Here is a 72,089-nt window from a genome sequence, read left to right on the forward strand (position 1 = left end):
TAATTTTTATAAAAATATCTAGGCTATGGATTATGTCGAAAACCAATCATTATCTCTTGAGTACGTTTTACGCCTCCTTTTTAAATTTATTCTCCCTTTAAATAGTTCACTTTAACTTTGCCACTGTTTTGTTCTAAAATTTTTGTATACAACCATTCAAGGAAGGGCGGAGCGGGGTTACAAGGGTAACCGATTCCCCAATTTCCGTCACACAGTCAAAACGAAAAACAAATTTCAGCCACAGGAGATTTATTTAAAATGTTCCAGATTGCTGAAATGATTATATCTCTATACCCGGTTCTGTGTTCTATCTATTTAAATTTCATAAATTCGTAAATTTCGTTTTTTCCGGACAAAAAAACTACCCAATTTGCCGTCTCCGACATAGCGTGTGGATCTAAAGTCCGCAATCCTGTCCAAATTATTGAAGAGTTTCTAATTCCAGATGAAAAAAAAGAACGATCCCACTCCCCACCGACAGTGAACCCCCTCCCCATGAGTTCAAGAACTTCCCAGATTCAAAATTTCTTTTTCATAACTGGCTTTTAAAATATCAAAACAGAATTGAAAAATCTTTGCTACATCAAGAGCTAAGTCACTTTTTTGCAATTTTTCAAAAAATTTCTTTATAAAAAGCTGCAAAATTTTGATATAATCGAGTCAAATCAACCAACCAGTGCTCAGAAAAGATTTAATTGTTAAACGGACTTTTGGATAGTTAGCCGTCGGTGGTACGGTACCCCACGAAAACTTCGGGTATAGTCTGGAAGTTCACTATTTTGTGTAAAAGATTGTGCGATAATCCGGGACTAATAATCCATTCTTTTCCAATTATATGTTTTTCTTTTTATAAGCATAACGTTTATAAGCATACTGAGACCTGGATTTGGTGACAAAAATAAGCCTATCATGAGCATATCAGTGAGCTTTGGTCATTGGTTGTGTGTTTCTTTTCAATTTTAAATGAACCTTGAAAAAATTCAGTGGATGAAGAGCTTGCTATTTTTGCACTCAACTTGGTGACAGAAAAAATGAATCTCGTTTCTTTTCGGAAAGATAAGCATATCACAAGCATAATTTAAGCTGCATTCCAAAATATAGCTAAACATAACTGAGTCTGTTTTCCAAAAAAAACAAAATGCTTATAAAAAAACATGTATCTGCAAATACTAAAACCGCACCTCGTTACAGCACCCTGGGTTTACAACTAAGTCTATGCTCGAATACATTCCTCGGGCGTGTATTATTTTTTGGGTTTTCAGCGACGTTTAATCGAAGAGCTTTTATCAAATGATTCCCTTATAATAAAACCTTTCGTGTATTTACGTCTTCTTTGCTAGGCGAAGCAGAATGTTTAAATAGGGGGGTCTAGTACCCATCCTATTGCCCCCTAAACGCATAAAGGGTTAATAAAGTGAATGGGAACCTTATTTAGCCATTTCGTTAATTTTTTACTACAACTATGGAGGAGCATTTACTGAAGGGGGCGCTTGTTCTAAGTGAACAGTTATCTCATCTAAAGCCTCGAAATCAAACTCATGTCGGTATAGAAAGTCTGTATATAACGATACTGAACCCGAAAGTACTTTTCTAAGTGAAATACCAAATAGCTCAACAAATGGCTCCTCTGTGTATTTGTCTTTATCTATATACTCTTAGGTGCCAAATAAACGCCCGCCCCCTGCTTGTCAATATTTCGAAAATTTTCCAGCCCCCCCTCCGTTTATAAATTTCCAAGAAATACTTTCAGCTGTCAAAGAGAAGGTCTTGCTCTAAATAGCCTGATTTTAGTCTATATTTGCCTTACTTTGGGTTTTCAGAAGTACAATTTCCAACCCCCCGCGGCAATTATAGGTCACCCCGTTTATTAAAATTTTGAAAATTTTCCAACCCCCCTGTTTATTCGAACCCCCCCCTGTTTATTTGGCAACTAGCGAAAAAAAGTTTCTTATAGGAAGTATAGGTCTGCGAATCAGACTAAGAATGTTATAATTAAAGCGTAAACAGTTTTTCTAAAAGAATATATCTCCTACAAATAAATATTTTCTACAGCGACAACATGTATAGGGTCAAGACTCGAAAAATATATCTAATAATGAAAAACAAATATTAAATTAAGTAGAAGTAGAATTGTGTTTCCGTGAAGCGGTCGGATAGAAAGTATTTTCGCTCAACGACAAAACCTTTTAGATTTTAATTTCTTGTACCTCACGGACAAATTCTTCTTTCCTACATCCGCGTCGTTCCGGAGAAACAACCTTTTTTCTGTTTTCTTTCTCCAAATAAATATCTTATCCAAATAAATATCAACTGAGAAAAATAAAATAAACTAAAATATATTTTTTCGTGAATAAGGAACTTCGGGTATTTGCATAGTTCAGAAACATTCATATAAAAGTTCACACTTGAAAATTCGAAATAAAAAAGTAAAGGGAAGACCATAATTTTTGAGGTTGACACCTATTCCGAGGCCTTTAGACAAAAATCCAGATCCAGAAGTGTGTACAAACGCAAAAAAAAAAAAATACAAACGGAACTAATAAAAACAACTCAACAAATGTCAACTTTGGCTATTTTTGGTAAATTTTGTGCATAGAGATCTCCCAAATCAATCAAAATAGAATAATATAGTAGAGAAACAAAATCAGTTCAAATACATATAAAACATGAAAAACGTATAAAACATACTAGCCCATTTTACATCCCTCTCGGAAATACAGCACTTTTTCTCCAAATAATTATCAACAAAAAATTTTCTTTTTTCATAAAAATACTAAAATACTAAAAAGGATAAGAAGTAAACTTATTTAAACAACGTATACGTCTTCAAAGGAGATTTATTCTTCAAGCCAGAAAGATTTGTCCAAAAATTGGAAATTGCTATCAAAATCCGAAATAATAATGATGGAAAAAACCAAATATTATCAATTGTACAAGCACTTCACAACTTCACACTCTAGCTAACTTTCTCCAAGTATAATCTATCATTTTCGAAAAGGAGAAACAAAATCGATAAAACATGAAACAGAAAATTTAAAAAACTATGAATTTGCGAGAGCATAAATATACATGAAAAGTTTCTAAAAAAGTTAAAAATATCCTAAAAAGACCTTGAAAATAGTCGTATAATGCTGAAATCAAATAAAAATCTACGAGAGTTAAAAAACAAGATTCGAAGACCACAGCTTATTTAAAATAGGCTTAAATTGACCTCTGGTCTTTTGGTCTGTTTAGAAAAAAAGAAAAAAGAAAATAACAAAATGAACATCAAATCGCAAACCTTCTTTGACGTAGCCTGGTCAGACTATGTTTGAAAATATCAATGTAAATAGAATTAATCATATTTCTAGTATAATATGAAACAGCAAGAAAAAGTAACAAAACAACCATGAGTAGGGGGGGGGGGACAACATAATCGACCATTTAAAACTTTCTTCCACCCCTCACCCCAAAAAAACAAAAATAACATAACAAAGAAAATATAATATAAGGATGGTCCCACTCTCAGTCGTGCATTTCCCAAGCAACATCAATAGGGTTCTGAATGTAAAAATTAAAATTGTTTTGCAGCTCGGTGAAGCTTGAATATTGCCTTGGTAGTCGTAGGATTGAAAAACAGGTCTGTGGTCTCGGTCGAAGGTGTGCACGTGGTTGGTCAAGGAACATAATTTTAATTTTTCCACCAATAACCGAAGATACTGACGTGACAAATCTCAGAAAGTTTTGGAGTTCTTTGGTACCACACGATCTAATGTAACGCTGGAGCCATGTGATAATTCTACCCTCTTGGGGAGTTTTTTCATCTGCAATAATGTAGTCAATCACAGTATCACATGTTGGGTATTGTGATACGCGTAGATACTCAAATAATTCAGCACTCATTGCTTTTTTGAAAAAATCCATACTGTTCGTTAACCTTTGTAGTTGAAAACATGGTAGTTGAAGAAGGGCGATCCTAGCTGCCCTTAATGAAAGGTTTTTTATGTTTGAGGTTGTTGGCTGGGCAAATATAGAAAAATCTGAAAGTACATTCATGCAGCAATTGACATTTCCAGATGAGCCATCGAAATTTTCAAACACATTTGCTAGCCGCTCAGGTAAGAAATTGTAAAACGAAGAAAGCAGTTCTTCGTCATTTAACTCACTGTACAAATAAAATTTAAATGATGCATATGATATGTTATGTGGAAAAATGCCAAATAAGATGTAAGAATGCTGTATTATTCTTCCTATTGTAGCGATTTTATCTTCATGCATTGTTGGAATACATTCAGCAGCACCTTCCCAACGTTTGGATAGGTTGTCAAAGAAAAGACTGAATGCTTCTTTCATCACACCGTTTCCTACCCCACTTTCATTTTCAAAAGTGATGAAGATATTTCTGGATGATTCAGGACGTTTTTCTTCATAGAATTCAGTCATTGAATTAAAAATATCTGACCTTTTAACTGTCCCGTTGATAGCCTCCCCAGAGAGCCTTTCAAAAGATTGTTGCTTAATAGTCTGTAACTGTAGATCCAGTGGTTCAGGATTTGTAATATTCACAGGATTGGAAGTGGCATTCAATTCAGAATTAGGTGAATTTGATTCAGGAATATCTGGTGGTTCAGGACTAGAAGCAGGATTTGTAATATTCACAGGATTGGAAGTGGCATTCAATTCAGAATTAGGTGAATTTGATTCAGGAATATCTGGTGGTTCAGGACTAGAAGCAGGATTTGTAATATTCACAGGATTGGAAGTGGCATTCAATTCAGAATTAGGTGAATTTGATTCAGGAATATCTGGTGGTTCAGGACTAGAAGCAGGATTTGTAATATTCATAGGATTGGAAGTAGCATTCAATTCAGAATTAGGTGAATTTGATTCAGGATTTGTTCCAAATCCGAGGAAGGCTATTGTACCACTGGATGACATTAGTATGGGAACGTCTAACGGTGCCATATTCATAACACCAGACACAACTGGCTCGTTTGGTGTTGCAGTAGCTCTGCTTGCATGAATTAATTGGAAATTGATTGGCTCAGTAGATAGACTTCCGATCCAGTCATAAACTGCTACCATCATCTCTGATGGCCGAAAGAGCCTCGTAACAAGTCGCTGTAAGACACAATGTCTAACAGACACAACTATGTGTTCCTCATTAAGAGATGGTTCTGGCATGACTCTACTCTCCCTGGATTGTCTAAGTGTATCACTGTCAATAGTGGTTGTTGTATCAACACTGGAGTTCGCATTATCGATTGAAAGAACCCAATTTTCTTCATTGAGGGCTGGTACTGGCATGATTCTATTCTCTCTGGTTTGTTGAAGTGTATCACTGTCAATAGTGGTATGACTTGTCGTATGAACACTGGAGTTTGCATTATTGTTTGAAATAAATAAATTTTCTTCGTTGAGGGCTGGTACTGGAACTCTACTGGAACTACTGGATATTGGAGAAATAGAACCTTGGGGAGGATATTGAGCTTCTCGAGGAGTATGGGAGGATGGAGTTGAAGTAGTTGGCCATGGACTATAAACATCTTCCAACATCATTGTACGAAATGATTTCTTTCGGGTCATCAGGTGCAAGTAAACCTTTGATTTCAAATTTCTATTATTAATGAAATTTTTTAGTATGAATGTCTCAGGATCTTCCAACAATGAATTTTTGGACGTTCCAATGGCAATTTTCAATTCCTCATTACATCCGAAAAAACATCTTCCATTGGGTATGAATCGTTTGCAGAGTTCCTCCAATACAATGGTACTTGTTGCATCCAGCGGTAATGGAATTACTTGGGGACCTCCTCCTTTATCACCACGAACATTCACATATCGATTCTGCCCATCACTGTAGTGAAACCAACTAGAATTTACATTTTTTGAATTTTTTGAGTTTTTTCTTACTCTGTCCTTTACTGCCCGACTCATGGTGACACTTAAAGTTGAATCAGGGTTCTGATTTGCGTTAAAACAAAAGGATTTCAAACTGATAATATCTCCTCTCAGGACCAATCCCAATTCTTTTAGCTCCATGTCAGTCGCACCCCAGCATGATTCTTTGTCCATCTAAAAACAAAAAAAATAACATTATAAAAGTTCCATATCCAGATAAAAGTAATCAATTCATTAGTAAAAGTAATCTTTCAGTAGCCAATCCTTACAGCCTTCAGCTGCTATTTGTTTGTCATGTTTGTCGCCAGACCAATCTGACTCAAAGCTTGCTGATCAAATAAAGTCATTTCCAGTTAGGAAAAACGAAGAATATAATACGGAATGGACCTACCTGATGAAGACTGTCAAAAAAGAGGAAGAGAAAATGAAGAGAGAAAAAAAAGCTCAAATGAATAGCTGATCAAAATAATGAATTCACCGGACCTTATGTGAAGGCATTTCCACAATTATTTCTTCACACTGTCCAGATCTGGGGTCAGATTTGAGAAGTTTTACCAGACAGGTTTACACCCTCTACTAGTTATAAATATATAACAGTATTGAGTTTTAAAGTTAGACATGATATGAATAAACCACAAGAGATAATACCTTGTTGACTCTGAAATTTGATATCACTGCATCAGGAACATTTCTACGCATGAGATGCTGACAAACCTAAAATATGGATAGGTAATATGGATAATTAAGAGCTGTTAATTAAAATTCCAAATGTACCAACATCAAAACATCGACTGCATTTTTAAAACGTTCCAGAAATTTTAAACTTTAATAATGCATGAGCATTAGAATTTTCCTTTTTTTCTTCAATTTTGTGCTATATTTTTGCTATTTTACTGCTAATGTATGTTGGTTGTGAAATATGCATTATTAGTTCTTTGATGTGAGTAAACATGTTAAAATAGGTATTAAGATATTTTTTGGAATTTAATTCAAAAATACTTTGCGGATAAGGCCTTTTCAAATTTACTTTGGGACTTAATTTCGCTGATGACACCCAAATCCACAAAATCTGCGAAATTTAACATAGTTTCTAGAGGGGTCAAGACCCCCCCTTAGGTAAGAAGACCCCCCCCCCCTAGGAAATTCATTTCAAATTTCACACCCCCTTAGAAAATCAGTATAAATGGAACAATTGTACAAGAGTCATAATTCAAGGAAGATCCCCTTATCTAAGAAGACCCCCCTTAGGTAAGAGGACCCCCCCTTAGGAAATTCATTTCAAATTTCACATCCCCCTTAGAAAATCAGTATAAATGGAACAATTGTACAAGAGTCATAATTCAAGGAAGATCCCCTTATCTAGACGACCCCCCCCTTAGGTAAAAGACCCCCCTTAGGAAAGTCATACTTTTAACACCCCCCTTGCTTTTGGTTCATCAAAACCCAAGACCCCCCCTTAAATGTAGGGGGTAGAAACTATGTTTAATTAGCCTCCGTCTCAGAACGCGGTCAGAAAATTTTGCGGATAATTTCACAGCGAAAATGCATCCAGTGAAATGTAAGTAATGTATCATGATTCAAGTCGACTGACATAATTATACACATAATACATGTTACAAGTTTTGCCTAAGGATTCTCAAGCTCAGCTAAATAGTTATAAAACTATTACATGTTAGTAGCAGACCCGACTGACCAATGTTATGTAGCAGGTTGAAACATGAGTTTCTACTGGAAAGATACAGTTTGTTTTCAAGTTAAATCTTCAAAATAAAGCAAACTGTGTGGGTTTCTTTACTTCCAAACAACCTACCAATAGTTTTGGAACACTCCATAATAAAGGAAGATGGCTCTTCTTGTGGATTGGCTTTCTGATACCCCATATAAACACGATGTGACTTGAAAGTGAAGAGACATGATTTGTTGGTTTTTGTTTGATTTGTTGACTCATATATCTCATGGCAAATGGGATAGCAAATGACTTTTCATGTATTGCTTGGCTCTACATATGATACCTCTTACTTTGAACACTTCCAGAATGTTGAAAAAAGCATTTTACGAGATAAGTTTCAATTATAATTTTCATCATTCATGGAAATTTTTAATCGCCAGATTTGGCTTGGCGTCAGTTTTGTTTGGTTGATGTTTGGTATTGTGATCATTTAAAGCAATGAAATGCCGCACAGTCACTCTACGCATGATGCCTCCAGCCATGATTGGTATCAGAATGTTGGAAAAAAACATTTTACGAGAAATTGTTGATATAAATTATATTGACTTATTTTTACAATTTTGGCGGTGTGGGTTTAGTTGGTTGATAATGTTTACACTGTGGGATGGTTTTCAAAAAACTGTTATATTGATTATTGTTTGTTGGAATTGATTACCAAAAAAATTAAGAGAACCTTTTTTTGATAAATAATTTATTTTTTTCATGAATCGGAAAAACCGTGTGGATAGTATGTCTTGTAGTAACCAATGCAGTTGTCTCTTTTCAAATTTTGAAAGCTCTAAACCTACTGAATCTGTGAATTGAAGCTCTGACTAGCTCTATGTTTAAAACTTTGAGCCATGTTTTTTTCTTTGTTGCTATTAAAGATAGATTTTTTAAATTGTCGTAATGTAAATTTATGGTAAAGTATTAGTTTTTGAGTTTAGTACATACAGTAGTATTTTTTCAGTAATCCTTTCTTGTAAATATAGTAACATTTAACCAGACTCACTGCCCTCATTATATTCAAATTTGTATTTTTTTAGGACTGATAAGTACATATTTTTAAACACCAAAACAAAGCAAACAACATGCCAGTTCTTTCTGGACAAATATATATGTATACTTTATTATGTGCTTTGAGTTCTATTTAATCAACCCTCTCAACTGCTGATCTTTCAACTATCATTTAGGAGTATAGAATGGGCTTCCATAGTACCATTTTCTCTAAGTATTTTGTGCAAATTTTCAACAAAGAAGTAGACTTCTTGATTGTCCTTGTCCCTTATGTTAAAGTTGTTCTGATGGAAGGCATTGCTATTTTTGGTAGCCTTCACATATCGATAAGGAGCTTTGGTGTAAATGTTTTTTTTGATGAAATCATACTAATCTGAAACTATTAGGCCTTTATGAACTTTCTAGAACAATAATCTTGCTCCAATCTTGAGAAACACTGGAAAAATAGGTTAGCATTCCCTGCCATAATTTCACAGATTCCCTCTGCTTTCTGCTTGAAAACGCTGTCGTATAGCCGAAAACGAAAGTGAAACTGTGAAAACGTCCGCAAATTCGGGCCCAGTCCTCTTCCGAGACGGAGGCTAATCCTCACAAAATTCAATACCATTAAAATATTCTGAATTATTCACGGTTATACTACGATTGTGGAAAATTTTGTTACAAAAAAGTGGTTCAGAAAATGTAAAAATTGCTGTTTCTCAATCCTTCATGTGACTCCCATTTTTTGATATGCACTTGAACATGAAAAGACAGTTTTTAAAAATCTACAAAATTATAGCTCAATATTTAAGACATTAAATTCAAGTTTATATCTTGATCCATTCTGCTCCAAAACGTTGCCAAAAAGTTTTTTTGAACCACCCGGTACATGCAGCTGAATTAGTTAACTATAGTAGACTTTTAAACCATTATACGGATAATGGGTTCTAGGGCCTTTTAGTACTGAAATATAGATAGATAAAGATCTGATTCCAAAAGATAACAATCAAGTGATAAAGTATTGACAAAAACCTTAAGTCATGTCATGTACCTCATTCACTGTATCGTCTTGATCAATGTCCATTTCATCGAGTGAAGCCATGTTAATTGGGAGTATAGACCGTCAACCTGTTCTGAAATTGAGATAAAAAACATGTATGTGTTTAACACAAAAATCCTACCATAAGTTGGTTTAATGTCTACATCCCTCATCCCTTCTGACACCGTTCTTTGTAGTTGGGAATAATAGGAAAGTTGGAATCACTGATATTTCTTCGCTTCACGTCAGAGAGGAAAAAATATTTTATAAATCAGTGATTATTCTGGCTATAAGAACGGATGTTTGGAATTAGATGAGAGATGTTGACAGTTAAGGTCTAATAACTTGTAACTCTCCTACATGTTATGCAAAGGATATGTAAACTCTGGGTTGTTCGCAAGAATTCAGTCCAAAAAAAAAAAAAATAATAAAAGCTTCTAAAATATTATTTCTATCCAAAAATGTTCCTCAGGTATCCTAGTTTCAAGTTCAAAATATGTTCCACCTCAAACATTTTTTGAATCTAGAAATATTACTTCTAGCATTATGCCGATGGAAACAGTTTTGTCCCATATGTAACCCCTAATCATAGGCAAGTTTCGAGCTGAAAAGACACATAAATTGACCTTCAAGCAACTCTAAGAAATACCAGTCACCATTAAAAATATATTTTTCACTTTTTGCAAAAATTTGTTAATACCAGTTTGAATGAAAAAGACCAGAAAGATATTAAAGCAGGGGACACTTTTTTGAAAATTAGGGCAAAATTCTTGCAAACAACCCCCTCCTGCCTATCAGATATTTTAAGGTTAAGGATAGCCCCAAGAAAGGTAAAAATCCAAATCGAAACTGAACTGTCTAACAAGTGATCGCTCAGTTGTCCACGATAGCCCAGTTGTTTGACATCTCAGTTGTTCGACAAATAAGGTATATAATTAGCATCTTTAAATGCACTATTTCGATGTCTATTTAAAGAAATTATATTTTCAATTAATCTGATCTTTTTTGGGTCAGGGTTAGAGTACAACAAAGTGTGTAAAGAATAAAAAATTTGAATTAAGAATTGAATTGAATTGAATGAGAAAGAGTTGTAAATATCAAAAACGGTCGAACATATCAGAGTCAAAAAAGTGAATGTCGAACAACTGAGCGCTCACTTGTTAGACTGTCCACTTTTTTGACAATTTCATCAAAATGTCAAACAAGTAAGCTGTGTCGTGTCGAATTTATATGAGTAACATGGCACCCCAAGAAAGGGGACTCTATTTATTGTCCTATTCATGATATGCACCACTGGAGAGTTTTCAGAGAATTTGCAAAATATTCAACCCAATACATCACTTTTTCTATTGTTTAAGTGACGTATTAGGTTGAATATTATTTTAAGAATTCTCAGAAGACTCTCCAGTGGTGCATATCATGAATTGTATAAACTTTTCCCCTGCGCTCTGCATGGCCCTACCTAGCCTGGAGATCTGGATGATTTCCAATTTCTGCCACTGGGTTGACTAGTCCAGGGGATGTCAATCGAACTCAATCGAATTCGATTTGGAGTCGAATCGATCAAATTCAATAGAAGTAAATCGAAGTGATTGTTCAAATCAATCGATCTCAATCGAAGTGATTGATCGAACAATCGAATTCAATCAAAATGGGAAAAAGATGTAAATCTTCGATCGTCTTCGATTGGATTCGATTTATTCGATCGATGAATCACTTTGATTGGTTTCGATTGTTCGATCAATCACTTCGATTGAGTTCGATTGATTTAAACAATCACTTCGATTTACTTCGATTGATTTGATCACACATGGTGTTATTGTTCGGGCTTTTCATTAGTCCACGTTTGTAACAAAAAAGGAAAATTTCGAATATAATCGAAACCAATCGAAGTCAGTCAGGCACATCCTGGCAAATGAACGGGGTGAGCATTTGCATGGGGTATTCGTCACCCAGTGTAAATGAGATAGGACGTCTCAGGCTAAAAGCGTAAAAATGAATAAAAATGAACTTCAAACTGAAAAAGGGAAAAAAGGAAGAAAACTGGGAACTTTATTTTTTCGTTAAAAGTTTCTTCAATCTTCGAAGACAAAATTGACCCATGGAAAAAAAATTTCATCTATGCAGTTCTTTGAAATGAAGCAAAATATTTCCAACCCGGTTCAATTAAACTTGGTATTCGGCTCTATTACGTCACTTTCGTTTTCAACCCCGTTCATTTGCCAATGGTCGCAAGTGAAAAATACCCCGTTCATTTGCCAGGATGTGCCTGACTGGAAGTGATTGACCGAATCAATCAAAGCCACTCGAGTACAATTGAACCAAATCAATCTTTAAAAATGATGTAAATTTTCGATTGACTTCGATTGTTTCGATCGATCACTTCGATTGGCTACGATCGATTCGGTCAATCACTTCGATTGGTTTCGATTATATTTGATTGGTTCGACAATCGAAATTTTCGATTGGCATCCCCTGAACTAGTAATATTAGAGCTATGTATAAAATATTTCAAAAGAAACAAAAATTACTTCCATACCTTGACTAAAAGTTGGGCAAACACAGTGCTCAAACTCACACCACTAGCACTGAGATTTAAAAAAAATTGTTGGATTTGAGCCACATGTTACATGTTGATAAGTTCGCCATCTTTGTTATTATTATTAAATCCGTTGAACCGATAAATAAAAAAGAGCGGGAGAGTATCATGGTCACGTGGTAATAACGAGCCAATGAAAATCGTTGACCCAATGATTTATATGGTGGCCCAAAAGTGACATTATTCTGCGTGATTTTATTGCGCCGTTTTGTAACGGCGCCGTTCGTCGTATACCCTGCGTCTTGATTTTGGCGACTTTTTACCTATTTCGGCGCCTTTTTATCGCTTTTCGGCGAGTTTGGGTTGTGACGGCGACTTTTTCATCGTCTACGGCGACTTTTTATGGCTTTCTGCGAGTTTGAGTGTTTGGTGAGCTTATTTCACCATTCGCGAATTTATTTCGAATTTTCACCATTTTTGCGAGATTTCTTCACGTTCGGCTTTGTATATTCTACTACTTTTTCAAAAAATACCCATAAATCATTGGGTCAACGATTTTCATTGGCTTATTATTACCACGTGACCATGATACTCTCCCGCTCTTTTTTATTTATCGATTCAACGGATTTAATAATAATAATAACAAAGATGGCGAACTTATCAACATGTAACATGTGACTCAAATCCAACAATTTTTTTTAAATCTCAGTGCTAGTGGTGTGAGTTTGAGCACTGTGTTTGCCCAACTTTTAGTCAGGTATGGAAGTAATTTTTGTTTCTTTTGAAATATTTTATACATAGCTCTAATATTACTAGTCGACCCAGTGGCAGAAATTGGAAATCATCCCGATCTCCAGGCTAGGTACCTAGGGGCTAGGGCATGCAGTGAGAGCGCAGGGGAAAAGTTTAAACAATTCATGATATGCACCACTGGAGAGTCTTCCGAGAATTCTCAAAATAATATTCAACCTAATACGTCACTTAAGAGCAATTGCACCTAAGAAAATCTGTAAGTGGGATCATTGATGTCTTGGATTTTTTTCTTTTTTAGATATGTTGTGGGGGTTCATGGGTGGAACAAAATTCCAAAATTTGAGCCTCAGAGCTCAAGCCGTTCCCGAGATATCGCATTTTGAAGTTTCAAAATTTTTGTCTAAAATACAGACCGGTAATTTACAGACCAGAATTCCAAATTGCTATAAATCCTTATTGGTAAGTCCAAATGACTTGAAATTTTGCACAGATACACAAGACCATAAACATTTTCTAAAAACAAAAACAAAAATTAAAACTTTTTTCCAAAATGGCGGATATTTGAAGCCGAAGTTTTGAACTGCTTGAAAATACCGGTTGGATTTGATTTTCAGTTATTCCCGGCCCGAGATTCCAAATTGAATTTCTTTTTCAGATCCTGAAAGATCAATCCTTTAACTACCAAATATCAAAAATCTGTCGTGGAGAATTCATTTTTGGCTCAATAAATCAATTTTAAAGATGACCTATATTTTCCGAAAATTCCCTAGCAACGCCCTAGCAACAAGGCTTTAGCAGGCTCAAAAATTGGTTTTAATGATTGACAGTCCATTTCTGGACAGTTGTGATCCAAGACTGATCAAATCATTAGAGGATATTCCTCTATATGCAAAATTATGAATTTTTCACTGTCTGCGATGATATTAAGAGTCTTTTTTTTTAGGAGTCTTCAGCGTGTTATACCTCATCCTCTTGGATTTTGATGAAATTTTGACCAAATGATCTATCACACAAGAAAATAAGACCCTGAAAATTTCACCTTGGTATCTCACGTAGATTTGAAGATACAGCGTCTCAAAGATAGGCTAATACTATATTAAGCGAAAATTGACCCCTAAATTTCATGAACTCTGGCGAGGAGCAGATTTTGAAAGCTAATGAATTTTTATTCAAGTACATTAGAAAGCTGATTTACAGTGGTTTCAAGAACTTTTTGTCGGGTATCAGAAAAAATCAAATTGAGTCTCCAAAATTTTCCCCGAAAATCTTTAGCACCTCCTGTAGAGGGCTTCAGACTTTGCGTAATCTGGGTTTGGAAGCACTTTTAGCTGGCTGCTGATAGTCCTTAAGACTTTTTTAAAGCAAACTTTTGACCTGGAGTGGTTTACTGGTGGTTTTTTGCCACAAAAACAACATTTTCAGGATTTCCATATTAGTGTAACTGTCAAAAATGGCCGAAAAAATTGCTATTTTGGCAGATCTGGAGCAAAATTCAAGATGGCATATCTTTTTGTGGCAACAACAAGTTTTTTTGAAATTTTCAGCAAGGCTTCCTTAGGAGGTCTAGTTTATAGTCTCAAAAAATCTCAGTGGGTTTTTGAAGTCTCTTAAAGATATGATCGATTGAAAATTTGCTTAACTTCGTTTTTTTTCCCTCTTAAAATGCTAAATCAGCCCCACCTAAGGTTAATTTTTGTCAAAATATTGGTTGATCTTCTCTAGCCAACTAACCATTGGCATTAAGGGAACAGCTGTAAAAGATTTCAGGTCATTTCCATCAACGGGTGAAATTTTATGACTGTTTCTTTATTTCTAAGTACAGAATATGTAAAAAAATGCGAGACTGACTTCTGGCCTTTCCTACCATTCCAGGGCCTATATTTTCAGGAAAAGCCTCAATCTTTCACAGTTTGGTGAATATTGCTTTTAAATATAAGCAGGTAACTTCAACTAAATGGGTTTAACAGTACCTAATTCCTATTCAAAAACTTTTTAAAATCATTCAGAAATCTTACTTTGACAATAATTTGCGCTTTTACCGCAAAATTTCTAAGTCCAACTGAGTCCAAGTGTCGTGATTAACTTTTAGACTGTCCAATATCTCTATATTTGTGTACACTAACAGCCTTACTCATTGATTCTTAAATAACTAAGCAACATTACTAGGGTGATATTTTATGAGATACTGCAAACAATGATGTTTAAATCTTCTGGACAAGAAATAATGGACAGTCTAAAGTTAATCACAACACTTGGACTTGAAAAAATGGCTCTTAATATCATCGCAGGCAGTGCAAATTATGAATTTCTTTTACATATAGAGGAATATCCTCTAATGATTTGATCAATCTAGGATCACGACTGTCCAGAAATGGACTGTCAATCATTAAAACCAATTTTTGAGCCTTCCGGTACATGGTGTAGCCTGTTAAAGCCTTGTTGCTAGGGCGTTGCTAGGGAATTTTCGGAAAATATAGGTCATCTTTAAAATTGATTTATTGAGCCAAAAATGAATTCTCCACGACAGATTTTTGTTATTTGGTAGTTAAAGGATTGATCTTTCAGGATCTGAAAAAAAAATTCAATTTGGAATCTCGGGCCGGGAATAACTGAAAATCAAATCCAACCGGTATTTTCAAGCAGTTCAAAACTTCGGCTTCAAATATCCGCCATTTTGGAAAAAAGTTTTAAATTTTTGTTTTGTTTTTAGAAAATGTTTATGGTCTTGTGTATCTGTGCAAAATTTCATGTCATTTAGACTTACCAATAAGGAGTTATAGCAATTTGGAATTCTGGTCTGTAAATTGCCGGTCTGTATTTTAGACACAATTTTTGAAACTTCAAAATGCGATATCTCGGGAACGGCTTGAGCTCTGAGGCTCAAATTTTGGAATTTTGTTCCACCCATGAACCCCCACAACATATCTAAAAAAGAAAAAAATCCAAGACATCAATGATCCCACTTTAGATGATTCAGGGATTTTCTTAGGTGCAATTGCTCTTAAACAATAGAAAAAGTGATGGATATATTGGGTTGAATATTTCTCTGAAGACTCTCCAGTGGTGCATATCATGAATAGGACAATAAATAGAGTCCCCTTTCTTGGGGGTGCCATGTCACTCACTTAAATTCGACATGACACAGCTTACTTGTTTGACATTTTGATGAAATTGTCAAAAAAGTGGACAGTCTAACAAGTGAGCGCTCAGTTGTTCGACATTCACTTGTTTGACTCTGTTCTGATATGTTCGACCGTTTTTGATATACAACTCTTTCTCATTCAATTCAATTCAATTCTTAATTCAAAGTTTTTATTCTTTACACACTTTGTTGTACTCTAACCCTGACCCAAAAAAGATCAGATTAATTGAAAATATAATTTCTTTAAATAGACATCGAAATAGTGCATTTAAAAATGCTAATTATATACCTTATTTGTCGAACAACTGAGATGTCGAACAACTGGGCTGTCGTGGACAACTGAACGGTCACTTGTTAGATAGTTCAGTTGTTTGACAATTGTCGATCAAAATGTCGAACAAGTTGGATTTTCACCTTTCTTGGGGCTATCCTTAACCTTAAAATATCTGATAGGCAGGAGGGGGTTGTTTGCAAGAATTTTGCCCTAATTTTCAAAATGGTGTCCCCTGCTTTAATATCTTCTCAACTTTCTCGTCTTTTTCATTCAAATTGGTAATAACAAATTTTTGCAAAAAGTTAAAAATTTCAGAGAAAAAAGTCAAAATATTTTTTAATGGTATTCCTTAGAGTTGCTTGAAGGTCAATTTATGTGTCTTTTCAGCTCGAAACTTGCCTATGATTAGGGGTTACATATAGGACAAAACTGTTTCCATCGGCATAATGCTAGAAGCAATATTTCTAGATTCAAAAAATGTTTGAGGTAGAACATATTTTGAACTTGAAACTAGGATACCTAAGGAACATTTTTGGATAGAAATAATATTTTAGAAGCTTTTATTATTTTCTTTTTTTGGATTGAATTCTTGCGAACAACCCAGAGTTTACATATCCTTTGCATAACATGTAGGAGAGTAACAAGTTATTAGACCTTAACTGTCAACATCTCTCATCTAATTCTAAACATCCGTCCTTATAGCCAGAATAATCACTGATTTATAAAATATTTTTTCCTCTCTGACGTCAAGCGAAGAAATATCAGTGATTCCAACCTTCCTATTATTCCCAACGACAAAGAACGGTGTCAGAAGGGATGAGGGATGTAGACATTAAACCAACTTATGGTAGGTTTTTTGTGCTAAACACATTACATGTTTTTTTATCTCAATTTCAGAACAGGTTGACGGTCTATACTCCCATTTAACATGGCTTCACTCGATGAAATGGACATTGATCAAGACGATACAGTGAATGAGGTACATGACATGACTTAAGGTTTTTGTCAATACTTTATCATTTGATTGTTATCTTTTGGAATCAGATCTTTATCTATCTATATTTCAGTACTAAAAGGCCCTAGAACCCATTATCAGATAATGGTTTAAAAGTCTACTATAGTTAACTAATTCAGCTGCATGTACCGGGTGGTTCAAAAAAACTTTGGATTTTTGGCAACGTTTTTTGAGCAGATTGGATCGAGATATAAACTTGAATTTAATGTCTTAAATGTTGAGCTATAATTTTGTAGATTTTTAAAAACTGTCTTTTCATGTTCAAGTGCATATCAAAAAATGGGAGTCACATGAAGGATTGAGAAACAGCAATTTTTACATTTTCTGAACCACTTTTTTGTAACAAAATTTTCCACAATCGTAGTATAACCGTGAATAATTCAGAATATTTTAATGGTATTGAATTTTGTGAGGATTAAACATAGTTTCTACCCCCTACATTTAAGGGGGGGTCTTGGGTTTTGATGAACCAAAAGCAAGGGGGGGTGTTAAAAGTATGACTTTCCTAAGGGGGGTCTTCTTACCTAAGGGGGGGTCGTCTTAGATAAGGGGATCTTCCTTGAATTATGACTCTTGTACAATTGTTCCATTTATACTGATTTTCTAAGGGGGATGTGAAATTTGAAATGAATTTCCTAAGGGGGGGGTCTTCTTACCTAAGGGGGGGGTCTTGACCCCTCTAAAAACTATGTTAAATTTCGCAGATTTTGTGGATTTGGGTGTCATCTGCGAAATTAAGTCCCAAAGTAAATTTGAAAAGGCCTTATCCACAAAGTATTTTTGAATTAATCCAAAAAATATCTTAATACCTAGCATAAAATTGAAGAAAAAAAGGAAAATTCTATTGTGTGTGCTCATGCATTATTAAAGTTTAAAATTTCTGGAACGTTTTAAAATGCAGTCGATTTTTGATGTTGGTACATTTGGAATTTTAATTAACAGCTCTTAATTATCCATATTACCTATCCATATTTTAGGTTTGTCAGCATCTCATGCGTAGAAATGTTCCTGATGCAGTAATATCAAATTTCAGAGTCAACAAGGTATTATCTCATGTCTAACTTTAAAAATCAATACTGTTATATATTTATAACTAGTAGAGGGTGTAAACCTGTCTGGTAAAACTTCTCAAATCTGACCCCAGATCTGGACAGTGTGAAGAAATAATTGTGGAAATGCCTTCACATAAGGTCCGGTGAATTCATTATTTTGATCAGCTATTCATTTGAGCTTTTTTTTGACAGTCTTCATCAGGTAGGTCCATTCCGTATATATTCTTCGTGTTTCCTAACTGGAAATTACTTTATTTGATCAACAAGCTTTGAGTCAGATTGGTCTTGTGACAAACATGACAAACAAATAGCAGCTGAAGGCTGTAAGGATTGGCTACTGAAAGATTACTTTTACTAATGAATTGATTACTTTTATATGGATATGGATATTATTTTATAATGTTATTTTTTTGTTTTTAGATGGACAAAGAATCATGCTGGGGTGCGACTGACATGGAGCTAAAAGAATTAGGATTGGTCCTGAGAGGAGATATTATCAGTTTGAAATCCTTTTGTTTTAACGCAAATCAGAACCCTGCTTCAACCTTAAGTGTCGCCACGAGTCGGGCAGTAAAGGACAGAGTAAGAAAAAACTCAAAAAACTCAAAAAATGTAAATTCTAGTTGGTTTCACTACAGTGATGGGCAGAATCGATATGTGAATGTTCGTGGTGATAAAGGAGGAGGTCCCCAAGTAATTCCATTACCGCTGGATGCGACAAGTACCATTGTATTGGAGGAACTCTGCAAACGATTCATACCCAATGGAAGGTGTTTTTTCGGATGTAATGAGGAATTGAAAATTGCCATTGGAACGTCCAAAAATTCATTGTTGGAAGATCCTGAGACATTCATAATAAAAAATTTCATTAATAATAGAAATTTAAAATCGAAGGTTTACTTGCACCTGATGACCCGAAAGAAATCATTTCGTACAATGATGTTGGAGGATGTTTATAGTCCATGGCCAACTACTTCAACTCCATCCTCCCATACTCCTCGAGAAGCTCAATATCCTCCGCAAGGTTCTATGTCTCCAATATCCAGTACTTCCAGTAGAGTTCCAGTACCAGCCCTCAACGAAGAAAATTTATTTATTTCAAACAATAATGCAAACTCCAGTGTTCATACGACAAGTCATACCACTATTGACAGTGACCCACTTCAACAAACCAGAGAGAATAGAATCATGCCAGTACCAGCCCTCGATGAAGAAAATTGGGTTCTTTCAACCGATAATGCGAACTCCAGTGTTAATACAACAACCACTATTGACAGTGATACACTTAGACAATCCAGGGAGAGTAGAGTCATGCCTGAACCGTCTCTTAATGAGGAACACATAGTTGTGTCTGTTAGACATTGTGTCTTACAGCGACTTGTTACGAGGCTCTTTCGGCCATCAGAGATGATGGTAGTAGTTAATGACTGGATCGGAAGTCTATCTACTGAGCCAATCAATTTCCAATTAATTCATGCAAGCAGAGCTACTGCAACACCAAACGAGCCAGTTGTGTCTGGTGTTATGAATATGGCACCGTTAGACGTTCCCATACTAATGTCATCCAGTGGCACAATAGCCTTCCTCGGATTTGGAACAAATCCTGAATCAAATTCTGAATTGAATGCTACTTCCAATCCTATGAATATTACAAATCCTGCTTCTAGTCCTGAACCACCGGATATTCCTGAATCCAATTCACCTAATTCTGAATTGAATGCCACTTCCAATCCTGTGAATATTACAAATCCTGCTTCTAGTCCTGAACCACCAGATATTCCTGAATCAAATTCACCTAATTCTGAATTGAATGCCACTTCCAATCCTGTGAATATTACAAATCCTGCTTCTAGTCCTGAACCACCAGATATTCCTGAATCAAATTCACCTAATTCTGAATTGAATGCCACTTCCAATCCTGTGAATATTACAAATCCTGAACCACTGGATCTACAGTTACAGACTATTAAGCAACGATCTTTTGAGTAGTAAGATATGGAGAGAGCTGGCACATTTTTAACACCTCCAGCAATGCCGAAAGTGAGTGACACTACAGAAAGTGAGTGACACTACAGAAAGTGAGTGACACTACAGAAAGTGAGTACATTGTTGACAAAAACAGCATATGAAAGGTATGATACATAGAGCAATATTTATACTAACAGGTTATTATAGAAAACATGTGTGAGATAGTAACAATTCTGATTAAAGAAAATGACCAAGTCTTATTTTTGATTTTAAAAGATGAATTTGGAAACGTTCGTTTTTTGAAAGTCTTCAAGGCATTTGATTGAAAATTATTTTAACACTACAGAAAGTGAGTGACACTGCAGAAAGTGAGTGACACTACAGAAAGTGAGTGACACTACAGAAAGTGAGTGACACTACAGAAAGTGAGTGACACTACAGAATAAGTTCTGAGTGGTAAATAATTTTCTGGTAATCTATAAAAGCACTAACCATCACAGTCTAATCATTCAAAAGTCATCAACGAAGAAACAAAAACTGAAAAATGGAATCGAAAGGTGAAAAACGCTCATCAGATACTAGTTCAAGTGGTGAACCTCGTGGTAAAAAAATGAAGAAAGAAGTGAAAAAGGAAGCCGTATCAAGAAAACTAAATCTTTTGAAAACAAAGTCGATGGCAAAATGTCTATCAAAATACAAAGTGGTTTATTTACGTGATGGGGAGGAAGATGCTATGGTCGTTAGAGATGTCTTCTCAGATACAGTAGATTACAGATTCGGTTTCAAAGGACGAGCTAATGCTGAAGTATTGATCAACGGTGTGCTATCCCTTTTACAAAAACTCGAAAAACCTGGAGAGTTTGTTGACAAGGCAATGTTCGATGAAATCAAAGCACTAAAATTAGAACCGCTAGATGCTGAAAATTTTCAAATAATGCTCAGTGAGGATAGTGAAGCAGAAGTCGTTCAAATCAAACATTTTCTAGACGAAGAGAAGAAAAACGCAATCATCATGAGTCTTGTCAAGTTCGAAAAATCTACACCACAACTAAGATTAACAAACTATCATCTAGGAAATTTTAGAGGTAGTGTCTATATGTATGACTTAGAAGCTATAAATTTATTAAGATATATTGTTGAAAAATTTGATATTGAAAAATATCAAACCCTTTTTGTAAACGATGCAGACTTAGTAGGTGATAATTTTTTTTAATCATAATGATCGAAATATCTGTCATCACATACATAATTTATAAAAACTTTTCTTTAAAAAGTGAAAGAGATCAAGAAGCAGAACAACTAAATTTTTTATTTATTTTTTCTTTTCCTTAAACATGTTTTGTGTTGAAGAATTCATCTGATAGTCTGAAAATTATCAAGTCTAAGTATCAATTAACGAATTTAATGTCGAAAAGTATTAAACATTATTTTCAAATCCTGATGTAGATGTTTGAAATATCTTGTAAAATATTTACAGTAATTAAAAGGAAAGAAAGAAAAGGACAAAATCAAATCAATTTTATATATGTAAATTGTTTATTTTATTGATAAAACAATTTCTTAATGGATGTGAATGGGGTTCTACAAGTTGGGCACTTTTTGTCCAACATCAACAGCATACTTGCACATCCATGACAAATCCCCACACATCCACACCCACTCAGAACAGCGTTTCGTTCCTTCGTCGTGCATATCAAGCATTTTGTGGGATCCGTCAATCCATCCTCGTCTCTGAGCCTGGGAAATAAAAAAATAGTGAGAATGTTTTAAGTTAAATGCACTTCAAAGCTTGAATTCCTAAGAACAATTTAGAAGACACCGCTGATATCAAACATCATCTGAACTCCCAAATAAAGCAAATAAACAAAGTAGATTAAAGTCTTCAAATGTTAAAAGTAAAGAACAAGCCAGTCTGAGGTCTGTGAGGTAAATAAAATTATATAAAACTTAGCATGAAAAAGAAAAAAAAAAAAAGAAAATGAAGAAGAAAAAGGAAAAAGAAAAAAGAAAATAAACTTACCATCGACAGATCCCACACGTACACTTAAATTCCAGCAAAACTCTCTTCGCCCACCGACGCACACCACCTTCTTCACTTTCTCGCATCCTCAGCTCCAAAAACATCATCATCGTTTTTTGTTGAGTTTCCTCCCTTAACGCTGTACAATAAGAATTGACTTCCAAAAATTTTCTCAAATCACGATATTTATTATTTTTGAATGCCCACACCACTAAGTGGGGCAGTTGCTGTAGTTTGATAAAAGCGCAAATGGCAAAGACAATGTCTGCGAAATGAAAAACCATTGCGACTGTAGATCAGATCTGATGAAGTGGAAGTCAAATTTCATGGAAATTTATACACTTCGCAAGACAAAGAAAATCACCTTTTTGTTTTCAGAAGGGACAATCTTGAAAAAACCTCAATCTTAAGTCACCTGCTTGGATGAAAATGAATAGAAAACATAAATTTTTTGTCTCATCTATGGTCGGTTTTCTTTTAAAAATTATCTAATTAAAGATACAACAATTAATTGGAATATACTAAATAAACATTAAATAATAATTAGTAGAAGTAAAAACTAAACACCTTCACCATGAAGCGTCTAATTAAAGTGTCATTATACGCGGTGTCAACTTTAGAAAAGAAACGTGAGATTGTTTTCAAGTTGTAATTACGTGACAAAAAGAAAGCAAAACAAATCACGAATCCACCACACATCACACTTTGATAACTCTGCAGCCGTTGTTTGGAAACTTCTAATGTCTTTTTCTTTCTTCTCGACAGTTTGTTTATCTTTGCCTTGAGTTTGAAATAGGCGGGCGGTCTACCAAAAGAATCAAAGAAAACAACTTTCTTTTCATCAAAATATATTAACACCCAATGCGTTCCAGCTGCCTCTGACGCTTGCTCATTTACGATGCAAACACCACGATTTTCCTTCTCAACTTCTGTATTCTCCACGAATTGATCGAGTGCAAAAACACCATGATAAAAATGTCTTTCAATTTTCTGGTCCAAACTCAAAAGTGCTTCTAGTTCTGTAGTGTTCATTGCATCAAAAATCCTTGAGAATGTTTCTTGCCTTGTTGATTGAAATACTATTATCGAATTCACTATATAAAATCACCGTCACAGATTTTTCAAGAGCTTTCGAGAACTCAAAAGAGATCCTCAAACTCCCAGTCTTTTGAACTTCTTGATGACTCCCGCACTGTGAAGGGGACAAATCGAAAGCGAAAAATGAATAGCCGTTTGGATAGTCACTTCTTTTAATAGCGCATCCTTCGTCACGGTATAACTTTCCAGTGATATCAAAAAGACTTCTGTATCCATCTAAAAAATCACTCTGGTCAAAGTTTAGTTTCATAGGATTTGCTGGGAGAGATTCACCGTTAACATAAACCCCAATGCTTGAAACGTTAAAGTGTTGAAAATTGTACGGGTTCTTCTTGTAGGAGCCGTTGAATGCGTTGTTCTCTACCATTCCAATGATAACTCTGTTGGGCATTTGTCCCATGATACAATTCTCCCAGTTCATACTTCCCAGTCCGATAGGAATAGAACGTGTCTTAATTGTAACCCGATTTATTGGGTATGCAATCGATTCTTTTTCAAGGGTTTGTTGTATCTCTCCAAATTTATGAGGTGTAAGCTCAATCTTTTTGATACGGAGAACTATATCGACAATTTTGAACTTATAAGTCGGTGTCTCATCATTTGTCAAAAGAGAAAATGCATCCTTCTGACGGTGAAGCGTAATTTTAATAGGTAAACCGTTGACAAGCAGTTTACCTTGATGAGCTATATCAATATGAGGGCGTCCACATATTGTAACAATTTTGCTGTTCTCTGTGTACGCGCTTCGCTCATCCAAACCTCTGTTCCCATTTGCTGTTTTTAACTCATCCAGCTTTTTTGCCTCATCCTTCGTGTATAACCCCATGCTAAGAGAAGTTTTTTTAGCCTCCTCTCCATAATTCAACAGAGTTTCCATGTAAGCACGATATGCGTATGTGTTCGTAGAGTCTGAAATGATTGAACCATTTAACATCACATCCAACTGTCGAAAAAGTGTACCAATAGTATAATTTACACTGGTAACATCATCGTCTACCCCTATGTTTGTACCATCTCCATTCAAGATTTGAACCTTAGCTCTCACGTAACTGTTCGAGAGATCCAAGAAATTCTTAGTGTTATTTTCAATGGTAAAATCGATGGGACCATTGTCTTCCAGTTTGGTGGTGGGATAAATTTCCTCAAAGGTGCTCTTTAGTATATCAGTCTGGACAACTGTTGGGCTGAACAAATCAACATCCGAGAGTCCACACTCTATGTGATGAGGATTTTCTTTATTCTTTGATTCCATCATTTCGTTTGTCTAGAATATACCGAATGAAGATTTTTTCTTTCCTTTTCCACGTCTTTGTGTTGTTGTCCTTCTTCCTTTGCTGTTCGATTGGCGAGTGACGCTTTTCCCCTTTGTGCTTGCATTTATACGTTTGGTTGGAGGTGGGGGCGCAATCAATTGTTTAAAGTTTTCGGTAGCTCTTCTCTTTACAGAACTCTTCAAACTCTCCCCACCAATAACATCACCAAACGTTTGTAGTCCTGCCTTCACTGCGGTTTTTCCAATTTGCTTTCCAACACTTTTGAGTTTAGGTGCAGCAGCTCGCAGGAGACTTTTAAAGAGCCCCCCGATACCATACCCTCTTTGCATGATACCTCCTCTAAATGCTGGAAGACCATTACCATGTTGAAGAATAGGACGCTTGGTCATTTTCCTTTTCCGTGATATAACTTTAATAGTAGAATTTAGCTTGCTTTCTTCTGAACAGTAGCGTCGTCACCACTTTCCCAGACTCGAATGAAACTAAATCTCCAGTGTCATCCCTTAAGTCTACTTCAATAGTTTGTATCTCTGACTGACTCAGAGGCATGTAGTGCGGACGATCATAGTTGACACAGCTTAGCTGACCATAATTTGCTTGGACAGGGACCACCCTGAGAAGTGGGACTTTGAAATTCCCAGTGTGCTGGTTCTCAATTATGTTTGTATACACATAAATCGAATGATACATGCTCGTGACGGATGCAATCGATTCTGAGATGAACGACTTCGATTCCTTTTCTGTCTTGTACTCCTGTCCATGAAACCCCAGACAAAGGGCAATGTCGGACGAAGACATTTTCAAAGTACAGTGCTTTTCCAAAGTCATCTTGATACGTCTCCCGATCGAATCATAATGAAATTTGATGGGTCTCAGTCTTTTCGACTCCTTTTCATTTAACAATGTGACAATCTCCTCTGGTTTTGAATAATGTCCCGGTGGAATCGTTACTTTGACAGTACCCGGTGTCGGTTTGAATTTGTGCTCCTTAGCCAGAGGAATCATATCGTTGCGTTCGTAGTAACTGTAAAACTCCTTATCCGTAACATTGTGAACTGTCTTGACAAAAAAGTTTTTCCCCTCTCGCATGTTATACCATGTGACTGGAAATTGTATTTCTGACAATGCCACTTCGTAACGTTCTCTGTCAACCTTCAACGTGTGGGGTAATACCACCTTGTAGCTTGAGGTCTTGTTGTCTGGAAACATTTCCATCGAACTGTTGCTAGGTAGTACGATTGAAAATTGAGATTGTTCCATTTCCTATCGACTTCCACTGATTAGATCGTCCTCTTCTATGTAACTGTTGAACGTATCAGGGTATCCACTCCACTTAACAAATAGCAACGTCTTCCCGCCTTTTTGTCGTTTTTTACGGATGATCCTTTCGATACGAAAGCTCGAAGGTAAAAGAACCTTTTGAAGTTCCTCTGTGTAGAAAGTACCTTTTAACTCCTCGTTATTTTGATCCATTAACTTGTAGACAACAACACTACCCCCTGTCACGGTTACCTTAACAACAAAAATCTCCTCGCTCCAACCTTCGAGATAGCCCTTTCTAAAGGGTCCACGCTCAACACTTATCCTCACCAAGTCCCCTATGTTGAATTTGGGTTTCTTAGGTTTTCTCTTTTCGGTTTTTGTTTCACCATAAAGATTGATCCATACTTGAGGTGAATTCCCCTCGGTAACGTCTGAAGGCTTCATTTTAATTGATCTGTGGACTGTATTGTTGTATTTCCTAACCAATTCTTGCAAGACGTCAACGTAACGACGAGTGTCCTGCTTTGTGAAATATCGAAACATATGATTCTTCAATGTGCGGTTGAATCTTTCCACAACAGATGCCTTTCGCTCACTGTACGTAGTGAAAAGTTTAATGTTTCGATTTTGTAAGAGTTGCTTCACGGATTTGTTTAAAAACTCGCTCCCCTTGTCTGTTTGTAAGGTTTTCGGTTGTCTTTTTGATGTCAGCAGTATACTTTTCAGTTCCCTCTCAATGCCACTCGCAGATTTGGTGGGTAAAGGTCTGACCCATGCAAATTTCGAAAAAACATCAATCAAAACGAGCAGATGCTTGTGACCATCATTCTGCTTTGCGAGTTTAGACAAGTCGACGAGATCTGCTTGCCAGCTTTCATCCTTGGAATATACCATCACCCTACGAGTCTTGAATTTTCTTCGAACGGGACGGTGAAGCGTGTAGGCGAGTTCTTTGCTCAGCCATTTCTTGACATCTTTGAAACTGACGTCTTTGCTGTGTTTCTTAGCTTCTCGATAAAGCGAATAGGCACTTGAGTAGGCTGAGGGGTGATCAAAGGAATAGTACAATTTCTTCAACAGTTCTCTTTGTTCAGTCTTATCTTCCATGTCTCTCGATACAATAATTACAAATGAATATATGAAAATGGGTTGCAGCTATTTTATAGCTTTACAAAGTCTATGTAAAAATGGAAGCTCTTCATTGGTCGTGCTTTTCGTCTTCTTTTTCTTCTGTCTCTTCTGACCTTGGTTTTCCATCAATTTGACTGTTCTCCACGATCAGTTTTGAGTTACAACAAACCACCATCAAACGAAATCTCCGTAACACATCACGAATACGTATTCTTAACGCTGTCATCACTCTCTGCAGGAAAAACGATGTTGATTGTATGACGCGTAGAGGGTGAATAAGTAGCTAGAGCAACGGATTTCACCTTTTAACACGTTGTGCACGAGTCGATGAAATCCAAGACTTCTTCACAGGGGGACTTTCCAGCGATGGTATCATCATATTTCGATTATTCGGTTTAAGCGGAGTTCCAGTGGTTTTCATCTTTTTCCTTGGGCTGGGGGTGACCTCATTCATAACGTTTGATTTGTTCTCCTCTTCACCTTTCTCAGCGTATGCTCTCATTAAGGAGAGACTCTTAGGGTTTTTAACCATCGAAAGAGGGGTCTCGATCTCAGAGAGAGCTTTCAGAAAAGTGGAAAGATGCTGTGGCTCTGAAGATTGCCTTTTCCCAGCTGATACAACATCTTTAAGCAACTTGCTAATATTAGAAGTCTGTAAGCGGATGTCATTGTACACAAGCTCTCCACTCTTTTTATCCCACCTAACACTATCGCCACCGTACTCTTCGATATGCTTCATCAACTTCTCAGCATTTCCCCTGTGGACTTTCCCCAAATCTTTCAGTATTTGATCACCTTGGTTGCTATCATTCTGTCTAACGGCTCCCATTGATGCTGATAATGATGACGATGGAACTGAGTTGCGAATCTCGACAATCTTTGGTTTGGAAAGTTGATCATAGTATGTTTTAAACTTTTTGAATTCCTTCATGAATATCCGAACCTTTTCGTCTTCTCCGACATCCTGACGGTCCCACACACTTTGGATTTTTTCGTTGGACTGGTGTAAAGCTACTTTCTCTGGTGGTTCCAACAATTTACCATTGTTAAATGTTGACAGCGTTGAAGAAATTTCCCTTTTACTGTTTTTCACTAATAGTTCATACTCCTCCGGTGTGATGACAATGAACTTTTTCCCACCAACTTCGCTCATGGTGAGCGCGCAACGGTATCTATCTAAATTTCAGCAATGGCTTTGATAATCGGACCGAGAATAGAAGAAAAGATTCCGGCACCGTGTTGAATCAAAAGTTTCTTTTTACTGGCAGATTTCTTTTTAGAGTCGCAAAGGGACTTCAAGACGTTCACCTTCTTTTTGAGTTGACACTTTTGTTTGCTGTTGATGGGAATATTACCGTGAACAACGTTAGCTATGCAATCACAAATCGTGTTGACAGCTTCAGGTTTTGCCACCTTTAAGAGTTGTTTCCGTTCTGATGGTGAACACTGTTGTAAAAATTTGAGGTATGAGATATTCTTTTTCATTCGTTGAGTCATGACGATGTTAACTGCATCCTTTACGTGTGTGAAATGAAGAGTAGAGCATACCACAACATTCTTTTATAGCAATTCGTTGTTACTGTTCTTAGTACATTCAATAATCCACAGACAAGTATAGTTGATATGACGATGATTGTTAGGGGTGCTTAGGATGGAATGTAAACGTACTGTGGAGCTTCGTTGGGTAGGATGTTCGTTCTCACTCTATGTTTGTCGTTCGTTTGAGGTCGCGCATCCAGAAAGATATAGGAGAAAGGCTTTTTGGTAGCATCTTTGAAAGCCCAAAGCAAAAATTTGGAATTTCCAGGAAGAAACTGTTTTGCCAGATGGTGAAATTGCGATTGATCACGGGGCGTCTTGAAAACAACAATGTAGTCAGAATTCAAACTGATGGTCCTTTGCTTGGAGTGAAAGAGATTTTGCGTCAGGTATATGATGGAAAGATTATCATGTCTTCCACGCGTGAAGAGCTGTTCGATACGTTGATCAGAGCTCGCCTGGTTCATCAAATCATCCAAAACCAACAGATTGTTTTTCGATTTGTCGAACATTTCATCAAGGTCAGCGGGTAATCCAAATACATATTCTACAGTTGGAAAGTAGGATTTCAATTCCTCCAAAAGATCTTCTTGATGCTTGGCGAACAACCATACTATTCTATCAAACTGTTTATCGAAAACATCATTTCTGTATTTGATAAGATTTCGGGCAAAAACAGATTTCCCTGCACCTCTTGAACCACTGACGAGTAGACTGAAAGGATGCTTCAACTCTACATCCATTGTTTCAATCATAGTTTAATTTCTTAGTGGCTGTTACAACTTTTTACTGTGAACGTGTTAGCTTCAAAGGTATGTATCACAAAGTGATGACCTAAACGTCAAAGTTGACCTGATTTATAGCACCCTCAAAGATTACCTTCACTGCACTTCTGGCTGGCCCCGGGGCGTAAGCCCCGCCTAGGCGGGGCTTACGGGTGTAACTAACAAAATAAAAAAAAAACAAAAAAAAACCCAAGCCAATTAAAAAAACGCACGCGCACACAAGTAAAAGTAAAAACAACAACAACAACATACCACAAGCATGACGAAGATGAGAAGCACGAGATAAGTATTTCAGCTGCACTATTCATCACATTTGCATTTTTTCACACTTTATCATCATGTTTTGGTTTTCGAAAAAACCCCACTACAGAAGGTGAGTGACACTACAGAAGATGAGTGACAATACCGAAAAAAACAAAACATTTTGCAACAAGAAGAGAAAAACAGGCTATAAAAGGCGAGGATATAGTGACATTTTCATTTCATCTTTGAAAAATGGGGAAGTCGAAAAAATACTTTTGTGAATTATGTTGCAGCTCTTTCAATCGAGAGTGGAGTTTAAGACGACACATAACGCGTTGTCAACTTCGTAATTCAGTTATTGGTGATGAACAGATTGAGCAAAATAATGAAAGCTCTAATGTGGATTTTGATTTTGATTTTTTATTTGATCAATCTTCGCCTCAAGTAGAAGAAGTTACGTCACAGCAACAACAACAACAACATCAAGAGAATTCATCTTTGATAAATTCACAAGAACTTAACAATATACTCGAAACTGCTAGGGAAAGCGAGGCTGAATTTTCCAGAGACTTTTGTAAGATTCTTCTTTACTTACTTACTATTTTTTTTAACCCTACTCCCTTTGTTGTTATAATTTTTGCTTTTACATCTTTTTATTTTCTTCTCATTACTGAACAGTATCAAGATTCGAAGCCGCTCAAGAAAGAAATGATGATGACACGTTTTTCAGCAATATAATACCCAACACTGAGAGCATTGGATCAGATCATGATTTCAGTAACATTAATATTGAAGACTTATTCTTTCTGCAAAATGGTGAGTAAATATTTTGTTTTTGTTTTCATACCATATATCTCTTGAGTTATTCTTTAAGAAGAAGTTGAGACTTTATCTCTTTATCTTTCAGATTTAGACGATATCCAAACTGATGCTTTAACAGTGGATGGTCTTCCACCAACATCGACTGGTCTCCCAATGAACACTTCCGTGATCAATACTGAAGGTGAAGAGGAATTGATTTCCCCAGAAGGTAGGCAGGTATTCATATATTGCTTTCGAAAAGTGTTCTATATTTATAGTACTCTTAGCCTACTAAAGTCCATTCGCTTTTAAACTGCACTCTTTTTTATCATAATGTAGAAACCACTCACAAAGGAATCTAATTATGTTAGCATGGTTTCTACATAGTAACAAAAATGACCCTCCAAAAAAAAAAAAAAAAAAAAAAAACCTACCGAAATTATCTATTTCCTCCAACAACAGAATCGTCAACAACTGTAACCGATGATAGAATTACCGATCACATTACTAAAACAACAAAAGGTTTCTTTTGTCCTTACTGTAACAAGAAACTAAGCAGCAAAGCTAATCGCACATATCACATGCGGATATGCTCAAACAAAGATCAAACTGGTGCGGGTAATAGTAATATCAATGACGAGGACCAGACTGCAGCTATCAACGAAACTGTGTATGATGGTGATGAAGCCAACAACAACAACATCAGGTTGGTGCAGACATCCATAAACCGCATGGTAAAAATCTACCGAAGAAAGGTGCAAGCAAACAGAGGGAACATCATTCCAACAATTGCAGATCTTAGAGAATTCCTTGATGTTATTCGCTCTAATCATTCCATCAAATTCTATTTTTCCGTCAAACTGCTTTACCATCAGGCTAAGGATCCAAGCCATATCACCAACCCTCCTGTCATCCACACCTCAAATGTCTACACGTTTCTAGACGATGATACGATGATACCAGAACAAATAGAATCAGCACTAAAGAGAATAATAGACAAGATAGAAGCCTACGAGCGAAATGGTAGCGGATGGGTTGTTGATCAATTGCTCTCTATTGATTTAGGTAAACGTAAAGACTTTTTACATGCTCCCTATCTTACATTAACAAGTATTTCTACTTTTCAGTGTGTTGTAAAGTTAAGCTAACATAATTTCTTCTCTTTTTTCAGCTGCAGTTAAATATGATCCACTAAATGCATCATCATACATCCCCTTACCAAAATTCGTGTCATCGAAAAACGCATGTGTAAACGTTGACAACACAGATGAAAGATGTTTTATGTGGGCCATCCTAGCTGCTCTATACTCATGTGAGAGGAATAGTCAGAGGCATACCCATTATCGTAAGCATGTGAGTAAGTTGAACTTCAAGGGAATCCCCTTCCCTGTCTTGATCAAAGATGTACCCAAATTTGAAACCCAGAACAACATTTCGGTGAACGTGATTGGATATGAAGATGAGACCTTCTTCCCTCTGTTCGTGAGCAGTAACATCGAAGATGGAAAGAAACACGTCAACTTGCTGTACTTCTCCAACGGTGAAGGATCAACTCACTACGCATGGATTAAAGACTTATCTAAACTATTAACTAAGCAACTTTCAAACCACAATGGCCAAAAGTATATTTGCATGTATTGCTTGCATGGTTTTCATAAAAGCTCGGTTCAAATAGAACACACAAAGATTTGTAAACAACATGGCGTGCAGGCTGTGTCTTATCCAAAGAACAATGGTATTGACGATGTAATTTCATTCACTAAAATCGAGCATCAACTGAAACTACCTTTCACAATCTATGCTGACTTCGAATGCTTCCTTGAGAAGATGACAGGGGAAGATGATTTTAACAAGAAAACAAAGAAGAGCAACATCCACAAACCGAGCGGATTCGCTTTACACATTGTTAGCTCAGACCCGCGATTCTATAAAGAACCGTTTGTTTACTTCGGAGAAGACGCAGCGGAAAAGTTTTTGGATAAATTGATAGAGGAAGTGGCTAGTCTTAGAAAGATCTTAGCAAGAAAGATCCCAATGGAAGAGTTGAGCAGCAGTCAGAAGAAAAAACACAAAGAAACCAAAAATTGTTACATTTGTGGTAAACCATTCCCAGAAGGATGGACCTTCGATCGAAATCAAATCAAAGTCCGCGACCATAACCATGTCACAGGTAGGACTTCTTTTTTTCCCCATGATTATTCTTCTTAGGCTGAGCTTGAAAGTAATCTTATAACCTTTGTTTTACCTTCAGGAAAATACAGGGGCCCGGCACATTCGATATGCAACCTACAGCTAAGAATAAATCCGAAAAAGATTAAAATTCCTGTCGTCTTTCATAATCTTAAAGGTTATGATAGTCACTTAATATTATCTGCAATAAAGCCAGAGCATGGAAAGACATTCTGTATCCCGCAATCAAGTGAGAAATACATTGGTAAGTTGTTTTATTTCCATTTTCTACCCCCCCCCCACCACTCTTTTTCTTTTTATCTTTCTTTTGTATCCTTAAACAATACTGTACTCTTTTTACATTAGGCTTTTCAATCGGAGACATCACATTCATCGATTCGTTCCAATTCATGCCTTCGTCAATGGCTAAGCTCGCTTCGAATCTCGCAAAAGATCAGTTCCTTCAAGTCATTCGGTATCTGAAGTCAACAACCTCAAACAAGGACGATAACAGTATGAATGTGGATGGAAACGATATCAGCGGTGACTACAGAGACCATAGGTGTTATGAAGAACCTAACCTCTCCCCTCGACAAACGAATGAAGTTGAAGAGCGCTTCATCCTTTTGACTAGAAAAGGTATATATCCTTACGAATACTTCGATGACATCACGAGATTTGATGAAACTGAACTTCCACCAAGAGAATCCTTCTACAGCACACTTTCAGAAGAGAATGTGAGCGAAGAAGATTACAATCATGCGAAAAATGTATGGAACAAGTTCGAGGTAAAGGCTTTTGATTTGAAATTTTGATTTTATAAATGAAGTTTCCTGTTTGTTTATGCGTAACAAATGAGAAGGTGAGATGAGATTTCTTATGACGGTGATTATATTTATTGTTAACATTTATCTAGATGGAAAGCCTGAAAGACTATCATAACTTGTACGTGTTGACGGATGTGTTGATCATGGCTGATGTCTTCGAAGCCTTCCGTAAAAACTGTTTACAACATTACCAACTAGATCCAGCTCACTATTTCACAGCTCCAGGGATGTCATGGGAAGCAGCTTTGAAAAAGACAGGTATCAGTTTGCAACTACTTACCGACCCTGACCAATATCTTTTCGTGGAGAAAGGAATCAAAGGTGGCATATCGATGATAACACAACGTTATGCGAAAGCAAATCTTGAAGATCTTCCGAACTACGACCCGACAATAAAAGATACACATTTGGTTTATCTCGACGCCAACAACCTTTATGGTTGGGCAATGTCCCAATCATTACCCATAGGTAAAAATGTAGTTTCACTTTTCATGTGGTTTGTTTATTTCAATTCAACTTCATTTTTCTATCTATCTTTTTGTTTTTATCTTAGGAAATTTTCAATGGTTACAGGATGACGAGATTGAACAATTCGATGTTAGCATAATTTCAGATGAGGCAGAAGATGGTTTCATCATCGAGTGTGATTTAGGTAAACGATGAATGATTTACTCATAGAATAATAGATGATGTTCTGAAAGATTGAAGTTACTAAACATAAACTATTGATGAATTTTTTTATTTTCATCGTATCATCATACTATTTCAGATTATCCTGCTATCTTACACGATGCACACTCTGAATATCCACTGGCGCCAGAACGAATGGAAGTTGCAGAAGACATGCTTTCACCTAAACAAAAAGAAATTCTAAGAAAAGAGAACACCGAATTCAAAAGTTATCCTAAACTCGTACCAAATCTTTTCGATAAAAGAAAGTATGTTCTCCACTACCGTAACCTCAAGTGCTATCTATCATTGGGTATGAAATTGAAATCGGTAAGAAATATTTTTAAAAAGCTATTTAGTATGAATGTATGCGTGTAGTTGTGGTATTGATGGTGATTGAATAGCGTATATAACCATATTATTATTATTATATATTTTTCAGATTTCCAGAATCCTCACATTCAAGCAATCCAAGTGGTTGAAGCCATACATCGAGTACAATACCATTCAAAGAAGTCGATCGACCAATGATTTTGAGAAAGACTTCTTTAAGTTAATGAATAACTCAATGTTTGGGAAGACCATGGAAAATATGAGAAAAAGACGGAAAGTCAATCTGGTTACAGGTACTTTTAATTTTCATGATTTCTGATTATTATTTATTCTTATTATTTTTACTTTAACAAGTACATCATTGTTTTACTCTCTCTTTCTCTCTTTCAGCACCGAACTCGTTGAGAAGATTTGTAGCTCAACCATCATTTAAAAAGCTGCACATTTTCCATGAAAACTTAGTGGGTGTGGAACGGATCCAGCAAAATATTTATTGAACAAACCAATATACATTGGATTCACAGTGTTAGATCTAAGCAAGATCCTCATGTATGATTTTCATTATAAGTACATAAAGCAACGTTTTCCAGAAGAAAAATCTCGATTATTGTTCACTGATACGGATAGTTTGTGCTACGCGATCCGAGATCAAAATATGTACCAAGTGTTTTCTGACGATCGTGACCTCTTCGATTTCAGTAATTATCCTGACTCACATATGTGTTATGATCTTACGAACAAGAAGGTCATTGGCAAGTTTAAAGATGAGTTAGGAGGTGACAACTTGAGGGAGTTCATCGGTCTCAAGGCAAAAATGTACTCGATGTACTATCATACATATGACAAGAAGCAGAAAAAAGTCATCCCTATCGAATCAAAGAAGGCAAAAGGTGTTAAAAAGATCACTTTGAAAAATAGAGTGACACACGATGATTACAAATCTACATTGATGGATATGTCAACCGTATCCACAACATTTAATTCGATCCGAAGTTTCAAGCACGTTCTCTATACCATCGAACAAAATAAAAAAAGTCTATCACCGTTCGATGACAAGCGCTACATTTTAGATGATGGTATTCATACTCTAGCCCATGGACACTACTCATTGAGGAATTAATCCGAACATATTTTTATTGATCTTTTGTACTTTTTATATTCATTTTATTCATCATTTTTAAATAGATGTAAATATAAATTTAAGAATCTAAAAAGTTTACAATCCTACTCTTTAAACCTTTAACCCAATAATCATCTACTAAAAGTTCAGATTTACTAAATATGACTTCGCCATTCATGTTCATAGCTTTGTTACAATTTCTATTTGCTTCCTCTTCGTCTACATGTTTAAGGAGATTCGAGAATGCGTCTTCAACGAATCGTTCTGCTTCAGTTGTAAGACAGTAATGGTGAATTTGACTTGGATAACCTTCTAAACACCCTTCGCACATCTCCCTTCGCACGTTGAAAACTTTTTCACGAATTAATAGAAAATATACACTTTGCATTTCTTCTTTGTATCTCTTTCGATTGTATTCAGTCAAACGTTTCGAAACATTATCGATTAAAACTTCTGCTTTGCCAGGTGTTAGTATGATAAAGGAGTTTGATTGCTGTCCAATGAATTTTTGTTCGATTATGATGAACTCGTCTCCATCTTGATCGAAGTAGGTTTCAACACCGAAACTGAGACTACGATTATCCTTCCATTTTGAAATTCTAGTCTCAAAGCATTTCTTCTTTTTCGGAGCAGCTGGACAGCGGTTTAGCACTTCATTTCTTTTTTGAATCGGCGTTGATGCTTCCATTGCTTACTTGATTAATGTAATGAGAGTGCGAAGAAAATGAAACCCAAAGCGTAAAGAAAACCACGAGATGTGAACCAAGTATTCCAGAGCTTAGAACAAATTCGAATGAAGCTCATTCTCTCCTTACTCAAATAACAATAATAATAACATGTTAATATAAACATTGCTATATATATCAAACCTTTCACATGGTGTTATTGTAAAAATGTACTCACTTTCTGTAGTGTCACTCACTTTCTGTAGTGTCACTCACTTTCTGTAGTGTCACTCACTTTCTGTAGTGTCACTCACTTTCGGCATTGCTGGAGGTGTTAAAAATGTGCCAGCTCTCTCCATATCTTACTACTCTTTTGAAAGGCTCTCTGAGGAGGCTATCAACGGGACAGTTAAAAGGTCAGATATTTTTAATTCGATGACTGAATTCTATGAAGAAAAACGTCCTGAATCATCCAGAAATATCTTCATCACTTTTGAAAATGAAAGTGGGGTAGGAAACGGAGTGATGAAAGAAGCATTCAGTCTTTTCTTTGACAACCTATCCAAACGCTGGGAAGGTGCTGCTGAATGTATTCCAACAATGCATGAAGATAAAATCGCTACAATAGGAAGAATAATACAGCATTCTTACATCTTATTTGGCATTTTTCCACATAACATATCATATGCATCATTTAAATTTTATTTGTACGGTGAGTTAAATGATGAAGAACTGCTTTCTTCGTTTTACAATTTCTTACCTGAGCGGCTAGCAAATGTGTTTGAAAATTTCGATGGCTCATCTGGAAATGTCAATTGCTGCATGAATGTACTTTCAGATTTTTCTATATTTGCCCAGCCAACAACCTCAAACATAAAAAACCTTTCATTAAGGGCAGCTAGGATCGCCCTTCTTCAACTACCATGTTTCCAACTACAAAGATTAACTAACAGTATGGATTTTTTCAAAAAAGCAATGAGTGCTGAATTATTTGAGTATCTACGCGTATCACAATACCCAACATGTGATACTGTGATTGACTACATTATTGCAGATGAAAAAACTCCCCAAGAGGGTAGAATTATCACATGGCTCCAGCGTTACATTAGATCGTGTGGTATCAAAGAACTCCAAAACTTTCTGAGATTTGTCACGTCAGTATCTTCGGTTATTGGTGGAAAAATTAAAATTATGTTCCTTGACCAACAACGTGCACACCTTCGACCGAGACCACAGACCTGTTTTTCAATCCTACGACTACCAAGGCAATATTCAAGCTTCACCGAGCTGCAAAACAATTTTAATTTTTACATTCAGAACCCTATTGATGTTGCTTGGGAAATGCACGACTGAGAGTGGGATCATCCTTATATTATATTTTCTTTGTTATGTTATTTTTGTTTTTTTGGGGTGAGGGGTGGAAGAAAGTCTTAAATGGTCGATTATGTTGTCCCCCCCCCTACTCATGGTTGTTTTGTTACTTTTTCTTGCTGTTTCATATTATACTAGAAATATGTTTAATTCTATTTACATTGATATTTTCAAACATAGTCTGACCAGGCTACGTCAAAGAAGGTTTGCGATTTGATGTTCATTTTGTTATTTTATTTTTGCTTTTTTTCTAAACAGACCAAAAGACCAGAGGTCAATTTAAGCCTATTTTAAATAAGCTGTGGTCTTCGAATCTTGTTTTTTAACGCTCGTAGATTTTTATTTGATTTCAGCATTATACGACTATTTTCAAGGTCTTTTTAGGATATTTTTTACTTTTTTAGAAACTTTTCATGTATATTTATGCTCTCGCAAATTCATAGTTTTTTAAATTTTCTGTTTCATGTTTTATCGATTTTGTTTCTCCTTTTCGAAAATTATAGATTATACATGGAGAAAGTTAGCTAGAGTGTGAAGTTGTGAAGTGCTTGTACAATTGATAATATTTGTTTTTTTCCATCATTATTATTTCGGATTTTGATAGCAATTTCCAATTTTTGGACAAATCTTTCTGGCTTGAAGAATAAATCTCCTTTGAAGACGTATACGTTGTTTAAACTAGTACATAGCTTACACTAACATGCCACCGCAGCAATATAATATTTAAAGAATTCTATAATAAATTGTATAATCATAACAATGTCAATTGCAAGATTATAAGAAATGCATGGGGACAAAAAAATAGTAAGGAACTACACGTTTGGTTAAACGAAGAAATAAAAGATTTTCTTTTTTCCTGAAAATAATAACAATAACACTCCATCTAAATAAATAAAAACGATGGCCTAGTTATAATTAAGGTTTCGACGAAGACATGAAAAAATCTAATTAAAAAGAAATGACTCTTATTTTTTGCAAGCTAAAGTTTATTCCACTTAAATTGGCATTCATTTTTGCTATCATGTGGAAACCATATCAGAGTAATTAGACTACTCGAGTACCTAATAAACGTACAGTAGCGAATAAACGTACAGGGTCGAAAATGGAGGCATGCAAACCTAATTGAAGGATCTTTTTAATGAGGTTAGGGGGTAAATATTGGGTAATTTGCTTTCTTTTGACGAGTAGAACAAACCTCAAAAGTCAAAGATGGATATTTATCATAGAAACAAAAGTAGGCACTTGAAAATGAGGAAAATTTTTGTTAAAATTAATAAACGTACATGTACGTTTATTAGATACCCGAGAGTATCTTCCTTGAGAGTGGTTTGTACATGGTAGCAAAACAAACTTCCAATTTACATGGAATAGATTTTAAATGTAAGACGGGTTCAAGAAACGAGCTTGTCGGAACAGGTTGACGAGATAAAGCTTTTAATGCTTTAAAGATTGAAACATAAAAAATAATCAGGAATAATTAATTGATTTGATTATTGATTGATTTAATTACTGATTGATTGATTGATTGATTCTCTATTGCTACTTTGCCTAATAAACAATAGTCAAGAGGATACTGCGGATAAAATTTGTCAAAAAGTTCTGCGCCATCTTAAATAGGGCGAAATAGAAACCAATCCTAGCTAAGACCCGGACTCCACTCGCCTACGCTTTGATTGTACTTCTCAAGCAAAATCTTTTATGTTGTTGGTCAAAAGAAAAATAAAGGAATGCCATTGTGGTCCATTCAGACGTACAGTCAATCAAGAAAAGTTGAAATGCGCCTAATTTTTTTTAAAGTGCATAGTACTTTTTCATGATGCAATCTTTTCTCCAAACTAAAAGCTGATTGAATCCATTAAGATGATCGCAGCGCAGACAATGAAGAGACGTGCCTTCAGGAAGCTACACTTTTTGAGTTTATAGCTATATACTTTCACTTTATGGTGTTTCTGTATGACTGTCTGTGTGCCTAGTCTAACCACCGTTAAATGCCTTCGGGAAGGTCCCTCCTAACTTGGAAAGCCAGAATTGGAGCTATTTCACCAAACTACTGGAGCGCAAGTTATTACGTAGGCTATCACAACTGAAAAAGTTGAATGTATGCGCCTATACAAACTTTTTTCAGGTTTTCCAAATAGATTTACCACACTGAACAAACAGTGAAAACACTCTAAGTGAGGTAAATCTATTTTGAAGACCAAAAAAAAAAAGTTTGTTTACATCGATTCACATTCAATTTTGGATTCATATGCTACATTCTACTTTTTTGTACTTTGCCGGTATCTTGTTTTACCGAGTTAAGAAAGATATTCCCGAGTTACGACCATATAATGGTCTTTAAAGCTTAAGAAGCTCTATAAACAATAAAGGTAGTTATTAATAAAATAACAGACAATATAAATTACAGTTTGATAAGTTTGAATAAAAATATCAACAAAATGTACATTTGAAAACTTGAGCAAATTTCTTTAAAGATTCCCGAAAAAGAATTGAATCATTGCTGAAATGAATTCTGACTAAATTACAGTATTTATTCAGTTTTAAAGACAAAAAAACCAAAATTAGACATACAAAACACTTTTTCCATTCAATGAATCGAATCAGCTCATCATCATAACCAGTCTGCCATTTTGTTTGTTTTGATTTGCAAAAGTAATATTGTAATCCTTGTTATGGTGTAATTATATACTTTTTCTATAATTTGCATTTATAACACTCGCTTCAGCTTTTCAATCCTAAATCAAAACTAATGAAATGCAATATATAATAATGGTAATAGCATATAACGTAATATGAAAATGTGTATAACATTTACCGCTGTATAATTTACCGCCATATTTTTGCGGAACACTTAATTGGCCGGAACATACAATACGAACAAACGCGCTCGCAAAAATTCGACATTCCTGTCCAATATCCTTGCGTGAAGCTATGAAGGCCTCCTCACTCGCTACGCTCATTGCGGGGGCAATAAGTTTACTTCTTATCCTTTTTAGTATTTTAGTATTTTTATGAAAAAAGACAATTTTTTGTTGATAATTATTTGGAGAAAAAGTGCTGTCTTTCCGAGAGGGATGTAAAATGGGCTACTATGTTTTATATGTTTTATACGTTTTATATGTTTTATATGTATTTGAACTGATTTTGTTTCTCTACTATTCTATTCTATTTTGATTGATTTGGTAGATCTCTATGCACAAAATTCACCAAAAATAGCCAAAGTTAACATTTGTTGAGTTGTTTTTAAATCCGTTTGTATTTTTTTTTCTTTGCGTTTGTACACACTTCTGGATCTGGATTTTTGTCTAAAGGCCTCGGAAAACCTCAAAAATTATGGTTTTCCCCATCCTTTGTCTTTTTTATTTCGGATTTTCAAGTGTGAACTTTTATATGAATGTTTCTGAACTATGCAAATACCCGAAGTTATTCACGAAAAAATATATTTTAGTTTATTTTATTTTTCTCAGTTGATATTTATTTGGATGAGATATTTATTTGGAGAAAGAAAACAGAAAAAGTGTTGTTTCTCCGGAACGACGCGGATGTAGGAAAGAAGAATTTGTCCGTGAGGTAAAAGAAATTAAAATCTAAAAGGTTTTGTCGTTGAGCGAAAATACTTTCTATCCGACCGCTTCACGGAAACGCAATTCTACTTCTACTTAATTTAATATTTGTTTTTCATTATTAGATATATTTTTCCAGCCTTGACCCTATAAATGTTGTCGCTGTAGAAAATATTTATTTGTAGGAGATATATTCTTTTAGAAAAACTGTTTACGCTTTAATTATAACAGACCTTCCTTTTTCTTCTCCTTTCCGTAGAACAATTTATTGTTGGATATATTCTTAGGTGCCAAATAAACAGGGGGGGGTTGGAAAATTTTCAAAATTTTAATAAACGGGGTGACCTATTATTGCCGCGGGGGGTTGGAAATTGTACTTCTGAAAACCCAAAAATTAGGCAAATATTACTAAAATCAGGCTATTTAGAGCAAGACCTTCTCTTTGACAGCTGAAAGTATTTCTTGGAAATTAATAAACGGGGGGGGGCTGAAATATTTTCGAAAAATTGACAAGCAGGGGGCGGGCGTTTATTTGGCACCTAAGAGTGTATAGATAAAGACAAATACACAGAGGAGCCATTTGTTGAGCTATTTGGTATTTCACTTAGAAAAGTACTTTCGGGTTCAGTATCGTTGTATACAGACTTTCTATACCGACATGAGTTTGATTTCGAGGCTTTAGATGAGATAACTGTTCACTTAGAACAAGCGCCCCCTCCAGTAAATGCTCCTCGATACTTGTAGTAAAAAATTAACGAAATGGCTAAATAAGGTTACCATTCACTTTTTTAACCCTTTATGCGTTTAGGGGGCAATAGGATGGGTACTAGACCCCCTATTTAAACATTCTGCTTCGCCAAGCAAAAAAGACGTAAATGCACGAAAGGTTTTATTATAAGGGAATTATTTGATAAAAGCTCTTCGATTAAACGTCGCTGAAAACCAAAAAAATAATACACGCTCGAGGAATGTATTAAATCTTTTCTGAGCACTGGTTGGGTGATTTGACTCGATTATATCAAAATTTTGCAGCTTTTTATAAGAAATTTTTTGAAAAATTGCAAAAAAGTGACTTAGCTCTTGCTGTAGGAAAGATTTTTCAATTCTGTTTTGATATTTTTAAAAGCCAGTTATCAAAACGAAATTTTGAATCTGGGAAGTTCTTGAACTCATGGGGGAGAGGGTTCACTGTTGGTGGGGAGTGGGATCGTTCTTTTTTTTCATCTGGAATTAGAAACTCTTCAATAATTTGGACAGGATTGCGGACTTTAGATCCACTCGCTATGTCGGAGACGGCAAATTGGGTAGTTTTTTTGTCCGGAAAAAACGAAATTTACGAATTTATGAAATATGAATAGATAGAACACAGAACCGGGTATAAAGTATTAATCATTTCAGCAATCTTGAACATTTTAAATAAATCTCCTGTGGCTGAAATTTGTTTTTCGTTTTGACTGCGTGACGGAAATTGGGGAATCGGTTACCCTTGTAACCCCGCTCCGCCCTTCCTTGAATGGTTATATACAAATATTTTAGAACAAAACAGTGGCAAAGTTAAAGTGAACTATTTAAAGGGAGAATAAATTTAAAAGGGAGGCGTAAAACGTACTCAAGAGATAATGATTGGTTTTCGACATAATCCATAGACTAGATATCTTTATAAAAATTATTTCTAGGGTTGGATTCTTTATCCACGGCATGACGTCCGGGTGAGGGGAAAACAGAACACTTACTAAAGATAATTGTGTGTTTTAGTAAACAAAGTATTTTAGTTAAAGGATAGTGTTTGTTTACCCCTTATAAAGAACATCACATTACTTTCCGTGGGGAAGAATAAATGTTATTAACTCGCTTGTTTATATTTCTAGATTCCTATTTTCAAGCTCCATTTTTAAATAAACAAATAAGTCTTTTGCTGAATTTACAGTTTCTGGCATCACTCTGCGACCTTCAAAAATTAAACCTCGAAATACTTCGATGGATTCCAAAGAACATTCAAACACATTTTCTGCTCGTCTGATATATCCTTCACCAAGATCTAAATCAAACGGATTGACGATTCTTGCACATTCCCTTCCACCGGTTAATTCTGGTGCATAGTATAGCGTATCAGGCCGTCCGCTAGGGCAAGCAGCATAGTAATTGTGTCGAATCACGTGATTATTCCATAACCTTACCGTTTCGTCGAGTTCGGTTTGTACAATGCCAATGAAACAAAATCGAATACACTCACGGTGAATCCCGAGCGCTGGATTCAAAACTCCTTCGTCGACCATATCTCTGAAATAGTTTATCCACCAATTTGTTCTTTGCCTCCTAAAGCATGACCACCAAGCCTCTATACGTTGGTTACTTGTAGATCGTCCGTAAAGGAAACTCGAATGACCACGGTGACGGTCAGTGTCATTGCGTCGAATGAACCGCTGCAATCCAGCAATCGTGACGTTTTCAGACCCTCTATCAGTACGAATAAGGCTTGCCGTATGACCCACATCTTTAACATAGTCGTAAAAGTATGAAAAAACTATTCTAGGGTTATTGTTGCTTTTGCCAACTCTTAGCCACAGTATTTTCCTGCTATATCCATCAATAGCACCATGTATGGCAAGGCCGTATGGCTTTAACTTATCATACCCGTCTAAATGCCATACCTGGTTTGGACCTGGATTATGATGAACTCGCCGACGTAACCTTCTTCTAGTACGGCCGGCAACACCTTCAGGGTCTAATTCCAATAACACCATTCGAACACTTTCTCTGTTAACGTTAAATCCACCGTCTCGCATAAGTTGATGAACTGTTCTATAGCCTTGGCACGAGACTGAACCATCTAATTGAGCCTGTATAGATGTAATAACATCATTCAAACTGCTCCTGTTTCCTCTTCTATAAAGACCCATTCCACGTAATATTCGATTCAATTGTCTAATCGATAAGTGTATATTATGGTAGGTGGCAAGAAAATGAAGTATTGTAGAATAAGCCATTCCAGAGTTAAAATAAGCTGTGATGATGTTTTCTCTAGATTCGTTTTCCAGTTGCATTGGATCTACAGAAGTCACTGACCTTGTACAATAACAAAACCAAACAACTATGTAACAAACAAGCTTCATTTTGAATATAGCCAGAAGAGGTCCAACTCACATGCACTTCACCTTCACTTTTTTTTCTGTTCTGCTCTTCTTTCAGCACTAAATTCAAAACTCGATGTTTACATTTATCCTTCTCGTCACGTGACTTGATCGAACCAATAGAAATCATTTCACCAAAGGTATTGGGGGTATTTTCAAGAAAATCGCTGAAAATAAGACGCCGAAAGGAGTTAATCTTGCAAAAATCATGAACATTCACATGAAAAGTTGCCGAAAATGATACCAACTCGCAGAAAAGTAGAATAACACGAAGAAAGAAATGTAACTCGCCAAAAATAAATTACGGCGCCAAAAGTTAAAAAAAAAGCTGCCAAAAAACAATAAAACGGCGCCGTTAGAAAAAAGTCGCCGTAGACGATGAAAAAGTCGCCGTCACAACCCAAACTCGCCGAAAAGCGATAAAAAGGCGCCGAAATAGGTAAAAAGTCGCCAAAATCAAGACGCAGGGTATACGACGAACGGCGCCGTTACAAAACGGCGCAATAAAATCACGCATCATAATGTCACTTTTGGGCCACCATAGATTTATGGGTATTTTTTGAAAAAGTAGTAGAATATACAAAGCCGAACGTGAAGAAATCTCGCAAAAATGGTGAAAATTCGAAATAAATTCACGAATGGTGAAATAAACTCGCCAAACACTCAAACTCGCAGAAAGCCAGAAAAAGTCGCCGTAGACGATGAAAAAGTCGCCGTAGACGATGAAAAAGTCGCCGTCACAACCCAAACTCGCCAAAAAGCGATAAAAAGGCGCCGAAATAAGTAAAAAGTCGCCAAAAGCAAGACGCAAGGTATACGACGAACGGCGCCGTTACAAAACGGCGCAATAAAATCACGCAGAATAATGTCACTTTTGGGCCACCATAGTATTTTGTGCATGAATACGTGAATTTTCCCTTTTTTCCACCGATTTATGTGCATTTTTCCCGATTTTCCTATATGTTTCCCCAAGAAATTTTCTGATATTTGAAAAATCGGGCTATTGCGTGAAACTCGAGGAAAATTTGCGTGAATGCGTGAATTTCGAAAAAACATTGCGTGATTGCGTGATTGCGTGAATTGAGGGTCCGCTGGGGGTGGCCTCGTCTATTCCCAGGAGAAAAATTTACCGTCAGCCGAATGAGGTAATTTTTGCTTGTGATTTTTCAGCTTGAGTTGATGCCTAATGTTATGGTTTTTTGAAGTGCTTGATTCTAAGAGATGAGTGAATATGATTATTTCTAGCTTTCATAAGAAGCAAATTTAATCTTTCTTCTACAGGATTACACTTTAATAAAATGCCAATTATGCATGTAAGTTTTATATTAATACTTTCTTTTTGCATACTTACTAAGGGAATTTCACCACGGCAATTCGGTCACCATAATTTTTGCATACAAATTCAATATGGTGGATGGAAAGGCGAAAAGGTCTATTGAGGGTGCATGTCACTAGTCTGATACTTTCTAGTCCAAAAGTAAAATAGTCCGAATCTATAAGATATATTTACAATTTAGAAGTCTTTTTTCCAACGTCACTTTTTCCGAAAACAAAAGATTTTTGAGTGTCGATGTTGAAGGGTTTTTCACTGAGATAATATTAATATGTTCATTTTGGCGGCATTTCGACTATAATTAGAAACAAAGGAGCAAAAAGAATGGATGCCTTTAAGAGTCCCTTTTTGCTTGTTCAGAATTATGCTATAAGGGTTGTAAAACACAAACTTTAATCCCCCCCGCCAAAAGAAGGGTTGTAAAAACAGCTACTGTAAATCCAATTTCTTGACTCTTGAACGCCTAAGGGGCCCAACCTCAAAGTCGGAACTTTGGATTTTTATAAGCACGCGGTTGCTTATAAAAGATGCGCCTCCTCTTCAGCGATTCATATTTCGTTTTATATGTTATTTTGGACTCATTGTCGGACAAAATTGTTGTCGGACAAAATTGTTGTCGGACAAAATTGTTGTCGGAATACTGAAGCATTTGTCAAATCCAACGTCGGACTAGAAAGTGTCGGACTACTGACGACCTCCCCTTTTGGGTGCGAGACTCACGCATTTCCATATGGTCTCACACAATTTTTGAAAAGTTTGATTTCTCATGCATTTTGGATTTTTGCGAATTTTAATTTTCCAAAAAAGTTTCCCTGCGATTTCCTGATTTTTGCCAGACGTCCGCGCTCGATAGGATCGATCATCGGAACGGCTCGATAACGGATCGCTATGTGATCGATGGATTACTTAACGAACCGGATAGAAGATCGATGGAAGATTCAGCCATTAAAAAGTCTTGAGTATCGATCCTTTGTTGATCCATTATCGAGCTAATATTTCAATCGAGTACATCGATTCGTCATCGATTCGTCATCAATCGTTAATCGATTCGTCATCGACCGTTAATCGATTTGTTATCGATCGTTAATCGATTCGTCATCGATCGTTAATCGATTTGTTATCGATCGTTAATCGATTCGTCATTGATCGTTAATCGATTTGTTATCGATCGTTAATCGATTTTTTATCGATCGTAAATCGAGATAAGTAATCCATCGATCACATATCGATCCGTCATCGAGTCGTTCTGATGATCGATCCTATCGAGCGCGGACGTCTGGTTTTTGGAAAAAATGTTTACCTGATTTTATGATTTTCAGAAAAATTTCTCTATTTTCCGGATTTTTGGAAAGATTTCTCAATTTTCAATTTAAGAAAATAGGAAAAACTGGGCTAAGTTTTCAGATTTTATATACTTTGAAATTTTTATCTCACGCAAAATGAACATTTCAAGTTGGCAGGTCTGTGACAATAGCTCCCTCCTATTTCCCTCAAAGCACCCTATTGTAACCCAAAACTTTACTCCTAAGCACTTAAACAATTGGTGCAACAGAGTCCCCCTAATCAGGCCATCACACCAAAAATGAAAACCAGTGATACTTTTATGGACCTACCTGGTTATGCATTTAACACATATAATTGATTGTAAACAATCATTCAGAACACAAATAGTGACGATCTATTAAAATTAGTCGTTTGTTTCTTACAAAACAAAAAAAACGTTTAGAAACCAAAATTTCATGCTCTTGAAATATTCTTTCATATTCAAGACTTCGTGCCTAAGCCATATTTTACCTACTACTTTCATGCAAAAAATCAAATGATCCAATATTTCAAAAACTCTTTTTTTAGCCGTTTTTTAGCCGAAATTTACCCAATTTTTTTTTCCCAAAAATCGAGCTCCGTCACAAATCATAAAGAATGAAAGAGCCAATCTCGAGAAAAGCTAATACCTAAGTAATTGCTAATGTGCTTATAGAAAAATATCAAAGTTGGCCAGTTTTTCTATAAAAACACGCCAAGCAACCAATACACTCATTTCGTTTTATAAGCATAATGCTTATAAGCATACTGAAGCTCGAATTTCATGAAAAATTAAGCATATGCTAAGCATACCTTGATGCCCAGCCAAAGAAATTTTTAGAATCATAATTTCCAAAACTTCAGAAAATAACAGAAGAATGAAGAAGAGAATTACAAACAAAATTGGTGATTTTATTTTTGTTTATAAATAACACAACTTATAATGATAATATAATTTCTCTCAAGATTAAAGATAGGGGAAAATGCGCGAAATTTTTTACCCCCCTTCATAATTCTTTTACCAAGCATAGGGTTAAGCATAGTCGAGGCTCAAAATTGAGCTTTACTTAAGCATAGTGAGCTTCAGCCGAAATTTACCGTATGCTTATAAAACAAAATGAGTGTATTTCATGTCTAAACACACATATTCTTCAAAAGTAAACCCTCATGAGCAAAAAAAATATCTATCTCATAAAAAAATTGAGTAATTTGACTAAGAACATTGATGTATGCTTATTAATAGTGATTCTTATAGGTAAACATGCGTTTTTTGAGCCAACAAAATTATTTTGCAAAAATCTGCTTGAGCCATCTTTTACCAATGATTTTAGCATACTTTCATGCAAAAAATCAGAAAAAATTAATGATCCAATTTTTTCACAAAGTCCAAAAAACCCATTTTTTAGCCGTTTTTTGGCTCGAATTTACCCAAAAACATTTTTTTTCGAAAATCGGGCTCCGTCATATTCGAGGGTTTATAGTTATGCATCTTTGTGCAAAAAATCATAAAGAATGAAAGAGCCAATCTCGAGAAAAGCTAATACCTAAGTAATTGATAATGTGCTTATAAAAAAATATCGAATTTGGTCAGTTTTTTTATAAAAACATGCCAAACAACCAAAATTTCCTGTCTAAACACACATATTCTTCAAAAGTAAGCCCTCATAAGCAAAATAAACCATCTATCTCATAAAAAAATTGAGCAATTTGACTAAGAACCTTTATATGCTTAATAGTGATTCTTATAGATAAACATGCGTTATTTGAGCCAACAAAATTTTTTTGCAAAAATCTGCTTGAGCCATCTTTTACCTATGATGGTACCCTACTTTCATGCAAAAAATCAGAAAAAATTAATGATCCAATTTTTCACAAAGTCCAAAAAACCCGTTTTTTACCCCAAAATTTTTTTTTTCGAAAATCGGGCTCGTCACATTTTGGCGCCACTATACCATTTTGCACCTTTGTACCAAAAATCAAAAGATTCCTATGATTCAATCCTGAGAAAAGTTGGTAACAGACGGACGGATGGACGGACAGACGGACGCACGCACGAACACAGGTCAATTTATAGGACCTCCAGGTAGGTCGGTAGGTCCAACAAGTAAAAGCCGCCAACCCCCCCCCCCTCATCATCAACTTGATCATCACATATCATACATATCATATTCATCATGCAAAAAGCAAACTGCCAGACTGCTGGATGCCTTCCTTGTTTTTACCTGCAACTGCCTGGACTGGAAAATACCTAAATACAGCAAGATGTTACCTTCACTCTAATAGACCTTTTCGCCTTTCCATCCGCCATCTTGAATTGTATGCAAAAATACAGGAACGAAAAAGCCGTGGTTGGATTTAGTTGGAAAATATGCAAAACATATGCAAGTTTACACAAAGATTAAAAAGACAACAAAGCATCTTATAAAGAAATATTATAATCATTAGAACAATAAAAAATGGAATTTCTTAATCCAAAAAGAAATATTTACCGAACAACAAAAGCCTTTTAGGAATTTGTTCTTAAAGACATAGCATATTCTGTTTTCTTGCCATTAAAAAATTCCACGAAGACGGAGTACACACCAACTTTCAAAACACGCAAACTGAAAGCAGTAATTATGACGTCACGCATTCAGACCGGGTTCAGATCGATGTTTTGATTCGATCGTTTGGCGGTTCTATTCCCAGGAGAATAATTTACCGTCAGCCGAATAAGGATTATTTTTTACCTTCGCGGGTGATTTTTCAGATTGAGTTTATGTCTAAAGTTATGGTTTTTTGAAGTGCTTGTTCTAAGAGTTGGCGAATTTGATTATTTCTAGTTTTCAAAAGAAGCAAATTTAATCTTTGTTCTTCAAGATTACACTTTAATAAAATGCCAATTATGCATGTAAGTTTTATATTAATACTTTCTTTTTGCATATGTTTTGCATACTTTCTAAGGGAATTTCACCACGGCAATTCGGCCACCATAATTTTTGCATACAATTCAATATGACGGATGGAAAGGCGAAAAGGTCTATTAACAAGCATCCTTCGACACTCTTTAACCTATGTAAACCTTTTGACTACTTTGCATGAAGTGTATACAGTGTAGACCTAAAGCTCTAAAACAGCATCTAATAACATGAAAACCAGAATATGATTCTTCAATGGGAATCAAAACTATAAAGTGCACTTACAAACATCAATTTGTCAGATCTAACAAAATTAATTCCACCATCGAAATGATCTATCACAGCTCAGTCTACCATTTTTACCTCGGTCCGAGGATTGAGCCGAGAACACGCTCCGCGAACTCCTGCACTCCCTGTGCGTGAAAAAAGCGAGCATTTTTTGACGTACGGGTATTCAATGCCTATGCTCAAAGGTGGGGGGCGTACGAGATTTCGGTATTGCGGAAATGGGCCTATTTTTGTGCGGAATTTTGGTAATCACGTCAAAAAACTCCGGTATTTCGAAATCCAAAAAGACTTCGGTTCCGGAAAAATGCCTATTTTTACTGCGGAAATTCGGTCTGAAGAGCTTTAGTTTCGGTTTTTCGGTATCCGATTGTGTGCTTCGGAAATAATTTCTATCCACAAAAGACGCTTTCTGGATCAATGACGTCAAGCACAAGCGCGCGCTAGAAGCTAGCGGCGTTCGCGCGCACATGTTATGGGTATAGGTATGGATTGCTCCACAACACAATCTTATTTCTTGCGCAGACCTTTTGTAAGCAGTGTAAAATTGAAGATTTTTCAAAATTGATCAAACTCGCACGATGAATGACATGATGTCTTGAAAGCTTTGTAAGAAGGTCATTTGTCTTTTTGTTTTTTTATTTGTTAATATGACCAGTATAATTGAATGCCATAAATTTAGTTGCTCAAGTAAAACATGTTGAAGCTTTTAACTTTCGAGTCCAGATTGAAAATGAACAAATAAGAACATGCGCGCCTTTTCTATTCACGAAAAGAAAGGTAAACGAATCCAAATCTTTTTTTTTTAAGTTCAAACTTAACATTTTTATAAAAAGGCGTTAATATTTTACTGAGAGTCATATCATTACCTATCATTCACAACGATTGAAACTCCAGTTCTATAAGCTATATAGCTTCGGTTTCAAGGTCAAGATTGTTCTTATTGCAGGGGCTTCAACACAAGGGTCTCTATCTAATTACAATTTCTTACTCTCTTCAATAAAAGGGGTGAATAAGAATAAGAGGGTATACAAATTATTGAGGCGATCTATTTACATTACCGAGGACAGGTATGAGCTAGATTTTTTTTCCCTTTTCCACAGAAAATTATGAGCTGAAGTCGCTTCCAGAAGCTATTGGTATCTGAAGCATTGTCCTCTATTTTGTCATTCGAGACAGACCAGAAAGAGCATCGATAAAACCCTGGCTTCTCTAACTGGTGTTCATGGTTTTGTTCCGACCAAATCATTTATCTCACTTCAACTTCTGAATGGTCTTTAAAAAAACTTAAAGAAAACACCGACATGTTTAATTTCAAAAGCACTACATGTTGAGTATATGATGACGCTTTCGGTAGAACATTTCCACTCAACTAATACACACAAAACAAGTGCTTATGAGCCAGCTACAGTACTCGCGTGAATTTATGAGGCCCGTGAAAGAATCTCTTAAACGTTTGTACCCATGGTCGGCTCACTATTTTACCAGCAGGAAAGGGTATGACCGAAAAGTTCGATAAACTTCAAAGAACTTTCTTGTGTTTTACCACGAAAAAACGATCAAGTTACCCCAATCTCCAAAACCGACGAAAAGAAACTACGAGTCTTGGCAAACAAATATACTCGTGCCGTTCGTCAACGCACAGTCCGCCAAGAGACAACTATGGCTAAGACGGGTACACTTTCCCGCCATTTGTATTCGCCCAAAATTAGTGAAATTGCAGATACCACTGAACTCAAATCAAGATGATATTAGTGACAAAGATAAAATGAACCTGAGAAGGAACCCACGAATTTTGACAAAGACAAAGATGAGAAGGAACATGAAAATACTTACGATCTTGAGAGTGGAGGCAGTGAAGCTGAGGACGGCCACAAAGCTAATTCGGAAACTTGAGGCTTAGACCAAGCGTCATTCTTTATGATTGGTCGATCATCAAGATTCAGACGTGCAATCAAAATCAGCTCAAAGTTTGTATCTTAATCAACTCAGTTCTTCACCCAATTTTAAATTGGTTTGATTTTAGTCGATGATTTTTATTAATTTTGTAAAGCGTGTTTAATTTGAAACTAGAATTAGGGTGTAAGTTGTACTGTATGTGACAAAAATATTCTTTTCCCCACACTTTCTTCCTTGATTTTATGGGGGGGGGGATAGCAAAGTTTTTCTTAAGTGAAAATTATCTACAGAAAAAAATTCGGTATCGGAATTAGCGAAATATTTTTGCGGAATATCGGAAATCAGGTCAAAAATGCTCGGAATTTCGGAAATCAGAAACCCCGTACGCCCCCCCCCCCCACTAAACTCTCCAAATAATATGGTTTTCTTCACTTAGCTCGAAAATAGATCTTGTAATTCGACGTTTATAAAACACTAATTTCGGTTAATAAAGGTGTAAAAAATTTGGATTTGAAATTGGAAAAATTGAGTAAAAGTTTTTGGTCGGGAATAAAAAAATCGGGTAAAAAAAGTTTTGTTCAGGTGATGAAATGTCGGGAATAAATTTTGTTGGGGAAAAATTTCGTCACCCCTTCAAAATTTTCGTCACTTTCCGCTGACATTTTTTTCCCATAATAACAACGTAGGTAAAAAATTTTCTGATTATCATAAATAGGTAGGTAACGGTTGCGTTAGATTTCGCTCGGTAACAAAAATTAATGTACATAACAAACCGCGAAAAGCGCTAAAATTAAAACCCGCGAGAAGTAGTTCCAATAAGGTATGTTTTAAGGTTTTATTTTTTATAAAGTAAAATTAAATTTTTTTCTCTAAATTGATAATTTTTCTAAGTTTAATTTTTTTTACTAAAATTAAATTTAAATATTTTTTTCCCAATTTAAATAAATTTTTTAAAAATTAAATATTTTGTTTCTAAATTTAAATTTATTTTCTAAAATCAAATATTTTTCTCTGAATTCAAATTTATTTTTCTAAAATTAAATATTCTTTTATTCTAAAATTAATTATTTTTTTCTGAAATTAAATATTTTTTTGTCGATGGCACTTCTCGGCTTCCGTAAAAAAGATAGTATCCCGTAAAAAAGATAGTATTGTTTCAATTAAGATAATGTTTTTTTGGAAAGATAGTATCGTTTTAATAAAGATAGTGTCGCGAAATGAAAGATAGTGTCGTGAAATGAAAGATAGTGTCGCGAAATGAGAGATAGTATTTATTTCCGCTTTGGCGCGCCATAAAAATTAGCAATTTCAAAAAGTACTCTTTACTAAAACTGCAAACCGAATTATATTTTGATTTTCTAAAAGATTTGTCTCTTTGTATTAAATGTTTAAACCTGAGGCTTAAAATGAAATAGAATTTTATTTAAAGTTGAAAAATTTGAGAGCATTTCGTGATTTTCTTTGACTTATTGGGAAAAGTTCACTAGTATGGTTGATTCCACTCCTGATACTAATAACGTTTGTGTAAATATTTTTACGAGCATTTTTTTGAGTCTATGCTAAGCGAAATGTGCTTTTGTACCTCCTATGCTTAAATTATGTAAGTTTAATGTTTTTTTTAAGGCTGCGATTGGGCTTACATTTTAACGAGACTGGGTATGCTAATAAACGTTTTTAAAACCTTCTCAGAAAACGTACAAGCCATCTATACTTCGCACTAACCTGTGTGAGCTAGAAATCGCTGATTCAAAAGTTTTTCTTGCAAACAACAAATAAGGAAAAGGTCACCGGATTTCTTTGATAAACATTTCAGGACGATGCTATTTGTGTAAATGCCTCACTGTTATCAAAAATAATATTTTCTTGCTATGGTCCGAAACCCGTGCATTTTAATATTTTTCGTTCAGTTTAAATATAGCCTTACTAGTTTTGAGTAAAAGCCCTGTGGCTGTTAAGATATGTGTTATTTCTAACACTCGACTAATTTCTCACTGTAAGCCAAAATCATCAAATAAAATAAATTGTCTTTTAGGTCAAGATTTGGATATGTGCAACAATTTAAATATTCTTTACAGTATCTGACTGGCTTCAAGTTCTGAATGTTTCTATTGACTAACATAGACATATCCATGTCTCACAGCTTTTTTGAAAATTATCAATCAGACGTCCTCGAAATAAAAATCTCACTTCCCCCAAATATTGCCTTTAAAAAGTCTTTTATGCCAGACAAAAAATAATTTCCAAAATTTTAATACATAGATTTTTCCTTGAACGTTAGCAATTTTGTTTATTACACGCTTTTTTTTTTATAAGAATGGTGTAAATCCATTTCATCATGGATATTCTTAACTTTTTTGGGAAAATCATCCTAAAATATTCTTACAGCATTCTTAGGTTAGGATCCTAATTCAGACTAGATTTAACTTTTAGTACATACGTCTCAAAATTCCATGATGGTGATATTGTTACTATATTCTAAATTTTTTGGCCATTTTTATCATGGACATTCTTATAAAGTGTATTCTTATAAAAAAATAAGCCTTTAATGCAAATATTTCATATTTAAGTCTGGGTATAAAAGAAGATTTTCGCATGAATACTTCTTGAAACAAAAAGAACAGCATCGGAAAGGCATTCTCAGAAAGCAGCCGGCGAGGCGACCTTTTTTTCCGATATGTTCTGAGAGCGTATTTCAGCTAGAAATTCTGATCTGTTCTGGTCAGATCTTTGCAAATTAATCAGCTAAGAAATGATGATGTGTTCTGGTGAGACAGGGGCAAAATCAAGGTCATCTACCGTGTTCTTGTAGTCTAGGTAACCATCTTTTAAGGAGACAGGAGTATAATCAAGAGAAAATTGATACAATCTTGTTGCCTAGTAACCCTAGAAACTTCCAGAACACATCTTTCGTGGAGTAAAACAAATATCTTTCAAGTTTATCTCGGCAAACTTTTGTTTTACTAGATATTAGAACACATCAAATCATAAAGTAATGATGAGTTTAGGGAGACAAATAGAGCGATAAAGGTTTCCTAGAAATCAGAACACATCATTTGTATAAAAAATTGAATGGTCATAACATTTGGTCTCCTATAAAAGATAAGAACACATATTTCTAAAAAATCTCTTCGCCGGCTGCTTCTGATTCTCGCTCACTGGAACGTTAAGGCTGCAACTTACGTAACAATAAGTGAGAAGAAAGTAATGTAAAGTAAGCCTTAAAAGTGAGGAAAATAACACATGGATGTTTGTCATCGTAACATCTCTTGAATAAGTATAAACAACCGGAATGACGTTAAGTTGACACTTTTTCTACACTATATGAAGTGTATGGTACCTCTGGAATGTCTCAGTATAGCAAAGAGAGAAGAGTCAAGATGAGGTCGTTCATTTTATTAGCGTTCACTGCTTTGGCTTTTGCTTCGGCTGTGAAAATTGAAAAGGAAATTGAGGATCGATTGCTTCCGATCGGTAAGGAATTGAAAGCAGTCGCTTACAAAGTGGTGGAAAGACTCCAGGATAATTCTGTTGAGAAACCTAAAAAACCTAAGGTAAGTCATCGGATAAAACAGGGGAAGAATAAGCTACATGCCATCCCAATAGACGAAATCGCGTTTAGATAAATTCAATGCATTCTGGTTTCTTAGGGACCCTCAAGGGAATTATAATCTATTCCAGAACATTATATAATCGACATTATAATTCCTTTGAGAGTCCCCGAGAAACCAGAATGCATTGCATTTATCTAAACGCGATATCGTCTATTGGTATTTATGACTGATTAAATACTTTTGCATTCGATTGACAAAAGTCTGAAAAGTCCACTAGACTGCCGAGTACTAGTATATGAGAATATTGTATCTGCTATCAATTTTTCGAAATCGTAAGACATAGTATATTCTCTGTAAATGTGACCGATTTACCTTATTCTATTTCCCTTTTCTCCACAGTGCAACCTTGAATATCTAGCGTGCGTGAAGAAGGAGGGTGGAACTCGAGAAGCTCATATCAAATGTGGAAAGAAATTTCTCGTGTGTAAGAAAAAATGTTACAAAAAGGTAAGCTGAATGAACTGTCTAGAACTTGAACCTTTGGGGTTCAGTAGTCTATATTTGTTCACCCCCACACACGCTAGGTCACAAGAACACCAAATTAGATAACTCAAGTTTTAAGAGGATTGCGGAGTTTCAGTGCCTATCAGAGTCACATGTTCGCTAATCGATCAAAAATAATTTTTGGAAGAAAGAAATTTCGCAAGAAAAAAACAACTCGCAAAATATTTGAATTTTGCGAAAATTTACTCTCGGAGTGACGTACGATTAAAAACCAGATCATGGCTAGAAAAAGGATTTCAGAGATACATACTCGAAAAGAAAGTCTACACCTCGGTGTCTATCTTTTGTTCACCCTTTTATTTGTAGTGCAGGGAAGGCTACCGGATGTGTGTCCGAAGAATTCACAACCATAAAAAATGTGGAGGATTTTACAAGAAATGCGCTCACAAATGTCCACATTTGAGCAAGTGCGCTCGAAAGGTAAGAAAAATATTCTTGCTTAAAGAAGGAGTACACAAGCTTGAAGAAAGAAATCTCACTTGTTAAGTCCACTGTAGATTTGAAGGTTTACATTTTCTTTGTTTTATTCTTTCAGTGCAAAGCTACGTTCAAAAAGTGCAAGAAAAGCAAAGGAAAAGATTGTTTGAAAACCTTCTTGGCTTGCGTCAAGAAATGTAAACCGAAGGGCGGAAAAGCAGGGAAAAGCAAGAACCAATCGGCTTATTACTCAAACTATTATTAGAAAATGAACGAGTGATGTAACTATAATTACTTACATTATCATTATTTCTTCTGTATATAAAAGACAAATTCACAGATCTCTTAAGTGATTGGAAGATTCAGATTCGACAAACTTTTCGCTCCATTTGAGGACGGGAGTCATTTTAATAAATAATATTACCTTTTTTTGATTTAAATTTTGTATTATATTTTTTAATTGAAGGATACAGTAAAAAATAATCTCGATTGCGTAAAAAACATATGGTGTGTTTATTATGCCTGCGTAATTGTTTACGTCGTTACCCAATGAATAAGTTCCAAAGGACTTAGGGTTCTCTTTAATAGTCTGGCGATGTCATCGTTAATCAAATTGTTATAAAAATACACGCTTTTTTTAATAAGAATATTTTCTATAAGAATATCAGGGTGAAAATCTTAAGAATACCCTAAGAATACCCTCTGAATTTCACCGAATTTGATAAGAATATAGTCATTTTGTATTTGGTTAACAGAAAAAACTGTTTCCTTTGTTAGATATAAATTGAAGCTTTGAGGAAGAAATGTAATCTTAACCTAAATGTTCACTCAAAAGTCTAAAACTCTAAGAATACGTTAAGAATATTTCACCCTCAATTTTGGCACTTCCTTAAGAATACTTGACCCTCATCCAAGGTACACTATTTCTATATCAAAAAAGCGTGTATATCTCGCTTACCAAATCCACTTTTACAATTTATCGAAACCAAGGATCGTTATTGATGATGTCTCTATACACAATACGAAACTTGATCTTCAATATTGCTTGGTCGATAGCGTTCTTACCGCTTCCTAGATTTTTCTTCTCTTTGAAAAACGCTTGGATGTCTTTCAGTTTTTGTTCAGTCGAAAAATCTTCTAAAACTGCTGTAAGTAAACGTGCTAGAAGAAAGATGTTATCTCCATATCTTTGAAAGATCTCGCTCCATCGTTCTTTGACCAGATTCCATGCCATGTCTTTCCCTTGTTGACTGTATTTGGCAATCTTTCCGATTGTGTAAGACGCATCATTATCTTTTACTATGCTCTTGTTTAATGCGTCTTGCAAGAAACTGAAAAATAAACAACATTTGGGTGGTGAAACAAAATTATAAAAAAGTCTCTTATTAGTCTTCTTTTACTCAGTTTAGTACCTGGAAATGCACAAAACTCTTTGGAGGGAAGGTTGACCTTTACCGATCATACCTCTGCAACTAGATGAGATTAATCAATTAAATTCCATCACTTCGTAACCTCAAATTTTCAAACATTTCCTGACTTCAAATGCGCCTTCACACCCAACTATAAAAATAAATGCCAATTCCGACAGCTTGGGTCACCGTGTTCCTTGGTCTAAACCTACCCGAACAGGACCGAAAGATATGAGCGATCTCATGATGCCCACATCACTTAATGGGCTAAGCATAAAATAAACTGAATCGGATTGAAGCAAGTAACTGACCGTGCCATAAACGTAGACCATTCTTATGTTAACAGCGCGGCGCGATATCCTATATTTAAGGACAACCCTATAAATAGGTCTCTAGATCTCTATGTCTCTGCTCACTTGATCGAGGTTTTTTTCACGATCCAGTAGATTAAATGAAGATCAGTAGGAAAAAAAGGTTCTTGTAAGGATGGTCCTAAAAATATAGGTTCCTTAAATATATAAGGTATCGTGCCGTACTGTTAACATAAGTATGGCTTTTCAACTCTACTGCCTTACTGGTTAAGACTCTAATCTACCGAATGATACACCACCTTCTCACAGACCCGGTGGGACCCCTTCACACTGGGAAAATTTGCCAAAATAGCGTCCCAAGTGGGAAATTAAACTCCACTTTTTCTCTTCGCTGAAAATAATTAAATAAACAAATTCTTTCTTCTATCCCACTGAAATTTCTTACTTGAAACAATGGAAATCAAATCCCCAGCCTTAAAAAAACATGATAATATTAATCCTCATTGGAGTTACAATCCCTTATTTTTACCCTCTCCCAAATGGCTGAAAAAGTCCTACCGGGTCTGTATGAAGGGGTATAAAGGTTACACATCAACTGTCCCGGTAGAACTAATTCACAAATGTAATGAAACCGATTACAGTCAACTTTCTCTAGTTCTCTAGTTGGTCGCCTCGGCTGACAAATGGTTTAAATTACTCTTTGTAATACGAATCTTTCTCTAATTCGAAAATGATATTTAGTCCCTTAAAGATTGAATTAGAGAGAGTGAATTGTAAAAATGAATATCTTCATCATTGCACCATTTGGAAACGAAACATTGGCGATGTAGTAAAAACCTAGTTGAATCTATTCATGACAGATACTAAGGATTAGTACTAAGATTAAGAAAACAAATTATTACCTTTGGATAAGTTTCGGGTTCTTGACTGTGGTTAGAGAAGTCAGTAAAGCATTGTCTCTTGTCTCTAAGTATCGTTGATAAGTGTACGCGAAGAAGGTATCATCGTTCAGTGAATTTGAAATAGCACATTCTCGCATCACTGGATACAAATTCTTGTCCAATACCAATGTACCGTTCATCCATTCACTAAAATGTAAACATCAGGAGAAAGTACAGGTAGGTACATAAATTTGCTAATCCTCCCACTTTTCCCATCCAAAACTCAAAGTTTTGGCCAAGAAAAGTTGTAGAAATCATAAAAGTTGTAAAATATCTTACTATTTTTCCCATCTCTTTTACAAAGTTTTGTTTAGGAAAGTAGCAAAAAGGTGAAATATTAGAAGAGTAGTAAGTTCTTTTCCCAAAACTTTCTCCTGCATATTTAATAACATATTGGATTCTCTATCGTGGTATTGAAATCAATTCTTGCACAAAGTGTGTTGGTAAAAACGAGAATGTTCAGGATAATCTTCTTGCTGTTCGATAATTTCACGATGCATCAAGCTTCAAGACCAGAGAACCACAACTAATCATTGTTCCATTAACCAACAATCTGTATATGCAACGAGTTAATAAAAAACTTACCTAAATTTAAGTTTGGCAGTTTGGACGACACTTGAAATGTTCATATGACATCCGAACCTCAGCATTGTCGTTTGCAAGGCACTTTCTTTGTATGTCGATTTCGTCTCCCAACCAATTGACGACACGGTTTCTGGAATAATCAAGTTTGAAGTCATAATATTACTGACTCTAATCAGCACGTCTAGGCAGCAGCTTTTACAGACTAAATATTTCGCATAAGTCATGGTCTTCGAAGAAAACACGGGGGGGGGGCACTCGATTTCGAAACGACGGTATGTGCCGCGCAAAATCTGCTTTTCAAAAAATTGTACCCTTAAAGTACATTTTCTCTTGATTTACCCAACCCTTATAGTGCACTATAATTCTCAGCTGTAAATCTGCGTGAAAGAAGAAGCTTGGAAAATTTTCTGTTTCAACGAAAAACTGAGAAAATTATTCTTGTCAGTTGTAATTATCAGACAATAGAAACTTTTCAAACAAACGAGAAGTAAAAACCTTTTTATTTTAACAATTATTTTGAATTTTGTTTTAAAATTCGACCCTTGTAGCGCAAGCTCACAGAAACACACCCTTACAGTGCATTTTGGGATGCTGAAAACCCCCACCCTTAAGCGCGACACATGACGTAGGCCAAATCATATAAGTGCCCCCGGGAGAAAACGACATAAAACATGACATAAAACCCAGCTTAAATCTCTCAAAACTCAAAACTTTAAAATGCTGAACTAAAAATTATAATTTATAAAATAAAATTCAACTAACTAATTATTCAATAATGTTCAAATTTTTGACACGAGGTTTGTATGGACAATTTTGAAAATTGCATAAGTTTTTGAAAATAATGACGTCATCAATTTTGGTAAATCTCACTAGTTTTAAGCATTGATCTTAACAGTAAATCTCAATAGAAAACACTGCAAGCATAGCTCCGACTATCTTTTTTGGTTCGAAACTGAGAGGCACATTTTGTAAGCCGATAGATGGACATTTTGTGATGACGTCATCACTTTTTTTCTTCATGGAGGTTTTTTTTCATGATAAAGAATATTGGTACAAAATTCCATGGCCACAGAGATAAAAAATATTCAAGGGCGTTAGATTCTACCCCCACCCTGGGGCTACAAAACTCGAACGAGCTTAGGGTTAATGGACCTAAACTTTCTTGCTTATGAAAGACAAAATGCCGTACTGTTGACTTTGGTGAAGACAAATTTTCTCCATTTGTCTTTATGATCCTTTGATTGAATAAGTGCAGAGAGTTGTCCCATTTCACCCGCAGCAATATCCCATACCGTACTTGCTTGCTCGTTCTAAAATAACGCAAAATGAAAGTCTTGTTTCTCAACGCCAACATTTTAAACCACATTCAGGCTCATGAGTGAAATAATAGAAATCTGAAGAAATTCGAATTGAGAAAAGTCCCAAGGGCATTCAACCTATAAATGGTCGTATCTCCGAGATTAAGAAAAATCTAATCGCTACTTATGGAACTATGCAAAATTCCTATGAAGACATTGAAACAAAATTTTACATCCTCAGTAAAAACACTTAAAAGTTACCAAGTTTTTACACACAACACCAAGGATTCAAAAAGTGACCAAAACTTACCTCAATGTAATCCAATGTCTTTAGTGTTTCGTTCAATGTTTTTAATTTGGCTTTGAACAAGTAGAAATAATCTGACACCAAACCAGCCCTGTCAAGCTCTGTCAGCTTAAGATGATCGTTGTTCAATTCTTTGACCAAACGAGCAAAGGTCTCTTCGCCGTAATTGACTCGATAATACAGACTGTGATCAGGATTCAATAGGTCATCGTTTGTTATTGGGAAAATATCTTCTTCTGTGGATAAAAGATGTGTTTTCTGTTGTTTGGAATTGATGTTTTTGACGATGATAGGGACCTTCCATCGATAGTTGAATGGTGATTTCGGAGCCTCTGAAATGTTAAAATTGTCAAGAATTTTTAAAATAATTTTATGTTAATAAGGAAAGAAAGATGCATTAGAAACCTGTTTCAAACACCAGTTATCTTGGACAAGAGGTCTGTAGAATTCGGAATGTAAAAGTTCAATAAAATCCGTCAAAACATTCAAAGTCATTCACGAAGATTCAGATAACTGCTTTAGAGTTAGAAAGGTCTGCAAGCTTTTGGTAATTTGAGAAAGTTTCAAACTTTGACCTTGGAGCTTAAAGGGTAGCGAGGGAACGTACATAAAAACGCAAACAAAGGATTCAATGAAATGATAAGATAATAAAGTATACCGATTCCTGGCGGATCCAGCTTGAATCTATCCTGTTTGACTTGCATATGTGTGGCATTGATTCTTTTTGTTGTGATTACGGGATGGCCAATCTGTTTGGTCCAAGTGTCCATCACTGATTTGATATCTTTTCCTCCTGACTCTTTACTGAGAGGAAAGGAAATATTATAAAGTACACTGTTATCTTGAAAACTTTTACATTCAGGTTTGCCGAAGCCCAGGGGCTACTTATAACTGTTTGATGGACTGAATGGCCCTGATTAATGGCCCGGTGTAATTTTTGAGGTAATTTCATGTTTACAAAATGGCGATATCCCATAGTTTACTTTTATATACCCTTATACCTTATCGGGGTTAATTAGTCGGGGTTTATTTCGTCGGAGAAAAATTTCGTCACCTAGAGGCATTTTCGTCACTTTTTCTCGACCAAATTTACAATTCGTCACTTCCACCCGACGAAATTGTCCAAATAAAATGGTGTCCTTCACTAGCTCGAAAATAGATTTTTTAATTCGACGTTTAAAGCACTAATTTCGGTTGATAAAGGCGTAAAGTATTTGGATATATATCGAGTAAAAGTTTTGGTCTGGGATAAAAAAATCGGGTAAAATTTTAGGTCGGGTGATAAAATGTAGGGGATAAATATCGCCGGGGAAAGATTTCGTCACCCCTCAAATTTTTCTTCACTTTCCCCGACATTTTTTCCCCGATAAGGTAATACATCCTTAGATTGTTTGAAATATGATTGCAAGCCCTTTGATACATGCCAACAAATTTGAAAACCTTTCCATCTGGCCAATCGTTTGGACACATTGATCCATTAAGAATCTTTTAATGAGCAGTATACAATAAAGGCGGAAAAGACTGACTAGGGAAATCCCATTCGTTAATGGTGTAGGTTTTATCTTTTTACAGGTTAAAAATCAGGTGGCAATTCTCTTATTCTAGTGTATCCCACGAACATAAGTCTTCAGTGTTCGATGTGGGTAAAATTTCATGGCATTTCTTCACCGGGGAAAATTTCTGACCAAGGCGGCGGTTCTTAGTCTGTGATGCCGGGATCTGTGATATACAGTCAGAATGGGAAACTAACGTCTAAAATTGGCCACGAAAAATTTGAAAAAAAAAAGAAATGAAAAAAGTCGACTTTTGCGACTGACTGCAGTCATACTAATTTGAGAGCGATCGAGGCATAACAAAAACAGATTTTCATTCAAAGAACAAGTGATCCAGGTTATTTACTAAAATATGGATCGACATTTCTTCATTTTGACAAACAAACTCTGACGATCAGATAATTCCAAAGCACAGTTGATGCAAATATGTAAATAGAAGGATTATCACGTACAAAAGTATACTATACTATATAAGTCCCTAAGGGTAACTATTTTCGAAAAATTTTACTTAAACAATTCAAAAATTGAGTAAGTTCCCGCGCAGGGACCATTGTCAAACCACAATGGCACACTCTTGAAGTCAATCAGTAATTTAGTATTTGTATTTAGTCTGGCTTGAGGGCTACCTAATAAAATCAAGATAGCGCCTGGGAACCACGATCTGGGACTAAATTTTCTTATCAAAAAAGCACAAAAAACAAACAATTAATACCTTAGTTCATTCCACAGATCATCTTGATTAGCGTTTCCGTAAGAGTAAGTTTTCAAGTATCGTTGCATTCCTCTCTGAAAGTTAGCTTTGCCCATGTAACAATACAATGTTTGAACCATACAGCATCCTTTGTAATAAGTAATAGAATCGAAGATTTGACGAATCTCATTCGGTGTGTTCACCTTAAAGTCAAAGAAAAGAAATGAAAAACAGTTGATAGCATATGGATCATTTACAGATCTGAGGCAGGGTAAAACTTTAGCGTTGACTTCCATAAGAAAATATGGAACATCAGAACATCACTCAGGTCTTGGTCACCGCATATCTAAGACCTAAGGCAAAACAATGATAGATCTTGTGTGTAATTCTAACGAAAGAAAATAGTAACGAAGTCAAGGTGAAAACGTAAGGAAGAAACAACGGATTCATTTTCAAAAAAGCAAATTTGATATCATAAAAGTATACCGTTCTTGAAATGGGTTTAGATGTGGAGAAAGAATCAATATCCATGGCTTTCAACATGAGATCTGATAAAACAGTGTTCATCAACTCCATCGATGGATTGATATCCTCGATGACTATGTAAGCTATGAAGGTTGCAAATCCTGAAAAAATCGAAAAACATTTAAGATTAATCAGTAAAAGGGCAAGCAACAAAAACAAGTAAGAAGCCAATTAAATTCAATTGAGCTCTTGAAAGCAGTGTCTGTTATATTACCATACTAAGAGTTATAGATCTAAGAAACATTGAAAAGGTACATAAATTCTAATGTATCGAATCTGAAAATCCTAAACATAACTGACCTTCTTTCAGCCATGCTTCATTCCAGAATTTCATGGTTGCTAGGTTACCAAACCATTGATGAACGAGCTCGTGTCCTTGGATACGAGCAACTTCCTTCTTGTCTGTATATGTTGATGTCTTGGAAGTCAAGAATTTTGAAACATTATCAAGCCCCAATTCTCCATAGCTGATGGAGCAAAGGCTGGTAACGTTACTACGTCCAATTTCTTTAACGGAAAATCGATTTTGAAGTACTTTTCATACTGGGGTAACAATACAGCGGTAATGTTTAAACCATACTCAAGTTCTGTAACATTGTGATTCAATGGAGTCCAACCTTTCAAGTTGAGTTTACTATCAGTAAATGAAAGCGAATGAAAGTCTGTAATAACCCATGCTACAATGTAGGTCGAAGTATTCAATGAAGGTAGAAATTTAGTTTTGACGCGATTATTTGCCAGTGTTTTGGAGCTACCTTCAGGCATGTTAGCAAGAGCTTTGTACCCATTTTCATGTGTAAGCGTTAATTCAAATACAGCTTTGAAACTTGGCTCATCAAAACAGGGAAATGCTTTTCGAGCACTGATGGGAGAGAAGAAAGTAGCAGCGAACCGTCTAGTTTGATCATCATCATCCTTGTAGCTTCCTTTATAAAAGCCGTTCAGTTCGTCAGATAATACCGCATCAAAGGATAAACTTATTTCATATTTCCCAGGTTGCAATGCATTGTCTGTCTCAATTACCCAGAATTCGTAGGGCAGATAGTTGAAAGTTTTCGCAATTTTGACATCAGAGCTATTCTCAATGGAGCGAATACTAGTGTGTGTTATGTTATAACCAACTTTATGAATACGTAGAACGTTGGTAGCATTATCTAAAATAGAGACATTGATCTTCACTCTACCGTTATAAACACCTTTATCTAGATAAACATCAAGATCGACTTGGTAAATACTCGGTCGTACGTTCTGTGGAAGTCTGGGTTCTTTCCACGGTTGCGGAACAGGAACGACATCGTTGTTGTCACTACGTTGCAACTGTGTTACACATACCACGATTACAACAACGATCAAGACCAAAACTGCAACAGTGATAATAATCTGTTTCTGCTTGCCCATAATGGTTTAAACGAAAAAAATCATTAGAATCAAACTTTTGTAAATCTCAGTAGTGTTAATGCATGCGTTGTTTGATTTGAACTGTTTGAACATTTCTTGAAGAGCTTTCATAAAACCTTCTTATTCATGTTTACTTACAAAACATTATCTACCGACTACTTTGAAATACAATTTTCATAGTACAAGGGTTTCTTTAAGAAGGAGGATGTCGACACAAGTTAATTCTAATCCATCATGAAAGATGAGAAACTGGTCTCAATTTCAAATTTTCAAGCGCGTCATCGACTATGTAAACCCATTCAACTTTAAAGAGTAATAGTAAGTCTTACATGAATAGAAAACATGCAAGGAAATTATATTGACATGTTATAATTGCATCAAAGATTGAGCAAATCCATCATGAAAGAACGGCAGAATAAACTCTGACAAAAAAAGACACTCTAAAATGTGACAGCATCACTTTTCAGGTAGCCATTTAGACAAAATTTTGGGAAAAATTAAGTTTACCTCAATATAGATTCTAAAATAAACGGTATACAAAAATATAATAAACTGGACTGAAATAATGATTTATTATACGAAAAGTCCTCCCCGGCGGGGAATCGAACCCCGGTCTCCCGCGTGACAGGCGGGGATACTTACCACTATACTACCGAGGACAAACGATAATGGATATAGAGAGGAAACCATCCAACTACTTCAAGTCTGTTTGACAATCGCACAAAAAATACAAAATTAGTAATAACAGTAATTTGAAAAAGAAACCATTACACGTTTCCCGAAATAACGGCAAATTTAACACACGGAGAATTGAACTCTTTGGGAAATTTGTACGCCCTACTAAAGATGCTTTAGTTTTAAAAAATTCTACCACAACCTCTTTTTTTTCTTGAATGAAATTCAACTCCGTGAAGAAATACTGTCTAAAATTCGGGTCAGTCTAACACTTGGCCTACCTTTGTGGCCCGATGATATAGCCTACCTCGTGACCTACCTTAAAATATCTAAAAAACATTCGATTCTTATCATCCTGAAAATGTAGAAACAAATTCTGAGGTAGGATTTTGTTCTTCTGACATTTAGAAAAATAACGAGACTGAAGAAATAAACAAACAAAATAAACAAGTTTTGAGTCTGCGTTTTATACACCTGCCATCGCACGTTTTTGCTGCAATCAAGGTCGTAATATTTGAGAAAAAAGGGAAATCCACCGGGAAGTTTTGAAACCACAATCGATTTGTAAGTGCTCTAAAGTAGGTCCGAAAGGTAGAGTTTCAGCGCTAGACTTAAAGCTTAAGGATCTGAGGATCCAAAAGTTCAAAAATAGTCCAATAAGGCTCAGAATATAGCCTGGAAGTCTCCCAACCCCTCCAAATTGAAATGTTCGACTAAGGTAAAGAGACAGGATTGCATAGATTTTGCAGTTCTTGTACACGCTGACTGAACCTAACGACTGGACATGATGACATTATGGTTTTATTCTGAGAATTTTCTGAGTCACTCGTCCACAAGCGCCCTGGATGAAGAACTTAAATGATCAATAACTTAAAACAAGCCTGTCACGAAAAGCGAACTTTAGCTCATCAGACGAAATCAGATTCCGACTGAATAGAATGCCAAGAAGCTCGAAATACTCTAAAAAGACACGTAAAACACACCAAATAAACTTTCTACCGTAAACTTCTCTCATCTAAAAAAAACCGAAAGAAGTCTGGAAGCTTATTCACCGAATCCTCCACCCAAAGAAAAGTGTTATCAATATTGAACCCTCCGAATTAAATGATCACTATATTTCCACAGCTCCTAGAATCCTTGGATCACAGCCAACATCAATCGAGGAAATCCAGCTCCTTCTTCAAGATCTTGCTACAGATGTCGAGCATGAATTCGAATTCCAACCCGTCACATATTATGAACAAGTAGTACAAGAAATCAAGAATCTTTGAACTGACTGCTCTTCTGGATACGGCAATCTCCCAGTTTCACTTATCAAACCAATTGCTGATCATCTCGCATCTCCACTCACGCATATAATCAACATAGGTATCGCCGAAAACACCTTTCATCAACAGTGGAAAAAACGGCAAAGTAAAACCTATTCCGAAAACAGAACAATCCACCACCTCAGATCAATTCAGACCTGTTACCGTGCTACCCATTCTCTCCAAACTTTTGGAACGTTTAATGACAAAACAAATCGTAGACTACATCGACCAACATCAGATATATAAACAAACTCAATCTGGCTGTCGCAAACGTCACTCGACCGAAACGTTGCTTAAGAAAATTCGAGATATCGTTGGTGCAATGAACAAAGGGGAAATCACACTCGCAGCATTTCTCGATTATTCATGTCGAAAAGCCTTCTACACGGTTGATAATCTTATAACCAAACTACGAGAAATCGGCTTCTCCGACAAAGCCGCGTTATCATACCTCAGCGATCGAAAGCAGTATCTATCGTAGTACTACTAAAGTAGTACTATCTAGTCTGAACAAGTAACAATTCAGTTTGGTGTACCGCAAGGCTCCATCCTCAGACCGATCTTCTTTAATCTTTACACCGTGGACCTACAAGACAACGTCGAAGGTGGTAGTACCAACCAATAAGCTGACGATACTACAAATTACGAACATTGTAGACCTAAAAATATACCACACACAATCATAAAATGACAAAACGCCTAGATCAACACAAAGATTGGTCAGCCAAAAACAATCTTGCGTTCAATAACAAAAAGACAAATATCGCAATATCAATTCAAAAAACTTGATTACCTATCGATTGGTTAAATGCTTCTACAGATGGGGAGATCCATGGATCTACAGATGGGAAGATCCATGAATCTACAGATGGGAAGATCCATGAATCTACAGATGGGGAGATCCATGAATCTACGAATGGGAAGATCCATGAATCTACAGATGGAAAGATCCATGAATCTACGGATGGTGAGATCTATGAATCTACAGATGGAAACATCCATGAATCTACAGATGGAAAGATCCATGAATCTACAGATGGAAACATCCATGAATCTACAGATGGAAAGATCCATGAATCTACGGATGGGAAGATCCATGAATCTACAGATGGAAACATCCATGAATCTACGGATGGTGAGATCTATGAATCTACAGATGGGGAGATCCATGAATCTACAGATGAGGAGATCCATGAATCTACAGATGGAAATATCCATGAATCTACAGATGGGAAGATCCATGAATCTACAGATGGGGAGATCCATGAATCTACGAATGGGAAGATCCATGAATCTACAGATGGAAAAATCCATGAATCTACGGATGGTGAGATCTATGAATCTACAGATGGAAACATCCATGAATCTACAGATGGAAAGATCCATGAATCTACAGATGGAAAGATCCATGAATCTACAGATGGAAAGATCCATGAATCTACGGATGGGAAGATCCATGAATCTACAGATGGAAACATCCATGAATCTACGGATGGTGAGATCTATGAATCTACAGATGGGGAGATCCATGAATCTACAGATGAGGAGATCCATGAATCTACAGATGGAAATATCCATGAATCTACAGATGGGAAGATCCATGAATCTACAGATGGAAACATCCATGAATCTACGGATGGTGAGATCTATGAATCTACAGATGGAAATATCCATGAATCTACAGATGAGGAGATCCATGAATCTACAGATGGAAATATCCATGAATCTACAGATGGGAAGATCCGTGAATCTACAGATGGAAAGATCCATGATTCTACGGATGGGAAGATCCATGAAACTACGAATGGGAAGATCCATGAATCTACAGATGGAAAGATCCATGATTCTACGGATGGGAAGATACATGAATCTACGGATGGGAAGATCCATGAATCTATGGATGGGAAGATCCATGAATCTACAGATGGGAAGATCCATGAATCTACGGATGGGAAAATCCATGAATCTACAGATGGAAAGATCCATGAATCTACAGATGGAAAGATCCATGATTCTACGGATGGGAAGATCCATGAATCTATAGATGGGGAGATCCACGAATCTACAGATGGGAAGATCCATGAATCTACAGATGGGGAGATCTATGATTCTACAGATGGGGAGATCCATGAATCTACAGATGGGGAGATCCATGAATCTACAGATGAGGAGATCTATGATTCTACAGATGGGGAGATCCATGAATCAACAGATGGGAAGATCCATAAATCTACAGATAGGGAGATCTATGATTCTACAGATGGGGAGATCCATGAATCTATGGATGGGGAGATCCATGAATCTACAGATGGGGAGATCCATGAATCTACAGATGAGGAGATCCATGAATCTACAGATGAGGAGATCCATGAATCTACAGATGGAAAGATCCATGAATCTACAGATGGAAAGATCCATGAATCTACAGATGGGAAGATCCATGAATCTACAGATGGAAAGATCCATGATTCTACGGATGGGAAGATCCATGAATCTACGAATGAGAATATCCATGAATCTACAGATGGAAAGATCCATGATTCTACGGATGGGAAGATCCATGAATCTACGGATGGGAAGATCCATGAATCTATGGATGGGAAGATCCATGAATCTACAGATGGGAAGATCCATGAATCTACGGATGGGAAAATCCATGAATCTACAGATGGAAAGATCCATGAATCTACAGATGGAAAGATCCATGATTCTATGGATGGGAAGATCCATGAATCTATAGATGGGGAGATCCATGAATCTACAGATGGGAAGATCCATGAATCTACAGATGGGAAGATCCATGAATCTACAGATGGGGAGATCTATGATTCTACAGATGGGGAGATCCATGAATCTACAGATGAGGAGATCTATGATTCTACAGATGGGGAGATCCATGAATCTACGGATGGGGAGATCTATGATTCTACAGATGGGGAGATTCATGATTCTAGAGATGGGGAGATCCATGAATTTACGGATGGGGAGATCTATGATTCTACAGATGGGGAGATCCATGAATCTATGGATGGGAAGATCCATGAATCTACAGATGGGGAGATCCATGAATCTACAGATGGGGAGATCCATGAATCTACAGATGAGGAGATCTATGATTCTACAGATGGGGAGATCCATGAATCTACGGATGGGGAGATCTATGATTCTACAGATGGGGAGATTCATGATTCTAGAGATGGGGAGATCCATGAATTTACGGATGGGGAGATCTATGATTCTACAGATGGGGAGATCCATGAATCTATGGATGGAAAGATCCATGAATCTACAGATGGGGAGATCCATAAATCTACAGATGAGAAGATCCATGAATCTACAGATGGAAAGATCCATGATTCTACGGATGGGAAGATCCATGAATCTACAGATGGGGAGATCTATGATTCTACAGATGGGGAGATCCATGAATCTACAGATGGGGAGATCCATGAATCTACAGATGAGGAGATCTATGATTCTACAGATGGGGAGATCCATGAATCTACGGATGGGGACATCTATGATTCTACAGATGGGGAGATTCATGATTCTAGAGATGGGGAGATCCATGAATTTACGGATGGGGAGATCTATGATTCTACAGATGGGGAGATCCATGAATCTATGGATGGAAAGATCCATGAATCTACAGATGGGGAGATCCATAAATCTACAGATGAGAAGATCCATGAATCTACAGATGGAAAGATCCATGATTCTACGGATGGGAAGATCCATGAATCTACGGATGGGAAAATCCATGAATCAACAGATGGGAAGATCCATGAATCTACAGATATGGAGATCTATGATTCTACAGATGGGGAGATCCATGAATCTATGGATGGGGAGATCCATGAATCTACAGATGGGGAGATCCATGAATCTACAGATGAGGAGATCCATGAATCTACAAATGAGGAGATCCATGAATCTACAGATGGAAAGAACCACGGATCTACAGATGGGAAGATCCATGAATCTACAAATGGGTAGATCCATGAATCTACAGATGAGGAGATCCATGAATCTACGGTTGGGGAGATCAATGAATCTACGGTTGGGGAGATCCATGAATCTACGGATAAGGAGATCCATGAATCTACGGATGGGAAGATCCATGAATCTACGGATGGTGAGATCTATGATTCTACGGTTAGAAAGATCCATGAATCTACAGATGAGGAGATCCATGAATCTATAGAAGGGGAGATCCATGAATCTACAGATGGGGAGATCTATGAATCTACGGATGGGAAGATCCATGAATCTACAGATGGGGAGATCTATGAATCTACAGATGGGAGATCCATGAATCTATGGATGGGGAATGAATCTACAGATGGGAAGATCTATTAAACTACAGTTGGGAAGATCCATGAATCTACAGATGAGAAGATCCATGAATCTACGAATGGGAAGATCCATGATTCTATAGATGAGAAGATCCATGAATCTACAGATGGGTAG

General features: G+C 36.0%; 5 protein-coding genes, 1 long non-coding RNA gene, 1 other non-coding gene and 1 pseudogene across 7 annotated transcripts; 3 read left to right on the forward strand and 5 right to left on the reverse strand.

Moving 5' to 3' along the window:
* Positions 1-3,406: 3,406 nt before the first annotated feature.
* On the reverse strand, positions 3,407-12,258 carry LOC136819369 (uncharacterized). The gene is made up of 4 exons (XM_067075604.1): positions 12,163-12,258; positions 9,636-9,717; positions 6,529-6,594; positions 3,407-6,054 (listed from the first exon to the last, which is right to left on the reverse strand). Exons 2-4 carry the CDS (start codon positions 9,684-9,686, stop codon positions 3,505-3,507), a joined length of 2,667 nt encoding a protein of 888 aa, XP_066931705.1. The 5' UTR covers positions 9,687-9,717; positions 12,163-12,258; the 3' UTR covers positions 3,407-3,504.
* Positions 12,259-21,879: 9,621 nt separating this feature from the next.
* On the reverse strand, positions 21,880-22,740 carry LOC136819399 (uncharacterized). The gene is made up of 2 exons (XR_010848436.1): positions 22,387-22,740; positions 21,880-22,103 (listed from the first exon to the last, which is right to left on the reverse strand). It is a non-coding gene; the product is annotated as an uncharacterized lncRNA (long non-coding RNA).
* Positions 22,741-22,753: 13 nt separating this feature from the next.
* LOC136819398 (uncharacterized protein F54H12.2-like) lies at positions 22,754-24,739 on the reverse strand. Its single transcript, XM_067075632.1, has one exon. The coding sequence runs from the start codon at positions 24,737-24,739 to the stop codon at positions 23,423-23,425; it is 1,317 nt and encodes a 438-aa protein (XP_066931733.1). The 3' UTR covers positions 22,754-23,422.
* A 3,988-nt stretch (positions 24,740-28,727) lies between these two features.
* On the forward strand, positions 28,728-35,015 carry LOC136819371 (uncharacterized). Its single transcript, XM_067075607.1, has 12 exons — positions 28,728-30,293; positions 30,398-30,535; positions 30,627-30,749; positions 30,983-31,585; positions 31,692-32,690; positions 32,772-32,954; positions 33,056-33,477; positions 33,606-33,984; positions 34,070-34,168; positions 34,286-34,515; positions 34,628-34,811; positions 34,909-35,015. Exons 1-12 carry the CDS (start codon positions 29,972-29,974, stop codon positions 35,013-35,015), a joined length of 3,789 nt encoding a protein of 1,262 aa, XP_066931708.1. The 5' UTR covers positions 28,728-29,971.
* Positions 35,016-55,406: 20,391 nt separating this feature from the next.
* LOC136819354 (uncharacterized) lies at positions 55,407-57,119 on the forward strand. Its single transcript, XM_067075591.1, has 4 exons — positions 55,407-55,635; positions 56,035-56,142; positions 56,506-56,619; positions 56,735-57,119. The coding sequence occupies exons 1-4, from the start codon at positions 55,429-55,431 to the stop codon at positions 56,879-56,881; spliced, it is 576 nt and encodes a 191-aa protein (XP_066931692.1). The 5' UTR covers positions 55,407-55,428; the 3' UTR covers positions 56,882-57,119.
* LOC136819352 (aminopeptidase A-like) lies at positions 56,967-65,814 on the reverse strand (annotated as a pseudogene).
* Positions 65,815-66,221: 407 nt separating this feature from the next.
* On the reverse strand, positions 66,222-66,293 carry Trnad-guc (transfer RNA aspartic acid (anticodon GUC)). Its single transcript has one exon. It is a non-coding gene; the product is annotated as a tRNA-Asp (tRNA).
* Positions 66,294-67,247: 954 nt separating this feature from the next.
* On the forward strand, positions 67,248-71,615 carry LOC136819372 (fap1 adhesin-like). The gene is made up of 5 exons (XM_067075608.1): positions 67,248-67,281; positions 67,435-67,553; positions 67,678-68,074; positions 68,440-69,363; positions 70,024-71,615. The coding sequence occupies exons 1-5, from the start codon at positions 67,248-67,250 to the stop codon at positions 71,613-71,615; spliced, it is 3,066 nt and encodes a 1,021-aa protein (XP_066931709.1).
* The last annotated feature ends 474 nt before the right edge of the window (positions 71,616-72,089 follow it).

The sequence above is a fragment of the Clytia hemisphaerica genome, unplaced genomic scaffold, assembly GCF_902728285.1.
Source record: "Clytia hemisphaerica strain Z4C2 unplaced genomic scaffold, Clytia hemisphaerica genome assembly, whole genome shotgun sequence".
Classification (NCBI taxonomy): Eukaryota; Metazoa; Cnidaria; class Hydrozoa; order Leptothecata; family Clytiidae; genus Clytia; species Clytia hemisphaerica.

Excerpts from the sequence above, each read along its gene's own strand:
- LOC136819371 (XM_067075607.1), top strand. The coding sequence starts at position 29,972 with ATGGGGAAGTCGAAAAAATACTTTTGTGAATTATGTTGCAGCTCTTTC. Across the intron at positions 33,478-33,605 it reads ATGTATGGAACAAGTTCGAG|ATGGAAAGCCTGAAAGACTA; the intron begins GTAAAGGCTTTT and ends ACATTTATCTAG. Across the intron at positions 34,516-34,627 it reads TGGGTATGAAATTGAAATCG|ATTTCCAGAATCCTCACATT; the intron begins GTAAGAAATATT and ends TATATTTTTCAG.
- LOC136819369 (XM_067075604.1), bottom strand. The coding sequence starts at position 9,686 with ATGGCTTCACTCGATGAAATGGACATTGATCAAGACGATACAGTGAAT. Across the intron at positions 6,595-9,635 it reads AAGACGATACAGTGAATGAG|GTTTGTCAGCATCTCATGCG; the intron begins GTACATGACATG and ends TCCATATTTTAG. Across the intron at positions 6,055-6,528 it reads CAAATTTCAGAGTCAACAAG|ATGGACAAAGAATCATGCTG; the intron begins GTATTATCTCTT and ends TTTTGTTTTTAG.
- LOC136819372 (XM_067075608.1), top strand. The coding sequence starts at position 67,248 with ATGCCAAGAAGCTCGAAATACTCTAAAAAGACAC. Across the intron at positions 67,282-67,434 it reads GAAATACTCTAAAAAGACAC|CTCCTAGAATCCTTGGATCA; the intron begins GTAAAACACACC and ends ATATTTCCACAG. Across the intron at positions 69,364-70,023 it reads ATCTACAGATGGGAAGATCC|ATGGAAAGATCCATGAATCT; the intron begins GTGAATCTACAG and ends ATGAATCTACAG.
- LOC136819398 (XM_067075632.1), bottom strand. The coding sequence starts at position 24,739 with ATGATGGAATCAAAGAATAAAGAAAATCCTCATCACATAGAGTGTGGA.
- LOC136819354 (XM_067075591.1), top strand. The coding sequence starts at position 55,429 with ATGTCTCAGTATAGCAAAGAGAGAAGAGTCAAGATGAGGTCGTTCATT. Across the intron at positions 56,143-56,505 it reads AGAAAAAATGTTACAAAAAG|TGCAGGGAAGGCTACCGGAT; the intron begins GTAAGCTGAATG and ends TTTTATTTGTAG. Across the intron at positions 56,620-56,734 it reads TGAGCAAGTGCGCTCGAAAG|TGCAAAGCTACGTTCAAAAA; the intron begins GTAAGAAAAATA and ends TTATTCTTTCAG.